This window comes from Ranitomeya imitator, chromosome 6 (genome assembly GCF_032444005.1).
Source record: "Ranitomeya imitator isolate aRanImi1 chromosome 6, aRanImi1.pri, whole genome shotgun sequence".
In the NCBI taxonomy this organism is placed as follows: domain Eukaryota; kingdom Metazoa; phylum Chordata; class Amphibia; order Anura; family Dendrobatidae; genus Ranitomeya; species Ranitomeya imitator.
The window spans coordinates 13,369,343-13,428,955 of NC_091287.1; the positions used below are offsets into that span (position 1 = coordinate 13,369,343).

Consider the following 59,613-nt stretch of genomic DNA (forward strand, 5'->3'; position numbering starts at 1 on the left):
CAGAGCGAGCCAAGAAAGTCTCAGTACCACAGGTGAGGGTAGAGCGAGCCAAGAAAGTCCCAGTACCACAGGTGAGGGCAGAGCGAGCCAAGAAAGTCTCAGTACCACAGGTGAGGGTAGAGCGAGCCAAGAAAGTCCCAGTACCACAGGTGAGGGCAGAGCGAGGCAAGGAAGTCCCAGTACCACAGGTGAGGGCAGAGTGAGCCAAGAAAGTCCCAGTACCACAGGTGAGGGCAGAGTGAGCCATGGAAGTCCCAGTACCAAGGTGATGGCAGAGCAAGCCAAGGAAGTCTCAGTACCGCAGGTGAGGGCAGAGCGAGCCAAGAAAGTCTCAGTACCACAGGTGAGGGTAGAGCGAGCCAAGAAAGTCTCAGTACCACAGGTAAGGGTAGAGCGAGCCAAGGAAGTCCCAGTACCACAGGTGAGGGCAGAGCGAGCCAAGGAAGTCCCAGTACCACAGGTGAGGGCAGAGTGAGCCAAGGAAGTCCCAGTACCACATGTCAAGGCAGAGCGAGCCAAGGAAGTCCCAGTACCACAGGAGAGGGCAGAGTGAGCCAAGGAAGTCCCAGTACCACAGGTGAGGGCAGAGCAAGCCAAGCAAGTCCCAGTATGACAGGTGAAGGCAGAGCGAGCCAAGGAAGTCCCAATACCAAAGGTGAGGGCAGAGCGAGCCAAGGAAGTCCCAATACCAAAGGTGAGGGCAGAGCGAGCCAAGGAAGTCCCAGTACCACAGGTGAGGGCAGATTGAGCCAAGGAAGTCCCAGTACCACAGGTGAGGGCAGAGCTAGCTAAGGAAGTCCCAATACCACAGGTGAGGGCAGAGCGAGCCAAGAAAGTCTCAGTACCACAGGTGAGGGTAGAGCGAGCCAAGAAAGTCCCAGTACCACAGGTGAGGGCAGAGCGAGCCAAGAAAGTCTCAGTACCACAGGTGAGGGCAGAGCGAGCCAAGGAAGTCCCAGTACCACAGGTGAGGGCAGAGTGAGCCAAGGAAGTCCCAGTACCACAGGTGAGGGTAGAGTGAGCCAAGAAAGTCTCAGTACCACAGGTGAGGGTAGAGCGAGCCAAGAAAGTCCCAGTACCACAGGTGAGGGCAGAGCTAGCCAAGGAAGTCCCAGTACCACAGGTGAGGGCAGAGCGAGCCAAGAAAGTCTCAGTACCACAGGTGAGGGCAGAGCTAGCCAAGGAAGTCCCAGTACCACAGGTGAGGGCAGAGTGAGCCAAGGAAGTCCCAGTACCACAGGTGAGGGTAGAGCGAGCCAAGGAAGTCCCAGTACCACAGGTGAGGGCAGAGCGAGCCAAGGAAGTCCCAGTACCACAGGTGAGGGCAGAGTGAGCCAAGGAAGTCCCAGTACCACATGTCAAGGCAGAGCGAGCCAAGGAAGTCCCAGTACCACAGGAGAGGGCAGAGTGAGCCAAGGAAGTCCCAGTACCACAGGTGAGGGCAGAGCAAGCCAAGCAAGTCCCAGTATGACAGGTGAAGGCAGAGCGAGCCAAGGAAGTCCCAATACCAAAGGTGAGGGCAGAGCGAGCCAAGGAAGTCCCAATACCAAAGGTGAGGGCAGAGCGAGCCAAGGAAGTCCCAGTACCACAGGTGAGGGCAGATTGAGCCAAGGAAGTCCCAGTACCACAGGTGAGGGCAGAGCTAGCCAAGGAAGTCCCAATACCACAGGTGAGGGCAGAGCGAGCCAAGAAAGTCTCAGTACCACAGGTGAGGGTAGAGCGAGCCAAGAAAGTCCCAGTACCACAGGTGAGGGCAGAGCGAGCCAAGAAAGTCTCAGTACCACAGGTGAGGGCAGAGCGAGCCAAGGAAGTCCCAGTACCACAGGTGAGGGCAGAGTGAGCCAAGGAAGTCCCAGTACCACAGGTGAGGGTAGAGTGAGCCAAGAAAGTCTCAGTACCACAGGTGAGGGTAGAGCGAGCCAAGAAAGTCCCAGTACCACAGGTGAGGGCAGAGCTAGCCAAGGAAGTCCCAGTACCACAGGTGAGGGCAGAGTGAGCCAAGGAAGTCCCAGTACCACAGGTGAGGGCAGAGTGAGCCAAGGAAGTCCCAGTACCACAGGTGAGGGCAGAGTGAGCCAAGGAAGTCCCAGTACCACAGGTGAGGGCAGAGCTAGTCAAGAAAGTCCCAGTTCCACAGGTGAGGGCTGTTATGACCTGGTGGTTAGGAGCACCCGGAATGACCTGATTGTTAAACTTCATACAGGACGAGCTCTGGGATGTGGGAGCTCTGCTGACTGTAAGCCCTAATCCTATCGCACACACTAAAAATAGCCGTGGAGCGCTCCTGACGCTCCCTAGGCGCCTCGTCACAGCCTAAGGACTAGCTATCCCTAGAGATAGAAAATAAAGCCTACCTTGCCTCAGAGAAATTCCGCAAAGGTAAAGGAAGCCCCCCACATATATTGACTGTGAGTAAAGATGAAAGTCACAAACACAGAAATGAAACAGGTTTCAGCAAAGGGAGGCCAGACTTACTAAATAGACAGAGGATAGGAAAGGTAACTTTGCGATCAGCACAAAAACCTACAAAAGACCACGCAGAGTGTGCAAAAAAGACCTCCGCACTGACTCACGGTGCGGAGGGGCCACTCCGCATCCCAGAGCTTCCAGCTAGCAGGACAAAATCATGATAACCAGCTGGACAAGAAAACAGTGAACAAATAATGACTATCAGGAACTTAGCTTCTGCAGGAGAAGGCAGGTCACCAGAGAGATCCAGGAGCGAACTGAACCAATGCAAAAACATTGACAGCTGGCATGGAGTAACGATCTGAGAGGAGTTAAATAGAGCAGCCAACCAAAGGATAAACCACGTCACCTGTGTAAGGAACCTCAGAAGCAGCAGCTTCACTCATAGCCACCAGATGGAGCCCATAGACAGAACTCGCCGAAGTACCATTCACGACCACAGGAGGGAGTTCGACAACAGAATTCACAACAGTACCCCCCCTTGAGGAGGGGTCACCGAACCCTCACCAGAGCCCCCAGGCCGATCAGGATGAGCCAAATGAAAGGCACGAACAAGATCGGCAGCATGAACATCAGAGGCAAAAAACCCAGGAATTATCTTCCTGACCATAACCCTTCCACTTGACCAGGTACTGGAGTTTCCGTCTCGAAACACGAGAATCCAAAATCTTCTCCACCACACACTCCAACTCCCCCTCGACCAACACCGGGGCAGGAGGATCAACGGAGGGAACCATAGGCGCCACGTATCTCCGCAACAACGACCTATGGAACACATTATGGATGGCAAAAGAAGCTGGAAGGTCCAAACGAAATGACACAGGATTAAGAACTTCAGAAATCTTATATGGCCCAATGAAACGAGGCTTAAACTTAGGAGAGGAAACCTTCATAGGAACGTGACGAGATGACAACCAAACCAAATCCCCAACACGAAGTCGGGGACCAACACAACGCCGGCGGTTAGCGAAACGTTGAGCCTTCTCCTGGGACAATGTCAAATTGTCCACCACATGAGTCCAAATCTGCTGCAACCTGTCCACCACCGCATCCACACCAGGACAGTCCGAAGGCTCAACCTGCCCTGAAGAGAAACGAGGATGGAAACCAGAATTACAGAAAAAAGGAGAAACTAAAGTAGCCGAGCTGGCCCGATTATTAAGGGCGAACTCAGCCAAAGGCAAGAAGGACATCCTGATCAGCAGAAACAAAGCATCTCAGATATGTCTCCAAAGTCTGATTAGTTCGTTCGGTTTGGCCATTAGTCTGAGGATGGAAAGCCGAAGAAAAAGACAAATCAATGCCCATCTTAGCGCAAAAGGATCGCCAAAACCTCGAAACAATCTGGGAACCTCTGTCCGAGACGATGTTCTCTGGAATGCCATGCAAACGAACCACATGCTGGAAAAACAATGGCACCAAATCAGAGGAGGAAGGCAATTTAGATAAGGGTACCAAATAGACCATCTTAGAGAAGCGATCACAAACCACCCAAATGACCGACATCTTTTGAGAAACAGGGAGATCAGAAATAAAATCCATGGAAATATGCGTCCAGGGCCTCTTCGGGATCGGCAAGGGCAAAAGCAACCCACTGGCACGAGAACAGCAGGGCTTAGCCCGAGCACAAGTCCCACAGGACTGCACAAAAGAACGCACATCCCGTGACAAAGAAGGCCACCAAAAGGATCCAGCCACCAAATCTCTGGTACCAAAGATTCCAGGATGACCAGCCAACACCGAACAATGAACCTCAGAGATAACTCTACTAGTCCATCTATCAGGGACAAACAGTTTCTCCGTAGGACAACGGTCAGGTCTATCAGCCTGAAACTTTTGCAGCACACACCGCAAATCAGGGGAAATGGCAGACAAAATTACCCCTTCTTTAAGAATACCCGCCGGCTCCGGAACACCCGGAGAGTCAGGCACAAAACTCCTTGACAGGGCGTCAGCCTTCACATTCTTAGATCCCGGAAGGTATGAAACCACAAAATCAAAATGGGAGAAAAAGAGCGACCATCGAGCCTGTCTAGGATTCAACCATTTGGCAGACTTGAGATAAGTCAAATTCTTGTGATCCGTCAAGACCACCACGCGATGTTTAGCTCCTTCAAGCCAATGTCGCCACTCCTCGAATGCCCACTTCATGGCCAACAACTCCCGATTGCCCACATCATAATTGCGCTCAGCAGGCGAGAATTTTCTAGAAAAGAAGGCACAGGGTTTCATCACCGAGCCATCAGAACTTCTTTGCGACAAAACAACCCCTGCTCCAATTTCAAAAGCATCAACCTCAACCTGAAAAGGGAGCGAAACATCTGGCTGGCACAACACAGGAGCAGAAGCAAAACGACGCTTCAACTCCTGAAAAGCCTCTACAGCCGCAGAGGACCAATTGACCACATCAGCACCTTTCTTGGTCAAATCAGTCAACGGTTTAGCAATACTGGAAAAGTTAGCGATGAAGCGACGATAAAAATTAGCAAAGCCCAGGAACTTCTGCAAGCTCTTCACAGATGTCGGCTGAGTCCAATCGTAAATGGCCTGAACTTTAACAGGGTCCATCTCGATAGTAGAAGGGGAAAAAATGAAACCCAAAAATGATACCTTCTGAACTCCAAAGAGACACTTTGACCCCTTCACAAACAAGGAATTCGCACGAAGGACCTGGAACACCATTCTGACCTGCTTCACATGAGACTCCCAATCATCCGAAAAGACCAAAATGTCATCCAAATATACAATCATGAATCTATCCAGGTACTCTCGGAAGATGTCATGCATAAAGGACTGAAACACAAATGGAGCATTAGAAAGCCCGAATGGCATAACCAGGTACTCAAAATGGCCCTCGGGCGTATTAAATGCCGTTTTCCATTCATCACCCTGTTTAATTCGCACAAGATTATACGCACCACGAAGATCTATCTTGGTGAACCAACTAGCCCCCTTAATCCGAGCAAATAAATCAGACAGCAGCGGCAAAGGATACTGAATTTTGACTGTGATCTTATTAAGAAGGCGGTAATCAATACAAGGTCTCAAAGAACCATCCTTCTTGGCCACAAAAAAGAACCCTGCTCCTAACGGTGATGACGACGGGCGAATATGACCTTTCTCCAAGGATTCCTTTATATAACTCCGCATAGCGGCGTGTTCTGGCACAGATAAATTAAACAGACGGCCCTTAGGAAACTTACTACCAGGAATCAAATTAATAGCACAATCGCAATCCCTATGAGGAGGTAGGGCACCGGATTTGGGCTCTTCAAATACATCCCGGTAATCTGATAAAAACTCAGGGACTTCAGAAGGAGTGGAAGACGAAATGGACAAAAATGGAACATCACCATGTACCCCCTGACAACCCCAGCTGGACACAGACATAGATTTCCAGTCCAACACTGGATTATGAACCTGTAGCCATGGCAACCCCAAAACGACCACATCATGCAGATTATGCAACACCAAAAAGCGAATATCCTCCTGATGTGCAGGAGCCATGAACATGGTCAATTGAGTCCAGTACTGAGGCTTATTCTTGGCCAAAGGCGTAACATTAATTCCTCTCTATGGAATAGGATACTGCAAGGGCTCCAAGAAAAAACCACAGCGCCTGGCAAACTCCAAGTCCATCAAATTCAGAGCAGCGCCTGAATCCACAAATGCCATTACAGAATAGGATGACAGAGAGCAAATCAGAGTAACGGACAAAAGAAATTTAGACTGTACCGTACCAATGGTGGCAGACCTAGCGAACCGCTTAGTGCGCTTAGGACAATCGGAGATAGCATGAGTAGATTCACCACAGTAAAAACACAGCCCATCCCGATGTCTGTGTTCTTGCCGTTCAGCTCTGGTCAAAGTCCTATCACACTGCATAGGCTCAGGCCTATGCTCAGAGAATACCGCCAGATGGTGCACAGCTTTGCGCTCACGCATGCGCCGATCGATCTGAATGGCCAAAGACATAGACTCATTCAGACCAGCAGGCGTACGAAATCCCACCATAACATCCTTAAGGGCTTCAGAAAGACCCTTTCTGAAAATTGCCGCCAGGGCACATTCATTCCACTGAGTGAGCACAGACCACTTTCTAAACTTCTGACAGTACACCTCCGCTTCATCCTGACCCTGACACAAAGCCAGCAAGATTTTCTCTGCCTGATCCACTGAATTTGGTTCATCATAAAGCAATCCAAGCGCCAGAAAAAAACGCATCAACATCACGCAATTCAGGATCTCCTGGCGCAAGGGAAAATGCCCAGTCTTGAGAGTCACCACGCAACAAAGAAATAATGATTTTTACCTGTTGAACGGGGTCACCAGAGGAGCGGGGTTTCAAAGCTAGAAACAGTTTACAATTATTTTTGAAATTCAAGAACTTAGAACTATCCCCAGAAAACAAGTCAGGAACAGGAATTCTAGGCTCTAACATAGGATTCTGAACCACAAAATCTTGAATGTTTTGTTCCCTTGCAGTGAGATGATCCACACAAGAGGACAGACCTTGAATGTCCATATCTACACCTGTGTCCTGAACCACCCAAAGGTCTAGGGGAAAAGAAAGACAAAACACAGTGCAAAGAAAAAAAAATGGTCTCAGAAGTTCTCTTATCCCTCTATTGAGATGCATTAATACTTTGGGCCAGCTGTACTGTTATGACCTGGTGGTTAGGAGCATCCGGAATGACCTGATAGTTAAACCTCATACAGGACGAGCTCTGGGATGTGGGAGCTCTGCTGACCGCAAGCCCTAATCCTATCGCACACACTAAAAATAGCCGTGGAGCGCTCCTGACGCTCCCTAGGCGCCTCGTCACAGCCTAAGGACTAGCTTGCCCTAGAGATAGAAAATAAAGCCTACCTTGCCTCAGAGAAATTCCCCAAAGGTAAAGGAAGCCCCCCACATATATTGACTGTGAGTAAAGATGAAAGTCACAAACGCAGAAATGAAACAGGTTTCAGCAAAGGGAGGCCAGACTTATTAAATAGACAGAGGATAGGAAAGGTAACTTTGCGATCAGCACAAAAACCTACAAAAGACCACGCAGAGTGTGCAAAAAAGACCTCCGCACCGACTCACGGTGCGGAGGGGCCACTCCGCATCCCAGAGCTTCCAGCTAGCAGGACAAAATCATGATAACCAGCTGGACAAGAAAACAGTGAACAAATAATGACTATCAGGAACTTAGCTTCTGCTGGAGAAGGCAGGTCACCAGAGAGATCCAGGAGCGAACTGAACCAATGCAAAAACATTGACAGCTGGCATGGAGTAACGATCTGAGAAGAGTTAAATAGAGCAGCCAACCAAAGGATAAACCACGTCACCTGTGTAAGGAACCTCAGAAGCAGCAGCTTCACTCATAGCCACCAGAGGGAGCCCATAGACAGAACTCGCCGAAGTACCATTCACGACCACAGGAGGGAGTTTGACAACAGAATTCACAACAGAGGTCAGAGCGAGCCAAGAAAGTTTCAGTACCACAGGTGAGGGCAGAGCGAGCCAAGAAAGTTTCAGTACCACAGGTGAGGGCAGAGCGAGCCAAGGAAGTCCCAGTACCACAGGTAAGGGCAGAGTGAGCCAAGGAAGTCCCAGTACCACAGGTGTTGGCAGAGCGAGCCAAGGAAGTCCCAGTACCACAGGTGAGGGCAGAGCTAGCCAAGGAAGTCCCAGTACCACAGGTGAGAGCAGAGCGAGCCAAGAAAGTCTCAGTACCACAGGTGAGGGTAGAGCGAGCCAAGGAAGTCCCAGTACCACAGGAGAGGGCAGAGCGAGCCAAGGAAGTCCCAGTACCACAGGTGATGGCAGAGTGAGCCAAGGAAGTCCCAGTACCACAGGTGAGGGCAGAGCTAGCCAAGGAAGTCTCAGTACCACAGGTGAGGGCAGAGCGAGCCAAGGAAGTCCCAGTACCAGAGGTGAGGGTAGAGCGAGCCAAGGAAGTCCCAGTACCACAGGTGAGGGCAGAGCGAGCCAAGGAAGTCCCAGTATCACAGGAGAGGGCAGAGTGAGCCAAGGAAGCCCCAGTACCATAGGTGAGGGTAGAGCTAGCCAAGGAAGTCTCAGTACCACAGGTGAGGGCAGAGCGAGCCAAGGAAGTCCCAGTACCAGAGGTGAGGGTAGAGCGAGCCAAGGAAGTCCCAGTACCACAGGTGAGGGCAGAGCGAGCCAAGGAAGTCCCAGTATCACAGGAGAGGGCAGAGTGAGGCAAGGAAATCCCAGTACCACAGGTGAGGGCAGAGCGAGCCAAGGAAGTCCCAGTACCACAGGAGAGGGCAGAGCGAGCCAAGGAAGTCCCAGTATCACAGGAGAGGGCAGAGTGAGGCAAGGAAATCCCAGTACCACAGGTGAGGGCAGAGCGAGCCAAGGAAGTCCCAGTATCACAGGTGAGGGCAGAGTGAGGCAAGGAAATCCCAGTACCACAGGAGAGGGCAGAGCGAGCCAAGGAAGTCCCAGTACCAGAGGTGAGGGCAGAGCGAGCCAAGGAAGTCCCAGTACCAGAGGTGAGGGTAGAGCGAGCCAAGGAAGTCCCAGTACCACAGGTGAGGGCAGAGCGAGCCAAGGAAGTCCCAGTACCACAGGTGAGGGCAGAGCTAGCCAAGGAAGTCCCAGTACCACAGGTGAGGGTAGAGCGAGCCAAGGAAGTCCCAGTACCAGAGGTGAGGGCAGAGTGAGCCAAAGAAGTCCCAGTACCAGAGGTGAGGGCAGACCCTCTAGCACATAAGTCTATCCCCTCAGTGTGCATGGCTCCCACCTGAAGATGTAAACCTCAGACCACTTGAGTAAAATGCCCTTTCTGAAGGTGGCAGAGTCGATGGCGATTATGGGCCTGGACAAAGAATGTGGGATGAGGACTTGGACCTGGACAAACCTGGTGTCGATGAAATGACACCCCACCCAATGTCCAGAAATGCAGACATGTCCACCTTAACCCACCCATGTGGACTAAGCTAGTAGGAAAAACTGTGTCATACCCACGGAGGTGATGAGGACACCCCGGTTGTGTGGAATATATGTGGAATTGCGTTATTTCCACTGTTTTTCGCACTTGGCATTTTATTCCCATTTTTCAGTACAATATGTGGTAAAATATTAGCATCATCCAACACTGACACTCGTGACGCAAACACAAGACATCACACGGTTATGGTGATGGATAAAAATGAAAAAGGAGGGGAAAAAAAAACAAAAAATGAAAAATCATCGTGTCCTTAAAGGGTTAAAAATATCAACACTGAAAATAGAAGACGACAGAAATGATGAGAAATCTGCTCATAAACCAGGAGAGATTCCTGGTCGGTTGCTATAGGTAACACGTGCTATCTCTGTGATAACTCTGTCACTAGAGGCCGCGCCCCCTCAGCCTCGTACCCACAACTAACATGGCCGATACTCGTCTGCGGCGGACATTTTTCTGTAGTCCTGTGATGCGTCCGGGGATATGGGCAGTGACGGAAGTGACGTCAGAGCAGGCGACGACTTCCTTCTTGCTGTGGAGGTCACACCGATGGAGCCGCACGCTGCAAGGTAGGAAGCAGAAGAGCCGGGGAGAGGAGCCGGGGCCACAGCAGGAGAGGAGCCGGGGCCACAGACAGGAGCTGCTTATATAAACTCCATTCTAGGCACTGTCCACAGAGTAGACTGCAGGGGGCTGAGCGCAGGAAGGAATAGTCTGCAGCAGCGCCGTGCTCGGCGGGGGGAGGTAATAACGTGTGAGTACTTGAAGGTATACAGTGCACACCCCTATATACAGTGCACACCCCTATATACAGTGCACACCCCTATATACAGTGCACACCCCTATATACAGCGCACCCCCTCTATACAGTGCACACCCCTATATACAGCGCACCCCCTCTATACAGCGCACCCCCTCTATACAGCGCACCCCCTCTATACAGTGCACACCTCTATACAGGACACACCTATACACAATACACCCCCCCTATATACAGTACACCCCCTATATACAGCACACCCCTATACACAATACACCCCCCTATATACAGTACACCCCCTATAACCCCCTATATACAGCACACCCCTATACACAATACACCCCCCTATATACAGTAATAATAATTTTATAATAATAATAATTTTATTTATATAGCGCCAACATATTCCGCAGCGCTTTACAAATGATAGAGGGGACTTGTACAGACAATAAACATTACAGCATAACAGAAATACAGTTCAAGACAGATACCAGGAGGAGTGAGGGCCCTGCTGCTCGCAAGCTACAAACTATGGGGAAAAGGGGAGACACGAGAGGTGGATGGTAACAATTGCTTTAGTTATTCGGACCAGCTATAGTGTAAGGCTCGGGTGTTCATGTAAAGCTGCATGAACCAGTTACCTGCCTAAGTATGTAGCAGTACAGACACAGAGGGCTAATACTGCATAAAGTGTATGAGAACATGATGCAAGGAACCTGATTATGTTTTTTTTTTTTTTTTTTTATTATAAATAGGCCACACAGGGATCGTTAGGTTAATGCATTGAGGCGGTAGGCCAGTCTGAACAAATGAGTTTTTAGGGCACGCTTAAAACTGTGGGGATTGGGGATTAATCGTATTAACCTAGGTAGTGCATTCCAAAGAATCGGCGCAGCACGTGTAAAGTCTTGGAGACGGGAGTGGGAGGTTCTGATTATTGAGGATGCTAACCTGAGGTCATTAGCGGAGCGGAGGGCACGGGTAGGGTGGTAGACTGATACCAGGGAGGAGATGTAGGGTGGCGCAGAGCCATGGAGTGCTTTGTGGATGAGGGTAGTAGTTTTGTACTGGATTCTGGAGTGGATGGGTAACCAGTGTAATGACTGGCACAGGGTAGAGGCATCGGTGTAACGGTTGGTGAGGAATATGATCCTGGCTGCAGCATTCAGGACAGATTGGAGCGGGGAGAGTTTTGCAAGAGGGAGACCGATTAGTAGAGAGTTACAATAGTCCAGACGAGAATGAATAAGTGAAACAGTCAGAGTTTTTGCAGAGTCAAAATTAAGAAAAGGGCGAATTCTAGAAATGTTTTTGAGATGCAGGTAAGAAGAGCGAGCCAGTGATCGGATGTAGGGGGTGAATGAAAGGTCAGAATCAAGGATGACCCCAAGGCAGCGGGCATGTTGCTTTGGAGTAATGGTGGAACCGCACACGGAGATGGCAATGTCAGGCAAAGGTAGGTTAGTAGAGGGAGAGAACACGAGGAGTTCAGTTTTTGACAGGTTTAGTTTCAGATAGAGGGAGGACATGATGTTAGAGACAGCGGTAAGACAATCACTGGTGTTTTCTAAAAAGGTCGGTGTGATATCGGGAGCAGAAGTGTATAATTGGGTGTCGTCAGCATAGAGATGGTACTGGAAACCAAATCTACTGATTGTTTGTCCAATAGGGGCAGTATACAACGAGAAGAGTAGGGGGCCTAGGACTGATCCTTGAGGAACCCCAACAGTAAGGGGAAGGTGAGAGGAGGAGGAACCAGCAAAACATACAGTGAAGGATCGGTCAGAGAGATAGGAGGAGAACCAGGAGAGAACGGTGTCCTTGAGGCCGATGGAGCGGAGCATAGTGAGGAGGAGCTGATGATCCACAGTGTCGAATGCTGCAGAGAGATCCAAGAGAATTAGCATGGAGTAGTGACCATTAGATTTAGCTGTTAGTAGGTCATTAGAGACTTTAATGAGGGCAGTTTCAGTAGAGTGTAAAGAGCGGAAACCAGATTGAAGAGGGTCGAGAAGAGAGTTATCTGAGAGATAGCGGGTAAGACGGGAGTGGACCAGGCGTTCGAGGAGTTTAGAGATGAAGGGAAGATTAGAGACAGGTCTATAATTAGCGGCACAGTTTTGATCGAGGGATGGTTTTTTAAGTAATGGATGTATGATGGCATGCTTAAATGAGGAGGGAAAAATACCGGAAGTGAGGGAAAGGTTGAATATTTTTGTTAGGTGAGAGGTGATAGCCGGGGAAAGGGACTGGAGGAGATGTGACGGAATGGGGTCACTGGACACCCACAGTACACCCCCTATATACAGTACACCCCCTATACACAATACACACCCCTATATACAGTGCTCCCCTCTATATACAGTGTACCCCCTATATACAGGACACACCCCTATACACAATACACACCCTATATACAGTGCACACCCCTATATACAGTGCACACCCCCTATATACAGGACACACCCCTATACACAATACACCCCATATATACAGCACACCCCTATACACAATACACACCCCCTATATACAGTGCGCACACCCCCTATATACAGTGCGCACACCCCCTATATACAGTGCACACACCCCTATATACAGTGCACACACCCCTATATACAGTGCACACCCCCTATATACAGTGCACCCCCTAAATACAGTGCACACCCCCTCTATACAGTGCACACCCCTCTATACAGGACACACCCCTATACACAATACGCACCCCTATATACAGTGCACCCCCCTATATACAGTGCACGCACCCCTATATACAGTGCACCCCTATATACAGTGCACACACCGCTATATACAGTGCACACACCCCTATACACAATACACGTCCCTATATACAGCGCACACCCCTATATACAGCGCACACCCCTATATACAGCGCACACCCCTATATACAGCGCACACCCCTATATACAGCGCGCACACACCCCTATATACAGCGCACGCCCCTATATACAGCGCACGCCCCTATATACAGCGCGCACACACCCCTATATACAGCGCACCCCCTATGTACAGTGCGCACCCCCCTATGTACGGCACATTACAAGCCCGCTTTACTCCATGGAGCCTTCGTCAAGACGAGCAAGGACAGTGTGAGCGCTGATCATGAAGGGTCGGGCTGTAATGCTGCAGGACTGAGCAGATGTCATGGACCTCCATCCAGCCACCTCCATCCAGTCTGTCCTGTAGTGAGAGCGCTGGAGTTGCTGTACGGAGACTCCAGTGATTGTTGTGCACCCGGTAATGTGTATAAGGGCGACCTCCGTACAGTGACCCCATTGTATCCGGAGCACTGCAGGACTGAGCAGATGCTGCATGGAGGAGGATGGTGCTCAGGTCCCCGCCGTATGTTGGCTGCGGTTTGTTTACGTGTAATAATAGTTCCGGAGTTTTGTCTTCCATTTGCAGATATACAGGTCCTTCTCAAAAAATTAGCATATAGTGTTAAATTTCATTATTTACCATAATGTAATGATTACAATTAAACTTTCATATATTATAGATTCATTATCCACCAACTGAAATTTGTCAGGTCTTTTATTGTTTTAATACTGATGATTTTGGCATACAACTCCTGATAACCCAAAAAACCTGTCTCGATAAATTAGCATATTTCACCCATCCAATCAAATAAAAGTGTTTTTTAATAACAAACAAAAAAACCAACAAATAATAATGTTCAGTTATGCACTCAATACTTGGTCGGGAATCCTTTGGCAGAAATGACTGCTTCAATGCGGCGTGGCATGGAGGCAATCAGCCTGTGACACTGCTGAGATGTTATGGAGGCCCAGGATGCTTCAATAGCGGCCTTAAGCTCATCCAGAGTGTTGGGTCTTGCGTCTCTCAACTTTCTCTTCACAATATCCCACAGATTCTCTATGGGGTTCAGGTCAGGAGAGTTGGCAGGCCAATTGAGCACAGTAATACCATGGTCAGTAAACCATTTACCAGTGGTTTTGGCACTGTGAGCAGGTGCCAGGTCGTGCTGAAAAATGAAATCTTCATCTCCATAAAGCATTTCAGCCGATGGAAGCATGAAGTGCTCCAAAATCTCCTGATAGCTAGCTGCATTGACCCTGCCCTTGATGAAACACAGTGGACCAACACCAGCAGCTGACATGGCACCCCACACCATCACTGACTGTGGGTACTTGACACTGGACTTCAGGCATTTTGGCATTTCCTTCTCCCCAGTCTTCCTCCAGACTCTGGCACCTTGATTTCCGAATGACATGCAAAATTTGCTTTCATCAGAAAAAAGTACTTGGGACCACTTAGCAACAGTCCAGTGCTGCTTCTCTGTAGCCCAGGTCAGGCGCCTCTGCCGCTGTTTATGGTTCAAAAGTGGCTTTACCTGGGGAATGCGGCACCTGTAGCCCATTTCCTGCACACGCCTGTGCACGGTGGCTCTGGATGTTTCCACACCAGACTCGGTCCACTGCTTCCTCAGGTTCCCCAAGGTCTGGAATCGGTCCTTCTCCACAATCTTCCTCAGGGTCCGGTCTCCTCTTCTCGTTGTACAGCGTTTTCTGCCACATTGTTTCCTTCCAACAGACTTACCATTGAGGTGCCTTGATACAGCACTCTGGGAACAGCCTATTTGTTGAGAAATTTCTTTCTGGGTCTTACCCTCTTGCTTGAGGGTGTCAATGATGGCCTTCTTGACATCTGTCAGGTCGCTAGTCTTACCCATGATGGGGGTTTTGAGTAATGAACCAGGCAGGGAGTTTATAAAAGCCTCAGGTATCTTTTGCATGTGTTTAGAGTTAATTAGTTGATTCAGAAGATTAGGGTAATAGGTCGTTTAGAGAACCTTTTCTTGATATGCTAATTTATTGAGACAGGTTTTTTGGGTTATCAGGAGTTGTATGCCAAAATCATCAGTATTAAAACAATAAAAGACCTGACAAATTTCAGTTGGTGGATAATGAATCTATAATATATGAAAGTTTAATTGTAATCATTACATTATGGTAAATAATGAAATTTAACACTATATGCTAATTTTTTGAGAAGGACCTGTATATATATATTAGATGGTGGCCCGATTCTAACGCATCGGGTATTCTAGAATATGCATGTCCACGTAGTTTGTTGCCCAGCCACGTAGTTTGTTGCCCAGCCACGTAGTTTGTTGCCCAGCCACGTAGTTTGTTGCCCAGCCACGTAGTTTGTTGCCCAGCCACGTAGTTTGTTGCCCAGCCACGTAGTTTGTTGCCCAGCCACGTAGTTTGTTGCCCAGCCACGTAGTTTGTTGCCCAGCCACGTAGTTTGTTGCCCAGCCACGTAGTTTGTTGCCCAGCCACGTAGTTTGTTGCCCAGCCACGTAGTTTGTTGCCCAGCCACGTAGTTTGTTGCCCAGCCACGTAGTTTGTTGCCCAGCCACGTAGTTTGTTGCCCAGCCACGTAGTTTGTTGCCCAGCCACGTAGTTTGTTGCCCAGCCACGTAGTTTGTTGCCCAGCCACGTAGTTTGTTGCCCAGCCACGTAGTTTGTTGCCCAGCCACGTAGTTTGTTGCCCAGCCACGTAGTTTGTTGCCCAGCCACGTAGTTTGTTGCCCAGCCACGTAGTTTGTTGCCCAGCCACGTAGTTTGTTGCCCAGCCACGTAGTTTGTTGCCCAGCCACGTAGTTTGTTGCCCAGCCACGTAGTTTGTTGCCCAGCCACGTAGTTTGTTGCCCAGCCACGTAGTTTGTTGCCCAGCCACGTAGTTTGTTGCCCAGCCACGTAGTTTGTTGCCCAGCCACGTAGTTTGTTGCCCAGCCACGTAGTTTGTTGCCCAGCCACGTAGTTTGTTGCCCAGCCACGTAGTTTGTTGCCCAGCCACGTAGTTTGTTGCCCAGCCACGTAGTTTGTTGCCCAGCCACGTAGTTTGTTGCCCAGCCACGTAGTTTGTTGCCCAGCCACGTAGTTTGTTGCCCAGCCACGTAGTTTGTTGCCCAGCCACGTAGTTTGTTGCCCAGCCACGTAGTTTGTTGCCCAGCCACGTAGTTTGTTGCCCAGCCACGTAGTATGTTGCCCAGCACAGAGCCACGTAGTATAGAGACTTAAAAAAAAAACAAATAAACATATACTCACCTTCCGAAGGCCCGTTGAAGTCCTGCTATACTCACCCTCCGCAGCCTTTCCCGCTCCTCGCCACGCTCCCGGGATCGCTGCATTGCAAGCGACAGCTTCCGGTCCCAGGGCTGGTGTGAGCAGGACCTGTGATGACATCGCGGTCACATGACCGTGACGTCCCGGCAGGTCCTTGTCGCACACCAGCCCTGGGAGCAGAAGCTGCCGCCTGCAATGGAGCGGTCCTGGGAGCGTGGCGAGGAGCGGGAAAGGCGGCGGAGGGTTAGTACAGCAGGTTTATTTTAAAATTATTTTTAACGTGACCTATTTTTACTATTGATGCAGCATCAATAGTAAATAGTTGGGGACACACAGGGTTAATAGCAGCGGTAACAGAGTGCGTTACACCGCGGGCCGTTACCGCTGCCATTAACCCTGTGTGAGCGGTGGGGATTACGGAGCGGGCAGCGAGTGCAGGGGAGTAGAGGAGGGACTAGTTGGACTGTGGCCGTCGCTGATTGGTCGCGGCAGCCATGACAGGCAGCTGGCGAGACCAATCAGCGAATGAATAACCATGACAGAAGAACAGACGGAAGTGACCCTTAGACAATTATATATATATATAGATATTTTGCATTGATCTGAATGTTCTTTGATTGAGCAGTGAGATGGGATTTATTCCTCGGTGGTCACAGTGTGGTCTCCGCTTCCCCCGTATGTGGCTATAGAGTAGAATGTCTGCAGCCGAGCGCAGCAGCTGGAGGCAGCTCAGCATTGGTTTCCTGCGGTCTCTGATTGACAGCTGAGTCATTCTGAGTCAGAGGAGCACGGAGACTGATGGAAAACAAGACGTTGGTGCGCTGCCCTGCTCGGTCCCTGCGCGCGTCCTCCAAGCGCCTGGGCTTGGTATGAACAGTCCTCTTTATGCTGACGGACTCCTCTTGAAGAAGCAGTCCCAGGGAAATGAAGATGTTAGCCCCTTAGCAATATGTGTTGTTGTCCCTATAGTTACCCATCATCTCCTGGTATCGGCGCCGTTCTGGTCGCCTCTCTTGTGGCCATAATTCAGAAGATCCAGATCACACGGCGACTTCTCTGTGAACCAGAAGTTGATTTTTTTTTCAGTGCAATCCTATAGTCCCAGATATCGGATCTCATAGGATTACACAGGGAAAACGACTGCTGCTCTACACAAACAATGCTGCAGCTAGTCCGAACAGCGGCCATGGGAAGAAGAGGAATGGAGCGTCGCTGAAAAGTCATTTAAAAAAAAAAAGTAATCGTTAGGAATTAGTTAGTAAGTTGGTAATTAGTAATCGTTTTAACCTCATACTGAGCCGTCTGTCCCGTTCTGAAGAATGTTCCTTTTCCCCGCTCCAACAGTCCCATGTAAACAATATCCAATGTTTGGTCCCATCAAAAAACACATCACTTTCCACATTTCCACCCCTCCAAAAGACAAACGTTGGAAAACAATATCTATAATTATTTCATATATTTTAGACTTGAGCAAAATGATCTTCAAGACCCTGGTCTGTCAGGCAATTAATTTGTCTGGGGCTGCTGGTCCAGACCCCAACAAGCCTCTCAGTTCAGCACGATGACGCATCCAACCGACTAATCATAGGAGCGACCAGGAATACCAGCAAGTAGGAGGAGGGTCTCAGGCCTCTGCTTCGGGGGCGACATATTCTGATGTGGCTGCTGGACCAGTGTCTGGCAATTGGTTTTGCTCTGCTCTCCTTCCTCCAGGCCCCTTCAAAGTACAGTGACATGTTACAATAGATAAGCAGTCCTCTCTTGGGCGCTCCTTTATTCAGCAGTACTTCACTCCTGTCTATCTAATACGTAAAGCTCTATTCCGCAATATATGACTCCTCTACATACAGCTCTATCTGGCAGTATATCACTCCTCTCAGTCCCTCTATGTAGAGCCCTATCCTGCAGTGTATCCCTCCTCTATATTCAGCCCTATCCTGCAGTACATCACTCCTCTATGTAGAGCCCTATCCTGCAGTACATCACTCCTCTATGTAGAGCCCTATCCTGCAGTACATAACTCCTCTATGTAGAGCCCTATCATGCATTATATCACTCCTCCCTATACTGCAGTATATCACTCCTCTATATTATGCTCTCCTATCCTGCATTATCACTCCTCTCTATACAGCCCTATACTTCAGTATATCACTCCTCTCATCCCCTCTATGTAGAGCCCTATCCTGCAGTACATCACTCCTCTATGTAGAGCCCTATCCTGCAGTACATCACTCCTCTATGTAGAGCCCTATCCTGCAGTACATCACTCCTCTATGTAGAGCCCTATCCTGCAGTACATCACTCCTCTATGTAGAGCCCTATCCTGCAGTACATCACTCCTCTATGTAGAGCCCTATCCTGCAGTACATCACTCCTCTATGTAGAGCCCTACCCTGCAGTACATCACTCCTCTTTGTAGAGCAATATCCTGCAGTACATCAATCCTCTATGTAGAGCCCTATCCTGCAGTACATCAGTCCTCTATGTAGAGCCCTATTCTGCAGTATATCACTCCTATATACAGCCCTACCCTGCAGTATGTCACTTCTCCCAGCCCCTCTATGTAGAGCCCTATTCTGCAGTATATCACTCCTCTCTATACAGCCGTATACTGCAGTACGTCACACCTATCAGCCCCTCTATGTAGAGCCCTATCCTGCAGTACTTCACTACTTTATGACGAGCCCTATTCTGCAGTGTATCGCTCTTCTCTATACTGCAGTATATCCTCTCAGTAACTCTATGTAGAGTCCTATTCTACAGCATTTCACTCCTATGTACAGCCCTACCCTGCAGTATGTCACACCTCTCAGCCCCTCTATGTAGAGTCCTATCCTGCAGTACATTACTCCTCTGACAAGCCCTATTCTGCAGTATATTCTATATACAGCCCTTCCCTGCAGTATCTCACACTTCTCAGTCCCTCTATGTAGAGCCCTATCCTGCAGTACATCACTCCTTTATGTAGAGTCCTGTTCTGCAGTATATCACTCCTATATATAGCCCTACCCTGCAGTATGTCACTTCTCCCAGCCCCCCTATGTAGAGACCTGTTCTGCAGTACATCACTCCTCTATGTAGAGCCCTATCCTGCAGTACATCACTCCTCTATGTAGAGCCCTATCCTGCAGTATATCACTCTTCTCTATACTGCAGGACGTCACACCTCTGAGCCCCTCTATGTAGAACCCTATCCTGCAGTACATTACTCCTCTATGTAGAGCACTATTCTGCAGTATATCACTCTTCTCTATACTGCAGGACGTCACACCTCTCAGCCCCTCTATGTAGAGCCCTATCCTGCAGTACATCACTTGTCTATGTAGAGCCCTATTCTGCAGTATAGATTTTTCTCTTTACTTTATATATTTATTTCCAGATGTTAAGATGACCCCCTCCTCACCCCGGGGGTTCATGGTGAAGTGAGCGGCACAACCGTGAAGACATGGCGGCCCGTCTTATCCAGCGTTGTTCCCGTCTGCTGGCATCTTCACCCTCCTTCCAGGCCTCGTCTTCCTCCATCCCCTCAGAATGTGTCCGAGCCGGTCATCTTGTCCAGCCTCCGCATCCCCAGCCCTCGCCCCAGCACCTCCCCGTCCTCTGCAGGTACACGCACAGCCTCCCCGCTCTGCAGCAGAAGGTGAACGGGCAGAGCGAGAAGGATTTCCTAGCAATGATCCAGTCTATGTCGGCGGCGGAGGAGCTGCTGCAGATCTCTCCACAGCACAGTAGGAACGGGAACAGGGCGGCCGCCATCATCAATCAGATCGCCAAAGTGACGGAAGCAAATAGGGAGGAAGTGGTGAATGACAAGAGGTTCGGGGAGCTCCTGAGTGCAGTGAACAGACAGGTGAGGGCTGAGACTGACCCATGGGGGTTGTTTTTCCAGAAGTCAGGGCTGATAGTTTGCTGCTATGTATCAGTTTTCCTTTCCGTTCCTGTCCCCTCCAGATCCAGATGATATGGCACGCTCGGCTCATCAGTCTGCTCCGGAGTCTGTACGTGCTCCGCATAGATGGGAAGAACCACTACTTGCGTTCCATGGAGACAGAAGTGCGATGGCGGCTCAGGAAGTTTAGTATTGAATTATTGGGGCGGCTGGCGCGTGTCCTGGTACCGCACGCTCAGACCGAGGAGCAGAAATCGCTGGTCCTGGATTTAGCCAGAAGTGTGGAGCTGCGGTGGACGGAGGTGAAGGACACCAAGACGTTAGTGAATGTGATTCACAGCCTCAGCCAAGTATCCCGGACGCTGCTGGAGAGAATGGAGGACAAGGTAGAGGGCGAATGGCGCTTTCTGGGAGTTGTAGTGTATTCAAAGGCCTCTTTAGGAGTCTGATAATAAAGTGATAATCTAACGATGGCGGGTCGGCAGTGCTCCTCTCTGCTGCCTCCCGGTCCCCCCAGCACGCGAGGAGCGTGGACGAAGTGAAGGTTACCAATACTTAGGACAAACAGCACAGTCACACCAAGCTATGCGCTGTCCGGTGCTGCCAGCGGCCACCTCTCTCTGCAGCGTCCGAGGACGGACACTGAAGCCAGCAGTATTCAGTGATCTGGGCGGCTGCAGAGCAGCACTTCCCATCCCTGTACAAACACACAGCCCTTTTCCTAGAAGATCGGCCACTGCTGATAAAATGCAGAAGTGGCCTAGGCAGTAATCGCTACATATTGTTATTGTCACGGATCCCTCTCCGTGCTGCTACCAATTTGTCACGTACTCTCGGTACGTGACTTGGGGTTGCACCTGCAAGGGTTAATCTATCTCCCCTCTCTCAGTCCAGCATTCAACCTCTGTCCTATGCTGTAATGGGAGTATAAATCACACACCGACCCAGGCCACACACCCGCTCATACAAGCTGACACCACTCACCGAACACACGGGCATTGAGTCCCGGAAATATTACTACTACTGTCTGTCACTCATAAGGGTCAAACACTTTAAGGCTATGGATTTTTTAGAACATACAAGGTTCAACTGTTAAAGTTTTATGCTTTAATACAAAAGGTACAGTGCTTACAGTAAAAAAGAATAAAAATATGGTAATAAAAAGACATACAGGTATGCAAAACAGTTATAAAATAAAGGGAGAAACTTACAGAAATATCGAACTTTGCAGTCTGTTACTCTGTCTTTGAGGGGGGTGAATATGGACTAGATAACATCAGCTTTCTTAGGCTGCCCTCACAAGTGAACAATTTTGAATGTATACAAGCCAAATTTATAGAGTCACCCTGGAGGTCAGATTTCTAGACCAGCCCCTCAAATTGATATTCTAATTGCTTGTTTTTGATTGGACCACGGCTGTGCCCCCAATGAATATATTATTTTCTCTGAGATTCTTTGTGTAAAGCATCCCACCGATAGTGTCAGGCTGTAATTGACATCTCTCTTCAAAGAGCTAGGAGGTGTCAAATGTTCCCTTTCTTCTTGGTTCCCAGTACGACACCCCTGGTGAGATCAGAGACGGTAGACTGCCTTCTCAAGACACGTGTTGTGACCTCCTGTGAGACCTGCAGCCTTCAGGACAGATGTTAAATTACTGCTAGTCACACAATAAACCTATACATAGTTCACTGCACATATATATATTTATACATATTTCACTACAGTTATTAATAATCCCTGTCTTCTAGACAAGAGGTTTTATAAAAAAGGCTTTACATTCAGGATTACAAGTTTTATCAGCACGTTGCAATTTTATCCATTTATGTTAATTTGTAGCTGTGTATTGATTTTTAAAGGCCGATCCAACACCTCTCATGCCGTCGTCTGTGCTTGCACTTGTAGTACATGTATTCAGGTAATGTGAGTAGGACCGTGCAGCATGTGTTCAGATACTTGGCAAATGGCGGCATACCCGAAGTCATCAGCACTTCTGCTGTTATTTGGGAACAGCTCATGGCAGTAGCTGCAGACGTCAGCCAGGGAACGGACGGGAAGCCCCTCAGATCTGGTTCCTATGGCTGACATACTGACCCCCAGGGATTTTCTGCTGGTGACCAGTCTCTGCCCCCTTCTCCTCCCTCTCTCCTGATGACAAGCCTGCCGATGTCTGATGCCGTTCATTTCTTTCTCAGGTGCTTGAATATGCAGAAGTCTTCAGCCCCGAGGAATCTCGTACGATCACCATGGCCCTGGCCGCCCAGAACTGCCGCTCTCTGCCCATCCTGAGGGCGCTGTCTTTCCACCTGGTTCAGCAGAATAAGGAGCTCTGCCCGTCCGTCATTGTAGATTTGGTGTACGCCTACGGTAAGTCAGTAATCGCACTGCAATTGTACCGCAGCCTTGTCAAATTCAGGACTGCCCCTTTATGGCGACTCCTGGCCAGTGGGCTGCCACAAAAACCTGTAGCTTCTGAGTCCCATGTTCTTCTGCACTGAACATGGGGAGAAGATACAATTGTGCTACTGACAATCTGACCATTGTAGTGAGCCAGACGAGGCTGAGGGTTTGCTGCAGTGTGTCGGTGTAGACCGTGCCCTGAGCACAGTAGACTGATGCATTGTAGCAGGATTTAGCTCGCAGAGCATTGTGTACGCTGGATACTTATGTGGCTGCTGTACATGTTCTCAGCCTCCAGATGTAAACTGTTCACATTCACTGACTGCAAGCAGAGATCTTAAACATGAGAACTGCCTACACTTATAAGTTTTCCTCATATGGTGGAGAGTAACCCTCTCCGTGTCGTCCCTTCGTCTTCCAGCGAAGCTGAACTTCAGCCAACATCAGGTGTTACAGAAGATGGCGTCCGAGCTGCTGCCCAAGGTGTCTGAGCTGAGAAGTAAGGAGATGAGCAGCTGCATGCGATCCTTCTCCAGCCTCCGGTTCTTCCACCTCCCGCTATGCGAGGCCATCGCACAGGTGCGTTCCTGTTTTCATTCCCCCACCTCTTGCAGCTTTGTCAAATTCAGCAATTCCTGCTCAGTGGTGTCTGCTGGCCGTGTAAGCTGCAAAAGGAACAGGCAGCCGTGGACCCCGACCCCTGCACGTGGACCCCAGGGATAAACGGCGCAGCCGACATAGCTGACCTACGCAGGCCCCGCTCCTCTCTGGCAAGAGGTTGGATTTTTAGGGAAACCTTGGCTGTCTGCCTTCTCCCTGCCGCAGCGACTACAAGATAAAAGTAATATTACATGGCGGACATGCAGGTGAATGGTTGTCCACTTAATACGAGGTGGAGGGTTGAGACCAGCGCAGCTCCAAACACCGCAGTGCCCGTTCCTGTAACTTCATCTCGGCTCCTATTGAAGCGAATGTGATCTGAGCTGATATTGCTGATTGGTTGTCAGATCACAATCAATCTGATGCTGATGGTTAGAGGTGGTGTGAATCGGTTCTCCGTACTCAGTCCAGCGGCCACTTCAGTAATCTGCAGGCGTCGGTCGGGAGCTCCAAGGAACGTCTCCTACCTTCCAGCATCCACCGATCTAGCGCGACATCACATGTACAGCACGCTGCAACGATGACGTCTCACCGGTGAATGAAAACGGGAGTCGTGAATGCTGGAAGAAGGTAAGAGACTGTTATCGGGGTCTCCCTCTGGCGGTGGCAGGTTACTGATGTGGAGGCTTCAGGGGGCACAACTCTAGTAATGACCTAAGGTCGGCCATCGACACCATAGTCCTGGGGGCTCCCTCTGGCGGTGGCAGGTTACTGATGTGGAGGCTTCAGGGGGCACAACTTTAGTAATGACCTAAGGTCGGCCAGCGACACCACAGTCCTGGGGGCTCCCTCTGGCAGAGGCAGGTTACTGATGTGGCGGCTTAATTGGACACAGCTCTACTAGTGACCTAAGGTCGGCCATCGACACCACAGTCCTGGGGGCTCCCTCTGGCGGTGGCAGGTTACTGATGTGGAGGCTACAAGGGGCACAACTCTAGTAATGACCTAAGGTCGGCCATCGACACCATAGTCCTTGGGGCTCCCTCTGGCGGTGGCAGGTTACTGATGTGGAGGCTTCAAGGGGCACAACTCTAGTAATGACCTAAGGTCGGCCATCGACACCACAGTCCTGGGGGCTCCCTCTGGCGGAGGCAGTTTACTGATGTGGCGGCTTAATTGGAGACTACTCTCTTAATGACATACTTATAGGGAATTTAGATTGTGAGCCCCATCGGGGACAGTGATGATAATGTGTGCAAAATGTAAAGCGCTGCGGAATATGTTAGCGCTATATAAAAATAAAGATTATTATTATTATTATTAATGACCTAATGTCAGCCATCGATGCCCCAGTCCTGGGGGCTTCTCCGGCAGGGCAGGCTACTGATATGGCGGTTTGATTGGAGACTGCTCTCCTAATGACCTAATGTCAGCCATTGATGCCCCAGTCCTGGCGGCTCCCTCTGGCGGCGGCAGGTTACTGAAATGGCAGCTTAATTGGACACAACTCTACTAATGACCTCAGGTCGGCCATCCACACCCCAGTCCTGGGGGCTCCTCTGGCAGGGCAGGTTACTGATGTGGCGGTTTCATTGGAGACTGCTCTCCTAATGACCTAAGGTTGGCCATCGATGCCCCAGTCCTGGCGGCTGCAAGTTACTGATGTGGCGGCTTAATTGGACACAACTCTACTAATGACCTAAGGTCGGCCATCCACGCCCCAGTCCTGGCGGCTCCTCTGGCAGGGCAGGTTACTGATATGGCGGTTTCATTGGAGACAGCTCTACTAATGACCTCAGGTTGGCCATAGACGCCCCAGTCCTGGACTATCCCGTTAAGCTGTAGCCTTCTCTTGTATCCTCTCCAGCGGCGCTTTGTATCATGTCTGCAGTGCGGTGTCTTGTATTCCCTCTATTACAGGCCTGTGTGGAGCGCAGCAGCTCGCTGACTCCGGCCCAGCTCTCCAGCCTCATCTTGTCCTTCGCACATCTGAATTTCCTGCCAAGCCAACAGGAGGAATTCTTCAGCATGGTAAGTCTTCTGTCATCATGCTGCTACGGAAAGGTTAATATCTGCAGCCTCGTCAAATTCAGGACTACCCCCTCGATGGTGACTCCTGGCCAATGGGCTGCTAGAAAAACCTGTCAGGTCATGAGCCTCCCGTTCTTCCGCACCGAGTATGGGGGTACAGTGGCTCTACAGACATGTGATGACATCATCGGTTCATGCGTGAGGTCACTGATGCAGTCACCGGCCCCGTGATGTGACTTGCTTACACTTTCTGCAGGTGGTGCAGCGTCTGAGCTCGGAGCTGGATTCGCTGAGCCCCCGTGTGCTGGTGGACTTGGTGTGGTCATTGTGTGTCCTGCAGCTCGTGACTCCAGCTTTCCTCCAGATGGTGCTGGATCCTCAGATTTACTGCAAGTTCATGGGTACGCTCCTCCTGAATCTGGCTGTGACTGTAGATAATCCCTACTGTGCATTAACCGTCTGTGTCCTCGTAGGTGACGTCTCCAACAAATCCACAAACCTCAGCCTGAAATTAGCCCAGATCAATGCTGCGGCGCAGCTGGAGTGTCCGGAGTATCGGGGGCCTCTGCTGCCCCTCAGCCTTGTCAGCACTGCAGCTCCCCCCACTGCAGTCAGCAGTCTGTCTCCTCTGCAGACCGAACTGAGGAAGGCGCTGCGGGACGTCCTTCAGGACAAAGACACCTGTAACTTCAGTGTGAAGACGATATACGGCCATCAGATCGGTGAGACGCCGCCACCTCCTGCTCTGATTGTAGGGTCACATGAAGTAAGGCTTAGGTGCCAATACCGGGAATGCGATAACCTGCTGCTCCCCCCCGTACAGCGGTGATATCTGCAGCTTAGTCAAATTCAGGACCACCGGTGACGTGGTGACTCCTGGCCAATGGGCTGCCATAGGATCATGTAGTTATTGAGCCTCATGTCCTCTCCAGTGGAAAATGGGGACTCATTGTGCTACAGACACCAGCAGAATAGTGAGTGCAGCTCTGGGGTATAATACTGGATGTAACTCAGGATCAGTAATGTATGTACACAGTGACTGCACCAGCAGAATAGTGAGTGCAGCTCTGGGGTATAATACAGGATGTAGCTCAGGATCAGTAATGTAATGTATGTACACAGTTACTGCACCAGCAGAATAGTGAGTGCAGCTCTGGTGTATAATACTGGATATAACTCAGGATCAGTAATGTAATGTATGTACACAGTGATTGCACCAGCAGAATAGTGAGTGCAGCTCTGGGGTATAATACAGGATGTAACTCAGGATCAGTAATGTATGTACACAGTGACTGCACCAGCAGAATAGTGAGTGCAGCTCTGGAGTATAATACAGGATGTAACTCAGGATCAGTAATGTAATATATGTACACAGTGACTGCACCAGCAGAATAGTGAGTGCAGCTCTGGGGTATAATACAGGATGTAACTCAGGATCAGTAATGTAATGTATGTACACAGTGACTGCACCAGCAGAATAGTGAGTGCAGCTCTGGGGTATAATACAGGATGTAACTCAGGATCAGTAATGTATGTGTACACAGTGACTGCACCAGCAGAATAGTGAGTGCAGCTCTGGAGTATAATACAGGATGTAACTCAGGATCAGTAATGTATGTACACAGTGACAGCACCAGCAGAATAGTGAGTGCAGCTCTGGAGTATAATACAGGATGTAACTCAGGATCAGTAATGTATGTACACAGTGACTGCACCAGCAGAATAGTGAGTGCAGCTCTGGGGTATAATACAGGATGTAACTCAGGATCAGTAATGTATGTACACAGTGACTGCACCAGCAGAATAGTGAGTGCAGCTCTGGAGTATAATACAGGATGTAACTCAGGATCAGTAATGTAATATATGTACACAGTGACTGCACCAGCAGAATAGTGAGTGCAGCTCTGGGGTATAATACAGGATGTAACTCAGGATCAGTAATGTAATGTATGTACACAGTGACTGCACCAGCAGAATAGTGAGTGCAGCTCTGGGGTATAATACAGGATGTAACTCAGGATCAGTAATGTATGTACACAGTGACAGCACCAGCAGAATAGTGAGTGCAGCTCTGGGGTATAATACAGGAGGTAACTCAGGATCAGTAATGTAATGTATGTACACAGTTACTGCACCAGCAGAATAGTGAGTGCAGCTCTGGGGTATAATACAGGATGTAACTCAGGATCAGTAATGTATGTACACAGTGACAGCACCAGCAGAATAGTGAGTGCAGCTCTGGGGTATAATACAGGATGTAACTCAGGATCAGTAATGTATGTACACAGTGACTGCACCAGCAGAATAGTGAGTGCAGCTCTGGGGTATAATACAGGATGTAACTCAGGATCAGTAATGTATGTACACAGTGACAGCACCAGCAGAATAGTGAGTGCAGCTCTGGAGTATAATACAGGATGTAACTCAGGATCAGTAATGTATGTACACAGTGACTGCACCAGCAGAATAGTGAGTGCAGCTCTGGGGTATAATACAGGATGTAACTCAGGATCAGTAATGTATGTACACAGTGACTGCACCAGCAGAATAGTGAGTGCAGCTCTGGAGTATAATACAGGATGTAACTCAGGATCAGTAATGTATGTACACAGTGACAGCACCAGCAGAATAGTGAGTGCAGCTCTGGAGTATAATACAGGATGTAACTCAGGATCAGTAATGTAATGTATGTACACAGTGACTGCACCAGCAGAATAGTGAGTGCAGCTCTGGGGTATAATACAGGATGTAACTCAGGATCAGTAATGTAATGTACACAGTGACTGCACCAGCAGAATAGTGAGTGCAGCTCTGGGGTATAATACAGGATGTAACTCAGGATCAGTAATATAATGTATGTACACAGTGACTGCACCAGCAGAATAGTGAGTGCAGCTCTGGGGTATAATACAGGATGTAACTCAGGATCAGTAATGTAATGTTTGTACACAGTGACTGCACCAGCAGAATAGTGAGTCCAGCTCTGGAGAATAATATAGGATGTAACTAAGGACAGGACCAGTAAGTTCATCTGGTTGTCCTGTATGTGCGTGTGTTTTCATTCAGGGCAGCACGGTGGCGAAGTGGTTAGCACAGCAGCCTTGCAGTGCTGGAGTCCTGGGTTCTATTCCCACCTTGGACAACATCTGCAAAGAGTTTATATGTTCTCCCCGTGTTTGGGTGGGTTTCCTCCAGGTTCTCTGGTTTCCTCCCACATTCCAAAGACATACTGATAGGGAATTTAGATTGTGAGCTCCAGCGGGGACAGTGATGATAATGTGTGCAGAACTAAAGCGCTGCGGAATATGTTACGCTATATAAAGATTATTATTATTGCATTATTATCTATCATGAAATATTTTCTTGTTTCCTCCTCAGATGCAGAGTTTATTTTAGACTCTGAAAACAATCCCTTGGCTTTAAGTGATTTTGCGGATCGTCATGTTTTGTACAGCAGTGGAACTAAAGCTTTACCGGATGGGGTAAGGAGGTGAGGACGGCACTCAGGGTGTGTACAGTACCTCTCTCCGTACCCCCCTATTAGGGCAGAGCAATGTTGTAGAGGGTGGTCCTGTCAACCTGAGGACTTCTCCCACTGCAGAGGGGAGAGATGCCGCCGTCTGCAGCATGGTCCATCCAGGGTGTGTAATCCTTCATCTTCTCTGCTGGGGCTATGGGTGCGGGGCCCCTGCTGCTAGTCATGGACTTTCTCACTGAGGGCTGTGCTATGTACGCAGCCCTCCTGTCGCTCACTGTGTCGTCTCGTTCTCCTGTCAGGTTTGCTGTGAAGAGCTGGGAGTTTTCTAACTTCTGTTTACGCACTAAGGAGCTGACGGGCTCGCATGCACTGTGCCGCAGACACCTGCGGGCCGCAGGCTTCCTGGTGCTGGAGGTGAGTGCTGTAGCCGTGTAGTTCCTGGTGCTGTGGTTTCGGAGGGTGTCGTCGGTAGGTGTGGGGTTGGTTATGACCCCGTTGCTCTCCCTTTGCAGGTGCCTTATTACGAGTGGCAGGAACTGAAGTCTGAGTGGCAGAAGGTGGCGTTCCTGAAGGACCAGATTAAGAAAGTGGTGGCCGAGGCGATGTCTGTGTGATGGGCACTGGTGCTGGGATGATAATGAGGGCAAAACCTGTACATATATATATATATATTGCTCCCTCCTAGGATGGACAGTCGCTCTCTTCACTGGCGTGGGAGGGAGTCTAAGTTTTTCAGATGATCAATATTTTAATGTGGGAGGTGGATGGAAAGATAAAAAGTATCAGATCATTATGGAGTCATTCAGTATGTATACAATGTAAAGCAAGTCCTCCTGACCATAGGAGCTTACACTCTATAGATACAGGAGGAGGAGGAGTCCTGACCACAGGAGCTTACACTCTATAGATACAGGAGGAGGAGGAGTCCTGACCACTGGAGCTTACACTCTATAGATACAGGAGGAGGAGGAGTCCTGACCTCAGGAGCTTACACTCTATAGATACAGGAGGAGGAGGAGGAGTCCTGACCACAGGAGCTTACACTCTATAGATACAGGAGGAGGAGGAGGAGTCCTGACCACCGGAGCTTACACTCTATAGATACAGGAGGAGGAAGAGTCCTGACCACAGGAGCTTACACTCTATAGATACAGGAGGAGGAAGAGTCCTGACCATAGGAGCTTACACTCTATAGATACAGGAGGAGGAGGAGTCCTGACCTCAGGAGCTTACACTCTATAGATACAGGAGGAGGAGGAGGAGTCCTGACCACAGGAGCTTACACTCTATAGATACAGGAGGAGGAGGAGGAGTCCTGACCACAGGAGCTTACACTCTATAGATACAGGAGGAGGAGGAGGAGGAGTCCTGACCACAGGAGCTTACACTCTATAGATACAGGAGGAGGAGGAGGAGTCCTGACCACAGGAGCTTACACTCTATAGATACAGGAGGAGGAGGAGTCCTGACCACAGGAGCTTATACTCTATAGATACAGGAGGAGCAGGAGTCCTGACCACAGGAGCTTATACTCTATAGATACAGGAGGAGGAGTCCTGACCACAGGAGCTTACACTCTATAGATACAGGAGGAGGAGGAGCCCTGACCACAGGAGCTTACACTCTATAGATACAGGAGGAGGAAGAGTCCTGACCACAGGAGCTTACACTCTATAGATACAGGAGGAGGAGTCCTGACCACAGGAGCTTACACTCTATAGATACAGGAGGAGGAGGAGCCCTGACCACAGGAGCTTACACTCTATAGATACAGGAGGAGGAGGACTCCTGACCACAGGAGCTTACACTCTATAGATACAGGAGGAGGAGGAGTCCTGACCACAGAAGTTTACACTCTATAGATACAGGAGGAGCAGGAGTCCTGACCACAGGAGTTTACACTCTATAGATACAGGAGGAGCAGGAGTCCTGACCACAGGAGTTTACACTCTATAGATACAGGAGGAGCAGGAGTCCTGACCACAGGAGCTTACACTCTATAGATACAGGAGGACGACTCCTGACCTCAGGAGCTTACACTCTATAGATACAGGAGGAGTCCTGACCTCAGGAGCTTACACTCTATAGATACAGGAGGAGGAGGAGGAGGAGTCCTGACCACAGGAGCTTACACTCTATAGATACAGGAGGAGGAGGAGGAGTCCTGACCACAGGAGCTTACACTCTATAGATACAGGAGGAGGAGGAGGAGTCCTGACCACAGGAGCTTACACTCTATAGATACAGGAGGAGGTGGAGTCCTGTCCACAGGAGCTTACACTCTATAGATACAGGAGGAGCAGGAGTCCTGACCACAGGAGCTTATACTCTATAGATACAGGAGGAGGACTCCTGACCTCAGGAGCTTACACTATAGATACAGGAGGAGGAGGAGGAGGAGTCCTGACCACAGGAGCTTACACTCTATAGATACAGGAGGAGGAGTCCTGACCACAGGAGCTTACACTCTATAGATACAGGAGGAGGAGGAGCCCTGACCACAGGAGCTTACACTCTATAGATACAGGAGGAGGAGGAGGAGGAGTCCTGACCACTGGAGCTTACACTCTATAGATACAGGAGGAGGAGGAGTCCTGACCTCAGGAGCTTACACTCTATAGATACAGGAGGAGGAGGAGGAGTCCTGACCACAGGAGCTTACACTCTATAGATACAGGAGGAGGAGGAGGAGTCCTGACCACCGGAGCTTACACTCTATAGATACAGGAGGAGGAAGAGTCCTGACCACAGGAGCTTACACTCTATAGATACAGGAGGAGGAAGAGTCCTGACCATAGGAGCTTACACTCTATAGATACAGGAGGAGGAGGAGTCCTGACCTCAGGAGCTTACACTCTATAGATACAGGAGGAGGAGGAGGAGTCCTGACCACAGGAGCTTACACTCTATAGATACAGGAGGAGGAGGAGGAGTCCTGACCACAGGAGCTTACACTCTATAGATACAGGAGGAGGAGGAGGAGGAGTCCTGACCACAGGAGCTTACACTCTATAGATACAGGAGGAGGAGGAGGAGTCCTGACCACAGGAGCTTACACTCTATAGATACAGGAGGAGGAGGAGTCCTGACCACAGGAGCTTACACTCTATAGATACAGGAGGAGCAGGAGTCCTGACCACAGGAGCTTATACTCTATAGATACAGGAGGAGGAGTCCTGACCACAGGAGCTTACACTCTATAGATACAGGAGGAGGAGGAGCCCTGACCACAGGAGCTTACACTCTATAGATACAGGAGGAGGAAGAGTCCTGACCACAGGAGCTTACACTCTATAGATACAGGAGGAGGAGTCCTGACCACAGGAGCTTACACTCTATAGATACAGGAGGAGGAGGAGCCCTGACCACAGGAGCTTACACTCTATAGATACAGGAGGAGGAGGACTCCTGACCACAGGAGCTTACACTCTATAGATACAGGAGGAGGAGGACTCCTGACCACAGGAGCTTACACTCTATAGATACAGGAGGAGGAGGAGTCCTGACCACAGGAGCTTACACTCTATAGATACAGGAGGAGGAGTCCTGACCACAGGAGCTTACACTATAGATACAGGAGGAGTCCTGACCACAGGAGCTTACACTCTATAGATACAGGAGAAGGAAGAGTCCTGACCACAGGAGCTTACACTCTATAGATATAGGAGGAGTCCTGACCACAGGAGCTTACACTCTATAGATATAGGAGGAGTCCTGACCACAGGAGCTTACACTCTATAGATACAGGAGGAGGAGGAGTCCTGACCACAGGAGTTTACACTCTATAGATACAGGAGGAGCAGGAGTCCTGACCACAGGAGCTTATACTCTATAGATACAGGAGGAGGACTCCTGACCTCAGGAGCTTACACTCTATATATACAGGAGGAGGAGGAGTCCTGACCTCAGGAGCTTACACTCTATACATAAAGGAGGAGGAGGAGTCCTGACCACAGGAGCTTACACTCTATAGATATAGGAGGAGGAGGAGTCCTGACCACAGGAGCTTACACTATAGATACAGGAGGAGGAGTCCTGACCACAGGAGCTTATACTCTATAGATACAGGAGGAGGAGTCCTGACCACAGGAGCTTACACTCTATAGATACAGGAGGAGGAGGAGGACTCCTGATCACAGGAGCTTACACTCTATAGATACAGGAGGAGGAGGAGTCCTGACCACAGGAGCTTACACTCTATAGATACAGGAGGAGCAGGAGTCCTGACCACAGGAGCTTATACTCTATAGATACAGGAGGAGGACTCCTGACCTCAGGAGCTTACACTATAGATACAGGAGGAGGAGGAGTCCTGACCTCAGGAGCTTACACTGTAGATACAGGAGGAGGAGGAGTCCTGACCTCAGGAGCTTACACTGTAGATACAGGAGGAGGAGGAGTCCTGACCACAGGAGCTTACACTCTATAGATACAGGAGGAGGAGTCCTGACCACAGGAGCTTACACTCTATAGATACAGGAGGAGGAGGAGTCCTGACCACAGGAGCTTACACTCTATAGATACAGGAGGAGGAGTCCTGACCACAGGAGCTTACACTCTATAGATACAGGAGGAGGAGTCCTGACCACAGGAGCTTACACTCTATAGATACAGGAGGAGGAGGAGTCCTGACCACAGGAGCTTACACTATATATACAGGAGGAGGAGTCCTGACCACAGGAGCTTACACTCTATAGATACAGGAGGAGGAGGAGTCCTGACCACAGGAGCTTACACTCTATAGATACAGGAGGAGGAGTCCTGACCACAGGAGCTTACACTCTAGATACAGGAGGAGGAGGAGTACTGACCACAGGAGCTTTTACACTCTATAGATACAGGAGGAGGAGTCCTGACCACAGGAGCTTACACTCTATAGATACAGGAGGAGGAGGAGTCCTGACCACAGGAGCTTACACTCTATAGATACAGGAGGAGGAGGAGTCCTGACCACAGGAGCTTACACTCTATAGATAAAGAAGGAGGAGGAGTCCTGACCACAGGAGCTTACACTCTATAGATATAGGAGGAGGAGGAGTCCTGACCACAGGAGCTTACACTCTATAGATACAGGAGAAGGAGGAGTCCTGACCACAGGAGCTTACACTCTATAGATACAGGAGGAGGAGTCCTGACCACAGGAGCTTACACTATAGATACAGGAGGAGGAGTCCTGACCACAGGAGCTTACACTCTATAGATACAGGAGGAGGAGTCCTGACCACAGGAGCTTACACTCTATAGATACAGGAGGAGGAGGAGTCCTGACCACAGGAGCTTACACTCTATAGATACAGGAGCAGGAGTCCTGACCACAGGAGTTTACACTCTATACATACAGGAGGAGGAGGAGACCTGACCACAGGAGCTTACACTATAGATACAGGAGGAGTCCTGACCACAGGAGCTTACACTCTATAGATACAAGTGAACGCTGGGACCCCTTTGGCACAAACAGGTGGTCACGGCAGATGGGGGGGCTGCAATGTCAATACTCCTTTGTCATAATTCAGGAAATTGAAAAAGTGATCAACTGCAGGTTCATGTCATCCAAGAAGACTTAAAAAAAAATTATGAAATTAGATTCAGACTGTTTACTTACTAAAAATAAAACATACTTGGTATTACCATGTCTGTAAAAAACCGATCTAACCAAAGTATAACATTTAATCATTTATTTGTGTTGGTTGCCACAACACTACCAAAAAGTGCAATAAGAAGCAATCTAAACATTAGGTACACCAGAAAAATGGTGTCAAGAAAAAAAACGCAGGTCGACAAGCAAAAAAATCCCCCAAGCCATACATTGTCAGAAAATGAAAATGTTAACGGTCTCAGAAAATAACAATCTAATTTCTTTTTTTTTTAATACACTGTCATGGATCCCACCATGCTGCCACCAATTTGTCACGTACCCGCACTCAGCACTTGGGGTTGCACCTGCAAAGGTTAATCTATCCCCTCTCTCAGTCCAGCATTCAACATCTGTAATGGGAGCATAAATCACACACTGACCCAGGCCACACACCCTCTCATATACGCTGCCACCTCTCATCGAACACACGGGCGATGAGTCCTGGAAATATTACTACTACTGTCTGCCACTCATAAGGCTCACACAGTTTAAGGCTATGGATTCTTTAGAATATACAAGGTTCAACTAGTTAAAGTTTTATGCTTTAATACAAAAGGTACAGTGCTTACAATAAAAAGGGTATAAAAATATGGTAATAAAAAGACATACATGTATGCAAAACAGTTATAAAAGTAAACAGAAGAAAACATACAGAAATAGCTAACTTTGTAGTCTGCTTTCTGCTCCCTGAGGTGGGGGGGATAAATATGGACTGGAACATATCAGCCGGCTGCCCTCAATCTGTGAACATGATTCTATGTATACAGGCCTAATTTATAGAGCCACCCTGGAGATCACATTTCTAGACCGGCCTCTCAGGTTGATATAATGGCTTGTTTTTCACTGGGCCATGTCCACTCCATCAATGAATGTATTATTTCTCTGCAATTCCTTGTGTAAAGTTTCCCACAGATTGTGTCAGGCTGTAATTGACATCTCTCTTCAAAAGAGCTAGAAGGTGTGAAATGTTTCCCTTTCCTGGTTCCCAGCAAGACCCCCTGGCGAGATTGGAGACAGTAGACTGCCTTCTCAAGATACCGGTTTTTACGTACCGGTAATAGGATTTTACGGAGCCACGACAGCACTCTTGAGCCTCTAAGAGAGACCATTGCCCTTGAGTCCAAACATCTCCTATATGAGCTCCCCAACCTATTGGACTGGCATCGGTTGTGACCGTGTTGTCTGGTACTATACTCCAGCGTACTCCTTTTTCTAAATGTCTCCTGTTTAACCACCATCTCAGACTGTGTAGAGTGGCGGTGGACAGCCTGAGTCTTCCGCCTAATTGCCCTTGAAGACTCCTCTCTGCATCCAAGACTTGGGCCTGCAACACCCGAGTGTGGAATTGAGCCCACTGGACGGCTGGTATGCAAGACGTTAGGGATCCCAGAAGGGACATAGTGTCTCATAAAGTCAGATCTGGCTTCCTTGTTACCGTACTGACTTTGTGCACAATCCTCTGCTTTTTGTCTTCCGGAAGGAAACATTGTTGCTCTTCCGAATCTAGCAGAATACCCAGGAGGGTCTGAGTTGTTGATGGTTCCAATCTTGATTTTTCCATATTGACTATCCACCCCAAGTCCTGTAAGGAAGATATTACATGATTTAGGCGAGTACTACACTGAAACAATGAATTTCCCACTACCAAAGTAGGGTACAATTAATGTATCCTGTTCTCTGACATGGGCCATTACTTCCGCCATGACTTTAGTAAACACCCTCGGTGCCATAGATAGACCAAATGGCATTGCAGTAAACTGAAAGTGTCTGACCTGGTCGTTTAAGCGCACCACCATTCTGAGGAATTGTTGATGATCCTGGTGAATGGGCAGATGGTAATACGCATCTTTTAAATCCAGGACTGTCATATAACATCTGGGAAAAAGAAGTTTAGTCGCTGTTTTAATAGATTCCATCTGAAAGGCATGATAATTTAGATGTTTGTTCAATCTCCGTAAATTTATGATGGTTCGAAAGGATCCATCTGGCTTGGAGATTAAAAATAAAGGGGAATAGAACCCTTTCCCCTGTTGATATTTCGGAACCTCCACTATAACTTCCTTCCGTCTTAACATATGGACCTCTTTTTCAAGGGCTTTTTGTTGGTCTAAGGAATCAGGGGCAGTCAGGATATAAAAATCAGAAGGTTTCTCCTGAAACTCTAATTTTAACCCTGAATCAATTATACCTAAAACCCAATTGCTCGCAGTTATTTTAGCCCACTGCGCATGGAAATGTTTTAACCTGCCCCCTACTGGAAGATCTTTACTAGCGATAATTTCTTCTTCTTGAGGAAGATGATGAGGCATTAAAGTCCGAACCTTTCTTTTTCAGGTCTGTTGGTTCCCAGTCTCGGTTGTGGTAAGGTCTTCGGTATTGGAAGCGTCTCCTGAAGGTATTCCTAAAGGTAGGATTGAAAGCTTTAGGAAAACCTTTCTTCCTATCCTCAGCTTTAGCTAGGATATCATCCAATACCGGGCCAAACAGGTACTCACCCCTACACGGTATTGTACACAGTTTAGCTCTCGCCTCGGCATCTCCTTTCCAGGTTTTAAGCCATATGGCTCGGCGAGCCGCGTTTGAGAGGCCTGCTAATCTTGCCGCTAATTTTAAAGAATCCACCGATGCATCTGCTAAATACGCCACCCCTTCCCGTATTTGCGAAAGGGAGTTCAGCATCTTGTCTCTGGGCACCTTGGATTTCAGCTGTTCCTCCAGCTGTGATATCCACACCATGACGGATCTAGCCGTACACATGCTAGAGATAGCAGGCTTAAACACTCCCGCAGATGATTCCCACACTTTCTTCAAAAACATGTCGGCCTTTCTATCCGACGGATCTTTCAGAAGGCCCACATCCTCCAGCGGCAAAGCATCGGCTTTAGACGTAGAAGCCACCGCTGCATCCACTTTTGGAACTTTCATCCATTCTGCCAGATCATTGTCGTCAAAGGGATATCTTCTCTTGGCTGATGACGGCAGGAAACCTTTATCCTGTTTATCCCATTCCCGCTTTATAAGGGACTTAACTGTATCTACCACCGGGAATGCCTTACGACTCTTCTGGCACAAGCCCGCAAACATTATGTCCTGTGCGGACCTTGGTTCCTTGCTCTCTGCAACACCCATGGTAGCTCGGACTCCTTTAACTAACATGTCCATGTTCTCCACCGAGAAACAAGGCCTTCCTTCTTCATCTGAGGAGGATGGAGATGAGGAGCGGGAACATTCCCCTTCTTGTAGGGACAGACTAGATCCTGGAGATAAGTCCCTGCCCGACCTTCCCTGGAGGCTGCCTCTAAGGGAATAACTTATTTCCTCCCTGATGACTGCTCTAAGGTCTGATGACCGAAGGGGAGCTTCCTCTTCTAAGGTCTGACAGACAGATGCAAGCCTGACACAGCCTTTTGGTATAACTGTCAGGCAAAGGAGTCGTGCATAGAGCACATTGCTTGTGCTTAGATTTAGCTGTTTTTTTTCCCCTAAAACAAAGCACAAATAACAGACCATATCAGCACCAGGTGTCTAGTTAACACTCACCATTAAGGCTGACTCTGTGAATACCGGTTCTGGAGGAGTAGGATCCAAATGTGACGCTGGGGCGCTCGCACGCTGCTGCCCCCGTACCACGCTGCTGCTGCTTCTTGAGCGGCCGCTACCGGTCTTACTGCGCTGCTCTGTTCCCTCTCCATGAGGGTGCTCGGCGTCCCCTACTGAGGACATGGCTGCACAACTCATTCCATAGGCGCCGCTCTTTTACAGCGCTGCAGCGCTCCTCCCCCGGCTTACCCCGGAAGTGTACGAACTACTTCTGGGTTCACCAGCACCGGTGTGGACGCTGCACACCGCGCTCAACTGCGGACCAGGACGGCACTGCCCGACTCCTGGGACGCGCTCCGTATGGCCAGACGAGGGGGGGGTTCTGTGCGCAGGACACCCCCGACGCTGCTTCCGAGCCCCCGATTCTGCCGTTCTTAAAGATACTGCGCAGAGGCATGGAGGCCCGGGTAAGACTGCTGCTGCAGGCTCCCGCCGTCCGGACAGGAACCCAAACTGGAGTGGTGAGGGGGACCGCCCCTTTAAATCCTGTAGGTTCCTGTCCGGAAGGTGGGCGGATCCCCTCTCTCGTAGGGGTGCTGTCGTGGTGATAGGAAAACATATGTTGTGACCTTTGTGAGACCTGTAGTCTCAGTACAGATGTTAAACTACTGCTGGTTACATATATAAGTATATACATATTTCACTACACACATATACCTATTTCACTACATACACGTTTGTCATCTCTGTGATGTTACTGAGCTGGAGAATCTCATAACCAGGTACATTTACTGCGCAATGAATGATGTAAAGCCAAAACCTGAAAAACAGCTCATCAAGGGCTCAAGGCTTTGATCTTGTAGGTCCAGGACATTGACAGGAGGCTACAGTGGACATAAAAGTCTAAGCACATTATTAAAATCCCAGGTTTTTGTCATGTTAAAAATCCCACAAAGAAGAATAATTTCAGAACTTTTATGTCACCCAAAATCTGCACAAATCCATCGAGAAACAAAGAGAAATAAAAGCGGGAGGGGAAATAAAACTACAATAATGTAGTTGCACCCTCTGATAATGGCGGATGTGGTTATGCTCAGAAATAGCCACATTTACATAGTAGTCAGTGGTCGGCCGTCTCCAAATAGAAATTGTCGCTGTTCTAGGACATTTTTCCTGGCATTTTCTGGTCCATAAGCAGCTGACAACACAGCAAAGGGATCTCATTGTGGAAAGTTGTCAGTGAGGAGAAGGTACAAAAACATTTTCCAGACCTCAGATCTACCATGGAGCACTGTGACGACGTCATGAGGAAGAGGCTTACATTTGGCACAGCAGTGACGTTACCTAGAATTAGACTTCCCTCAAAAACTGCTGAAAAAAAAGCAAGAAAATTGTTCCAGGAATCTGCCAAGAAGCGGACTGCAACATTACAGGAGCTGCAGGAATTTCTGGCCCATCCTGATTATGTCCTGCATGTGAGAAGAATGTTCTGTATTCTTCAAATGTCCGGCCTGTGGGGTCAGGGGGAAGACGGAGCCTTATCTTGCAAAGAAAAACATGTAAGCCCTGAGATGTGTTACCAGAAACTCCATCGCTTGTGCCAGAAAGAGAAACTTGTTCAGTCTGAAGAGACTGAATGAAAACTTTGTGGTCATGATTCCAAAAGGTGCAAAGCTAACACCGGACATCACCGGAAGATCACCATCCCCACAGTGAGGTATGGTGAAGGCAGCATTGAGCTCTGGGGCTGTTGTTTCAGAAGCTGGAACTGGAGCTTTAGCCAAGATGGAGGGAATTATGGACAGAGTGAATCTTTACATACAGACTACAGGGCCGGAATTGGTGCATGCGACGTCAGCGGCGGTAATCACCTCCTCACATAGGAGTGATCGCAGCCTCAATGCACTCGGGAGCCGCCATCCTGGGGACCATCTGCACAGAACACAGAACTATACACGGCCATACAGAGGTGATGCCTCATACAGACCCAGCAAAATTAAATTAAAAAGTTATGTTAAAAAAAAGTTTTATTCATCTTTTTGCAATTAAAAAGTGATCAAACAAGTGAAATCAATAAAACCGACCCTCACATGGCGCCATCACAGAAACGTGAAAGTCACTAAGGTGAGAAAATTACTGACCGGCGACCGCCGAAAAAGAAAACCTGAAAAAAAATGGAAGAACTGTGGAAAAATAAATAATTTTTCACCAGACACTTGTCCAGTATAGGCAATAAAGGCCACTAGCTGCCATGTGCCAACTGAGGTAATCTGCTGCACTTGACACCTCACACTGACATAATGTGCTGCTACTATGTGACACCTCACACTGTGTAATCTGCTGCACTGTGACACCTCACACTGAGGTAATCTGCTGCTCTGTGACACCTCACACAGTGTAATCTGCTGCTACTATGTGACGCCTCACACTGAAGTAACCTGCTGCTCTGTGACACCTCACACTGTGTAATCTGCTGTACTGTGACACCTCACACAGGTAATCTGCTGCACCGTGACACCTCACACTGATGTAATCTGCTGCTACTATGTGACACCTCACACTGAAGTAATCTGCTGCACTGTGACACCTCACACTGACGTAATCTGCTGCCACTATGTGACACCTCACACTGAAGTAATCTGCTGCTCTGTGACACCTCACACTGTGTAATGTGCTGCACTGTGACAGCTCACACTGTAATCTGCTGCACTGTGACGCCTCACACTGAAGTAATCTGCTGCACTGTGACACCTCACACTGACGTAATCTGCTGCTACTATGTGACACCTCACACTGAAGTAATCTGCTGCACTGTGACGCCTCACACTGAGGTAATCTGCTACTATGTGACACCTCACGTTGAGGTAATCTGCTGCTCTGACACCTCACACTGTGTAATCTGCTGCACTGTGACACCTCACACTGAGTTAATCTGCTGCTACTATGTGACACCTTACAGTGAGGTAATCTGCTGCTCTGTGACACCTCACCCTGTGTAATCTGCTGCACTGTGACACCTCACACTGAGGTAATCTGCTGCACCGTGACACCTCACGCTGAGGTAATCTGCTGCACCGTGACACCTCACGCTGAGGTAATCTGCACCGTGACACCACACACTGAGATAATTTGCTGCACCGTGAGACCTCACACTGAGGTAATCTGCTGTTCTGTGTCACCTCACGCTGTAATCTGCACTGTGACACCTCACACTGTAATCTGCTGCACTGTGACACCTCACACTGAGGTAATCTGCTGCACCGTGACACCTCACACTGACGTAATCTGCTGCTACTATGTGACGCCTCACACTGAAGTAACCTGCTGCTCTGTGACACCTCACACTGTGTAATCTGCTGTACTGTGACACCTCACACAGGTAATCTGCTGCACCGTGGCACCTCACACTGAGTTAATCTGCTGCTACTATGTGACACCTTACAGTGAGGTAATCTGCTGCTCTGTGACACCTCACCCTGTGTAATCTGCTGCACTGTGACACCTCACACTGAGGTAATCTGCTGCACCGTGACACCTCACGCTGAGGTAATCTGCTGCACCGTGACACCTCACGCTGAGGTAATCTGCACTGTGACACCTCACACTGAGATAATTTGCTGCACCGTGAGACCTCACACTGAGGTAATCTGCTGTTCTGTGTCAACTCACGCTGTAATCTGCTGCACTGTGACACCTCACACTGTAATCTGCTGCACTGTGACACCTCACACTGAGGTAATCTGCTGCACCGTGACACCTCACGCTGAGGTAATCTGCTGCACCGTGACACCTCACGCTGAGGTAATCTGCTGCACCGTGACACCTCACACTGAGATAATCTGCACCGTGAGACCTCACACTGAGGTAATCTGCTCTGTGTCACCTCACACTGTAATCTGCTGCACTGTGACACCTCACACTGAGGTAATCTGCTGAACTGTGACACCTCACACTGAGGTAATCCGCTGCTACTATGTGACACCTCACACTGAGGTAATCTGCTGCACCATGAGACCTCACACTGAGGTAACCTGCTGCACTGTGACACCTCATACTGAGGTAATCTGCTGCTACTATGTGACACCTCACATTGAGATAATCTGCTGCTCTGTGACACCTCACACTGTGTAATCTGCTGCACTGTGACACCTCACACTGTGTAATCTGCTGCACTGTGACGCCTCACACTGAGGTAATCTGCTACTATGTGACACCTCACGTTGAGGTAATCTGCTGCTCTGACACCTCACACTGTAATCTGCTGCACTGTGACACCTCACACTGAGTTAATCTGCTGCTACTATGTGACACCTTACAGTGAGGTAATCTGCTGCTCTGTGACACCTCACCCTGTGTAATCTGCTGCACTGTGACACCTCACACTGAGGTAATCTGCTGCACCGTGACACCTCACACTGAGGTAATCTGCTGCGTCGTGACACCTCACGCTGAGGTAATCTGCTGCACCGTGACACCTCACACTGAGATAATCTGCTGCACCATGAGACCTCACACTGAGGTAATCTGCTCTGTGTCACCTCACACTGTAATCTGCTGCACTGTGACACCTCACACTGAGGTAATCTGCTGAACTGTGACACCTCACACTGAGGTAATCCGCTGCTACTATGTGACACCTCACACTGAGGTAATCTGCTGCACCATGAGACATCACACTGAGGTAACCTGCTGTACTGTGACACCTCACACTGAGGTAATCTGCTGCTACTATGTGACACCTCACATTGAGATAATCTGCTGCACTGTGACACCTCACACTGAGGTTGTCACGAATTGGGGGTGACCTTTGGCCAGCACACGGCTATCACATGTGCAGGGGGGCTTATCTTAGTTATCCCACCACTGCTACAATGTGATGAAAACACAAACAAGGCTATTTTAGTTATCCCACTGCTGCTACAATATAACACTAACTGCAGGGATTTATGTATATCCCGCTTTCCAGTTCCACTTCGGAACTTGCAGCTCTCCGGCGCCCCCCTTACCCTCAGGTCAGTCAGGGAACTACACCTAGGATAATTGGTCGCCGGATGGGCCGATTCACTGTGGACTGGCTAGCAGCACACTGCAGCGAAGGAGTTATAAATGTTCAGGCTGCAGCCAGACAATAGCTTATAAAACCCCATTCCGTCGCTGCCAGCTGTACCCACCTAGCCCAGAAAACACTTCGCTGCCACCAGCTCAGATTTCTCCACAGAGGAGTTCAGAGCCAACCCAAATTAGTAGCGTAATTAACTTCAGAAGACTTAGGGTACGTTTTAGAGCAAGAAAAACAAAGCTAGTAATTATTATATTTTACTCCATAAAAGATTAGGCAGTGTTTATAAAAAGTATATGTGAAGGAAACCGGTTCTTCCCACGTCACCAATCTGTGACGTCACTACACAGGCACAGCTCTCCGGCACCCCCTTTGTCTCTCAGGCCAATAAGGGAACTGCACCTAGAGCAAATGGCCGCTGGGGAGACTGCCCTGTTACCCACGCTGGGTACTCTAAGATTCGCAATCAGAATAAAAGGATCAGCCCAAAATTAATTTATGATTTAATTGCCTTAAGGGCACACTAGGTAATTACAAGAAATATACAGTAAAAATATATCAAGGATTATAATCAGAGTAAAATATAACAATAATAGTACAAGGCTTAGAGGTATAAAGCTGGAAGTCAATTTACCAGGTTGAAGGTCGCTTGTGGAAGTCGGGGGGCTCTGCGCTCCACAGGTACAAGACTTAGTTGCTGGGCAGCCCCCAAAAAGCACGTGCTTGCTCCCCTCTGGCTGGCATATGCCCTCTTCCTTAGTTCATCATCATCTTCTTCTGTTAAGTGTGTGTCTGTCCATGTGTCTCAGCTCTTAATCCTTCTGTGTCCCTCCCCCCTGTACCTGGGTGGGCTAAAAATTTCCACCCCTCAGCTTCCCTGCAAGATCTATATCTAATAAATGGGATAACTGCTCTCAGGGTGATCGGATCAGTACACGGGCGGTACCAGCGCATGAGGTTTGTTCTGCCGGTTGAACAGGGATCAAACCTGGACCCATTCGGTCGCTGTGGGAGGCTGATCTCAACATCTTAGGTTCCAGAACTCCCACGGACCCGGGAGTTGCACTGTCAGATGTGTAATTTCTTCAGGGCTGTGAGGATATTTTTTATGAGCCTGGACCTCGGATGACGCATCCATAATTCATAATTTCATGGTGGAGACAGTCCGGATGGGCAGATAATAGACTTTGGCTCCTGTAGCCACCTGACATGTATGCTTTAATTGAGCCCCCCAGGCACCTCCATGCCCCCTGCTGGCGTGGCTTCCTGACTCAGGCTTTGAAATGCCATCTGCCTGCTACACGGTGCTCATACTAAAGGAACTTTATTGAGGTAGGGGAAAAGGTGGGGACCAGGAGTGTTCATCCCTGTGTGACCAGGTGACTTCTGATAGGAGACAAAATGGAGTTACGCTAATCTCTGTTAGTATGCCCCGTATCCAAGATGGCGGCTGTTCCCTCATCATAGTATATAAGATTTTACAATATGAGACAATTTAAAGTATGTACAGCAATTGTGAAAAAAAAACAGGGATTAACCCCTTTCTGTCATTGCACGTACTATTCCGTCCATGTGGGGTGGGCCTAAATTCCCAAGGACGGAATAGTACGTCCAGGGCGATCGGCCGCGCTCACGGGGGGAGCGCAGCCGATCGCAGCTGGGTGTCAGCTATCGCAGCTGACATCCGGCACTATGTGCCAGGAGCGGTCACAGATCGCCCCAGCACATTAACCCCCGGCACACCACGATCAAACATGATCGTGGTGTGCTGGCGGTGCAGGGAAGCATCGCGCAGTGAGCGGGCTCCCTGCGGGTTTCCCTGAGACCCCCGCAGCAACGCGATCACATCGCGTTGCTGCGAGTGTCTCCTTACCTCCCTCCCTGTAGCAGGCCCGGAATCCAAGATGGCCGCGGCATCCGGGTTTTGCATGGAGGGAGGTGGCTTACCAAGTGCCTGCTCAGAGCAGGCACTGTGAAGCCTGCAGTGCTCTCAGACAGATCGGTGACCTGACAGAGTGCTGTGCAAACTGTCAGATCAGCGACCTGTGATGTCCACCCCGGGATAAAGTAAAAAAGTTAAAAAAAAAATTTCCACATGTGTAGAAAAAAAAATAAAAATTCCTAAATAAGGAAAAAAAAATATTATTCCCATAAATACATTTCTTTATCTAAATAAAAAAACAAACAATAAAAGTACACATATTTAGTATCGCCGCGTCCGTAACGACCCAACCTATAAAACTGTCCCACTAGTTAACCCCTTCAGTAAACACCGTAAGAAAAGGAAAAAAAAAAACGAGGCAAAAAACAACGCTTTATTATCATACCGACGAACAAAAAGTGGAATAACACGCGATCAAAAAGATATAAATAAACATGGTACCGCTGAAAGCGTCATCTTGTCCCGCAAAAAACAAGCCACCATACAGCATCATCAGCAAAAAAATAAAAAAGTTATAGTCCTCAGAATAAAGCGATGCAAAAATAATTATTTTTTCTATAAAATAGTTTTTATCGTATAAAAGCGCCAAAACATAAAAAAATGATATAAATGAGGTATCGCTGTAAACGTACTGACCCTAGGAATAAAACTGCTTTATCAATCTTACCAAACGCAGAACGGTATAAACGCCTCCCCCAAAAGAAATTCATGAATAGCTGGTTTTTGGTCATTCTGCCTCACAAAAATCGGAATAAAAAGTTATAAAAAAAGTCACGTGCCCGAAAATGTTACCAATAAAAACGTCAACTCGTCCCGCAAAAAACAAGACCTCACATGACTCTGTGGACTCAAATATGGAAAAATTATAGCTCTCAAAATGTGGTAACGCAAAAAATATTTTTTGCAATAAAAAGCGTCTTTCAGTGTGTGACGGCTGCCAATCATAAAAATCCGCTAAAAAACCCGCTATAAAAGTAAATCAAACCCCCCTTCATCACCCCCTTAGTTAGGGAAAAATAAAAAAAAATGTATTTATTTCCATTTTCCCATTAGGGTTAGGGTTACGACTAGGGTTAGGGCTAGGGCTAAGGTCACAGTTAGGGTTGGGGCTAAAGTTAGGGTTAGGGTTTGGATTACATTTACGGTTGGGAATAGGGTTGGGATTAGGGTTAGGGGTGTGTCAGGGTTAGAGGTGTGGTTAGGGTTACCGTTGGGATTAGGGTTAGGGGTGTGTCTGGGTTAGAGGTGTGGTTAGGGTTACAGTTGGGATTAGGGTTAGGGGTGTGTTTGGATTAGGGTTTCAGTTATAATTGGGGGGGTTCCACTGTTTAGGCACATCAGGGGCTCTCCAAACGCGACATGGCGTCCGATCTCAATTCCAGCCAATTCTGCGTTGAAAAAGTAAAACAGTGCTCCTTCCCTTCCGAGCTCTCCCGTGTGCCCAAACAGGAGTTTACCCCAACATATGGGGTATCAGCATACTCAGGACAAATTGGACAACAACTTTTGGGGTCCAATTTCTCCTGTTACCCTTGGGAAAATACAAAACTGGAAGCTAAAAAATAATTTTAGTGGGAAAAAAAAAAGATTTTTTATTTTTACGGCTCTGCGTTATAAACTGTAGTGAAACACATGGGGGCTCAAAGTTCTCACAACTCATCTAGATAAATTCCTTGGGGGGTATAGTTTCCAATATGGGGTCACTTGTGGGGGGTTTCTACTGTTTAGGTACATTAGGGGCTCTGCAAACGCAATGTGACGCCTGCAGACCATTCCATCTAAGTCTGCATTCCAAATGGCGCTCCTTCCCTTCCGAGCCCTCCCATGCGCCCAAACGGTGGTTCCCCCCCACATATGGGGTATCAGCGTACTCAGGACAAATTGGACAACAACTTTTGGGGTCAAATTTCTCCTCTTACCCTCGGGAAAATACAAAACTGGGGGCTAAAAAATAATTTTTGTGGGAAAAAATGTTTGTTTTATTTTTACGGCTCTGCATTATAAACTTCTGTGAAGCCCTTGGTGGGTCAAAGTGCTCACCACACATCTAGATAAGTTCCTTAGTGGGTCTACTTTCCAAAATGGTGTCACTTGTGGGGGGTTTCAATGTTTAGGCACATCAGTGGCTCTCCAAACGCAACATGGCGTCCCATCTCAATTCCTGTCAATTTTGCATTGAAAAGTCAAACGGCGCTCCTTCCCTTCCGAGCTCTCCCATGCGCCCAAACAGTGGTTTACCCCCACATATGGGGTATCAGCGTACTCAGGACAAATTGTACAACAACTTTTGGCAGCCAATTTCTTCTCTTACCCTTGGGAAAATAAAAAATTGGGGGTGAAAAGATAATTTTTGTGAAAAACAATGATTTTTTATTTTTACGGTTCTGCATTATAAACATCTAGATAAGTTCCTTAGTGGGTCTACTTTCCAAAATGGTGTCACTTGTGGGGGGTTTCAATGTTTAGGCACATCAATGGCTCTCCAAACGCAACATGGCGTCCCATTTCAATTCCAGTCAATTTTGCATTGAAAAGTCAAATAGCGCTCCTTCGCTTCCGAGCTCTGTCATGCGCCCAAACAGTGGTTTACCTCCACATATGGGGTATCGACATACTCAGGACAAATTGTACAACAACGTTTGGGGTCCATTTTCTCCTGTTATCCTTGGTAAAATAAAACAAATTGGAGCTGAAGTAAATTTTTTGTGAAAAAAAAGTTAAATGTTAATTTTTATTTAAACATTCCAAAAATTCCTGTGAAACACCTGAAGGGTTAATAAACTTCTTGATTGTGGTTTTGAGCACCTTGAGGGGTGCAGTTTTTAGAATGGTGTCACACTTGGGTATTTTCTATCATATAGACCCCTCAAAATGACTTCAAATGAGATGTGGTCCCTAAAATAAAATGGTGTTGGAAAAATGAGAAATTGCTGGTCAACTTTTAACCCTTATAACTCCCTAACAAAAAAAAATTTTGGTTCCAAAATTGTGCTGATGTAAAGTAGACATGTGAGAAATGTTACTTATTAAGTATTTTGTGTGACATATGTCTGTGATTTAATTGGAAAAAAATTCAAATTTGAAAATTGCGAAATTTTCAAAATTTTTGCTAAATTTCCTTTTTTTTCACAAATAAACGCAGGTAATATCAAATAAATTTTACCACTATCATGAAGTAGAATATGTCACGAGACACCAATCTCAGAATCACCGGGATCCGTTGAAGCGTTCCAGAGTTATAACCTCATAAAGGGACAGTGGTCTGTTGTGAATTCTGTGGCAGAGTTCCCTCCTGTGGTCACAAGTGGTACTTCGGCTGATTCTCTCTGTAAGCTTCCGTTGGTGGAGGAGAGTGGTACTACGGCTTCTGAGTTTCCTTCCTCAGGTGATGTGGTGAAGTCGTTAGGTGCTGCTCTATTTAACTCCACCTAGTGCTTTGATCCTGGCCGCCAGTCAATGTTCTAGTATTGGACCTGTTTCCTCCTGGATCGTTCCTGTGGCCTGCTGCTCTGCATAGCTAAGTTCCGCTTTTGCTATTTTGTTTGCTGTTTTTTCTGTCCAGCTTGCTTATTTGTTTTTTCCTTGCTTGCTGGAAGCTCTGGGACGCAGAGGGTGTACCTCCGTGCCGTTAGTTCGGTACGGAGGGTCTTTTTGCCCCCTTTGCGTGGTTTTTTGTAGGGTTTTGTGTTGACCGCAAAGTTACCTTTCCTATCCTCGCTCTGTTCAGAAAGTCGGGCCTCACTTTGCTAAATCTATTTCATCTCTACGTTTGTCTTTTCATCTTAACTCACAGTCATTATATGTGGGGGCTGCCTTTTCCTTTGGGGTATTTCTCTGAGGCAAGGTAGGCTTATTTTCTATCTTCAGGCTAGCTAGTTTCTCAGGCTGTGCCTAGTTGCATAGGGAGTGTTAGGCGCAATCCACGGCTGCCTCTAGTGTGGTTGGAGAGGATTAGGGATTGCGGTCAGCAGAGTTCCCACGTCTCAGAGCTCGTTCTATGTTTTTGGGTTATTGTCAGGTCACTGTATGTGCTCTGACTACTATGTCCATTGTGGTACTGAATTACCTTATCATAACAGTACTGGAGGCCCAATGTACTAATGATTCTCAATAGAGGGAAAAAAGAAGTTCTGAGACCATTTTTTTTCTCTGCACTGTGTTTTGCCTTTTTTTTCCCCTAGACATTTGGGTGGTTCAGGACACAGGTGTAGCGATGGACATTAAAGGTCTGTCTTCATGTGTGGATCAGCTCACGGCAAGAGTACAAAATATTCAAGACTTTGTGGTTCAGAATTCTATGTTAGAACCAAGAATTCCTATTCCTGATTTGTTTTTTTGGAGATAGAACTAAATTTCTGAGTTTCAAAAATAATTGTAAACTATTTCTGGCTTTGAAACCTCGCTCCTCTGGTGACCCAGTTCAACAAGTTAGGATCATTATTTCTTTTTTACGTGGCGACCCTCAGGACTGGGCATTTTCTCTTGCGTCAGGAGATCCTGCATTAAGTAATATTGATGCGTTTTTCCTGGCGCTCGGATTGCTGTACGATGAACCTAATTCAGTGGATCAGGCAGAGAAAAATTTGCTGGCTCTGTGTCAGGGTCAGGATGAGATAGAGGTATATTGTCAGAAATGTAGAAAGTGGTCCGTACTCACTCAATGGAATGAAGGTGCGCTTGCAGCTATTTTCAGAAAGGGTCTCTCGGAGGCCCTTAGGGATGTCATGGTGGGATTTCCTATGCCTGCTGGTCTGAATGAGTCTATGTCTTTGGCCATTCAGATCGGTCGACGCTTGCGTGAGCGTAAATCTGTGCACCATTTGGCGGTATTACCTGAGCTTAAACCTGAGCCTATGCAGTGCGATAGGACTTTGACCAGAGTTGAACGGCAAGAACACAGACGTCAGAATGGGCTGTGTTTCTACTGTGGTGATTCCACTCATGCTATCTCTGATTGTCCTAAGCGCACTAAGCGGTTCGCTAGGTCTGCCACCATTGGTATGGTACAGTCAAAATTTCTTTTGTCCGTTACCTTGATCTGCTCTTTGTCATCTTATTCTGTCATGGCATTTGTGGATTCAGGCGCTGCCCTGAATTTGATGGACTTGGAGTATGCTAGGCGTTGTGGGTTTTTCTTGTAGCCCTTGCAGTGTCCTATTCCATTGAGAGGAATTGATGCTACGCCTTTGGCCAAGAATAAGCCTCAGTACTGGGCCCAGCTGACCATGTGCATGGCTCCTGCACATCAGGAGGTTATTCGCTTTCTGGTGTTGCATAATCTGCATGATGTGGTCGTGTTGGGGTTGCCATGGCTACAAGTCCATAATCCAGTATTAGATTGGAAATCCATGTCTGTGTCCAGCTGGGGTTGTCAGGGGGTACATGGTGATGTCCCATTTCTGTCTATTTCGTCATCCACCCCTTCTGAGGTTCCAGAGTTCTTGTCTGATTACCGGGATGTATTTGATGAGCCCAAGTCCGATACCCTACCTCCGCATAGGGATTGTGATTGTGCTATCGATTTGATTCCTGGTAGTAAATTCCCAAAAGGTCGACTGTTTAACTTATCTGTGCCTGAGCACGCCGCTATGCGGAGTTATGTGAAGGAGTCCTTGGAGAAGGGGCATATTCGCCCGTCATCGTCGCCATTAGGAGCAGGGTTCTTTTTTGTGGCCAAGAAGGATGGTTCGCTGAGACCTTGTATAGATTACCGCCTTCTAAATAAGATCACGGTTAAATTTCAGTACCCCTTGCCGTTGTTATCTGATTTGTTTGCTCGGATTAAGGGGGCTAGTTGGTTCACCAAGATAGATCTTCGTGGTGCGTATAATCTTGTGTGTATTAAGCGAGGCGATGAATGGAAAACTGCATTTAATACGCCCGAGGGCCATTTTGAGTATCTAGTAATGCCATTCGGACTTGCCAATGCTCCATCAGTGTTTCAGTCCTTTATGCATGACATCTTTCGAGAGTACCTGGATAAATTCCTGATTGTGTACTTGGATTACATTTTGATCTTCTCGGATGATTGGGAGTCTCATGTGAAGCAGGTCAGAACGGTTTTTCAGGTCCTGCGTGCTAACTCTTTGTTTGTGAAGGGATCAAAGTGTCTCTTTGGTGTGCAGAAGGTTTCATTTTTGGGGTCCATCTTTTCCCCTTCTACTATCGAGATGGACCCTGTTAAGGTCCAAGCCATCCATGATTGGACTCAGCCGACATCTCTGAAAAGTCTGCAAAAGTTCCTGGGCTTTGCTAATTTTTATCGTCGCTTCATCTGCAATTTTTCTAGTATTGCTAAACCATTGACCGATTTGACCAAGAAGGGTGCTGATGTGGTCAATTGGTCTTCTGCTGCTGTGGAAGCTTTTCAAGAGTTGAAGCGTCGTTTTTCTTCTGCCCCTGTGTTGTGTCAACCAGATGTTTCGCTTCCATTCCAGGTCGAGGTTGATGCTTCTGAGATTGGAGCAGGGGCTGTTTTGTCGCAGAGAAGTTCTGATTGCTCGGTGATGAAACCATGCGCCTTCTTTTCCAGGAAGTTTTCGCCTGCTGAGCGAAATTATGATGTTGGCAATCGAGAGTTGCTGGCCATGAAGTGGGCATTCGAGGAGTGGCGTCATTGGCTTGAAGGAGCTAAGCATCGCGTCGTGGTCTTGACTGATCATAAGAACTTGACTTATCTCGAGTCTGCCAAGCGGTTGAATCCTAGACAGGCTCGTTGGTCGCTGTTTTTTGCCCGTTTTGACTTTGTGATTTCGTACCTTCCGGGCTTTAAAAATGTGAAGGCGGATGCTCTGTCTAGGAGTTTTGTGCCCGACTCTCCGGGTTTATCTGAGCCGGCGGGTATTCCCAAAGAGGGAGTAATTGTGTCTGCCATCTCCCCTGATTTGCGGCGGGTGCTGCAAAAATTTCAGGCTAATAAACCTGATCGTTGCCCAGCGGAGAAACTGTTTGTCCCTGATAGGTGGACGAATAAAGTTATCTCTGAGGTTCATTGTTCAGTGTTGGCTGGTCATCCTGGAATCTTTGGTACCAGAGAGTTAGTGGCTAGATCCTTTTGGTGGCCATCTCTGTCGCGGGATGTGCGTTCTTTTGTGCAGTCCTGTGGGATTTGTGCTCGGGCTAAGCCCTGCTGTTCTCGTGCCAGTGGGTTGCTTTTGCCCTTGCCGGTCCCGAAGAGGCCTTGGACACATATCTCTATGGATTTTATTTCAGATCTTCCCGTATCTCAAAAGATGTCAGTCATTTGGGTGGTCTATGATCGCTTCTCTAAGATGGTCCATTTGGTACCCTTGTCTAAATTACCTTCCTCCTCTGATTTGGTGCCATTGTTCTTCCAGCATGTGGTTCGTTTACATGGCATTCCAGAGAATATCGTTTCTGACAGAGGTTTCCAGTTTGTTTCGAGGTTTTGGCGAGCCTTTTGTGCTAGGATGGGCATTGACTTGTCTTTTTCCTCAGCTTTCCATCCTCAGACTAATGGCCAGACCGAACGAACCAATCAGACCTTGGAAACATATCTGAGATGCTTTGTTTCTGCTGATCAGGATGACTGGGTGTCCTTTTTGCCTTTGGCTGAGTTCGCCCTTAATAATCGGGCCAGCTCGGCTACCTTGGTTTCGCCATTTTTCTGCAACTCTGGGTTCCATCCTCGTTTCTCTTCAGGGCAGGTTGAGTCTTCAGACTGTCCTGGTGTGGATACTGTGGTGGACAGGTTGCAGCAGATTTGGACTCATGTAGTGGACAATTTGACCTTGTCCCAAGAGAAGGCTCAACGTTTCGCTAATCGCAGATGCTGTGTGGGTCCCCGACTTCGTGTTGGGGATTTGGTTTGGTTATCTTCTCGTCATATTCCTATGAAGGTTTCCTCTCCTAAGTTTAAACCTCGTTTCATTGGTCCGTATAGGATTTCTGAGGTTCTTAATCCTGTCTTTTCGTCTGACCCTTCCAGACTCTTTTTCCATACATAGTAACATAGTTAGTAAGGCCGAAAAAAGACATTTGTCCATCCAGTTCAGCCTATATTCCATCATAATAAATACCCAGATCTACGTCCTTCTACAGAACCTAATAATTGTATGATACAATATTGTTCTGCTCCAGGAAGACATCCAGGCCTCTCTTGAACCCCTCGACTGAGTTCGCCATCACCACCTCCTCAGGCAAGCAATTCCAGATTCTCACTGCCCTAACAGTAAAGAATCCTCTTCTATGTTGGTGGAAAAACCTTCTCTCCTCCAGACGCAAAGAATGCCCCCTTGTGCCCGTCACCTTCCTTGGTATAAACAGATCCTCAGCGAGATATTTGTATTGTCCCCTTATATACTTATACATGGTTATTAGATCGCCCCTCAGTCGTCTTTTTTCTAGACTAAATAATCCTAATTTCGCTAATCTATCTGGGTATTGTAGTTCTCCCATCCCCTTTATTAATTTTGTTGCCCTCCTTTGTACTCTCTCTAGTTCCATTATATCCTTCCTGAGCACCGGTGCCCAAAACTGGACACAGTACTCCATGTGCGGTCTAACTAGGGATTTGTACAGAGGCAGTATAATGCTCTCATCATGTGTATCCAGACCTCTTTTAATGCACCCCATGATCCTGTTTGCCTTGGCAGCTGCTGCCTGGCACTGGCTGCTCCAGGTAAGTTTATCATTAACTAGGATCCCCAAGTCCTTCTCCCTGTCAGATTTACCCAGTGGTTTCCCGTTCAGTGTGTAATGGTGATATTGATTCCCTCTTCCCATGTGTATAACCTTACATTTATCATTGTTAAACCTCATCTGCCACCTTTCAGCCCAAGTTTCCAACTTATCCAGATCCATCTGTAGCAGAATACTATCTTCTCTTGTATTAACTGCTTTACATAGTTTTGTATCATCTGCAAATATCGATATTTTACTGTGTAAACCTTCTACCAGATCATTAATGAATATGTTGAAGAGAACAGGTCCCAATACTGACCCCTGCGGTACCCCACTGGTCACAGCGACCCAGTTAGAGACTATACCATTTATAACCACCCTCTGCTTTCTATCACTAAGCCAGTTACTAACCCATTTACACACATTTTCCCCCAGACCAAGCATTCTCATTTTGTGTACCAACCTCTTGTGCGGCACGGTATCAAACGCTTTGGAAAAATCGAGATATACCACGTCCAATGACTCACCGTGGTCCAGTCTATAGCTTACCTCTTCATAAAAACTGATTAGATTGGTTTGACAGGAGCGATTTCTCATAAACCCATGCTGATATGCTGATATACATAACGTATTCCATAGGTCATTGTTGCGGAGATACGTGGCACCTATGTTTCCATCTGTTGATCCTCCTGCCCCGGTTTTGGTGGAGGGAGAGTTGGAGTATATTGTGGAGAAGATTTTGGATTCTCGTGTTTCAAGACGGAAACTCCAGTATCTGGTTAAGTGGAAGGGTTATGCTCAGGAAGATAATTCCTGGGTCTTTGCCTCTGATGTCCTGGTCGTCCTGGGGGCTCTGGTGAGGGTTCGGTGACCCCTCCTCAAGGGGGGGGGGGGGTTACTGTTGTGAATTCTGTGGCAGAACTCCCTCCTGTGGTCACAAGTGGTACTTCGGCTGATTCTCTCTGTAAGCTTCCGTTGGTGGAGGAGAGTGGTACTGCGGCTTCTGAGTTTCCTTCCTCAGGTGATGTGGTGAAGTCGTTAGGTGCTGCTCTATTTAACTCCACCTAGTGCTTTGATCCTGGCCTCCAGTCAATGTTCTAGTATTGGACCTGTTTCCTCCTGGATCGTTCCTGTGGCCTGCTGCTCTGCATAGCTAAGTTCCGCTTTTGCTATTTTGTTTGCTGTTTTTTCTGTCCAGCTTGCTTGTTTTTTCCTTGCTTGCTGGAAGCTCTGGGACGCAGAGGGTGTACCTCCGTGCCGTTAGTTCGGTACAGAGGGTCTTTTTGCCCCCTTTGCGTGGTTTTTTGTAGGGTTTTGTGTTGACCGCAAAGTTACCTTTCCTATCCTCGCTCTGTTCAGAAAGTCGGGCCTCACTTTGCTAAATCTATTTCATCTCTACGTTTGTTTTTTCATCTTAACTCACAGTCATTATATGTGGGGGCTGCCTTTTCCTTTGGGGTATTTCTCTGAGGCAAGGTAGGCTTATTTTCTATCTTCAGGCTAGCTAGTTTCTCAGGCTGTGCCTAGTTGCATAGGGAGCGTTAGGCGCAATCCACGGCTGCCTCTAGTGTGGTTGGAGAGGATTAGGGATTGCAGTCAGCAGAGTTCCCACGTCTCAGAGCTCGTTCTATGTTTTTGGGTTATTGTCAGGTCACTGTATGTGCTCTGACTACTATGTCCATTGTGGTACTGAATTACCTTATCATAACAGTGGTCAGAATTGTAAAAAATTGGCCCGGTCCATAACGTGCAAACCACCCTTGGGGGTAAAGGGGTTAAAACAGAAAGTAACACTCACATGTTCTCAGATCATTTCAGCTAACCATACTGGTGGGCGGAGCCAAATATCCCAGTTCATCAGGGAGTCTGGATAGTGTGAGGCCCTAGGCATGAATGAAGGTTGGGTTGAGTGCAGTGCCTTATATTTGCAGGCTTGTGACATCACTAAAGGGGCTGGTTTACCTGCACCTTCCCCTCTCCAGAAAGTTACAGATTTTACCAGCAATACTTATAATTCTCATAACTTGGCTCGTGAATCTAGCAGAGTAACAGCACACACCTCACTCTTCTTATATTGAAATTAGCTATTCAGAGTCTAGACTCGGGCTAGCTGTTCCACACGGTTCAGGAGAAATCCGCACCTTGTACTCGTTGTGTTTCGCTGCTAGCGCTTACAGTGGTTGACAGATCTACCGATGGCAACTTGCAATATGTACTCCTTATTTCTCTAGCCCAAATCGGTGGCCTAATATCTCACTATAATAGAACAAAGATCCTCATGTCTTTTGGGAGCGACTATACCAATTTCAGCTGGTACTAGATGGGAGAATTGTCTGCCACAGCTACAGGGGCCATAAACATTCTTGTGGGGAGAGGGAATGAGAGGTTTAGGATTCACCCACACAGCAGCAGAAGAGAAAGGGGTCGGACTAGCCAGCAGTGTGTGTGATAACAAGGAAAACTAAGTTAAATTTATACACTATTTCATACACTTTCTTCCAGCGTGGACCCGTAGAAGCGCCGGTTTTGGCGTGAAACGGCCGTCGTCCTCTCCCCGCTCACCTCTTCCTTCTTTTTACTCCCCCGTGCCGTGAAGATGTGTTCACATATACTCCAATAAAGACAAGCCTTGATCACAGGTCCGGTGAGTGTTGCCGCGTTCTTTCTACTATTGTTACGTGGTGCCCTCCTTATTTTCTACGCGAGCACCTCCCGAGATTGTCGGGTCTCCAGTATTAAGGACTGAGTGTGCACCTGATCTCGCTTTAAGGCTGTGCTGCTTTATCTTGTTTTCTTCTCGTGGATTTATTTCATACATTAACGTGACAGAGGTAATCTGCTGCACCATGAGACCTCACACAGGTAATCTGCTGCACCGTGACACCTCACATTGAGGTAATCTGCTGCTACTATGTGACACCTTACACTGAGGTAATCTGCTGCCCTGTGACACCTCACACTGAGGTAATCTGCTGCACCGTGACACCTCACACTGAGGTAATCTGCTGCACTGTGACACCTCACACCGAGGTAATCTGCTGCTACTATGTGACACCTCACAGAGGTAATCTGCTGCACTGTGACACCTCACACTGAGGTAATCTGCTGCTACTATGTGACACCTCACAGAGGTAATCTGCTGCACCGTGAGACCTCACACTGAGGTAATCTGCTGCACTGTGACACCTCACACTGAGGTAATCTGCTGCTACTATGTGACACCTCATTGAGGTAATCTGCTGCACTGACACCTCACACTGTGTAATCTGCTACACTGTGACCCCTCATACTGAGGTAATCTGCTGCACTGTGACCCCTCACACTGAGGTAATCTGCTGCACTGTGACCCCTCACACTGAGGTAATCTGCTGCACTGTGACACCTCACACTGAGGTAATCTGTTGCATTGCGACACCTCACACTGAGGTAATCTGCTGCTAATATGTGACACCTCACACTGAGGTAATCTGCTGCACCGTGAGACCTCACACTGAGGTAATCTGCTGCTACTATGTGACACCTCATTGAGGTAATCTGCTGCACTGTGACACCTCACACTGTGTAATCTGCTGCACCGTGACCCCTCATACTGAGGTAATCTGCTGCACTGTGACTCCTCACACTAAGGTAATCTGCTACACTGTGACACCTCACACTGCGGTAATCTGCCGCTACTATGTGACACCTCACACTGAGGTAATCTGCACTGTGACACCTCACACTGAGGTAATCTGCTGCTCTGTGACACCTCACACTGAGGTAATCTGCTGCACTTTGACACCTCACAATGAGGTAATCTGCTGCACTGTGACACCTCACACTGAGGTAATCTGCTGCACTGTGACCCCTCACACTGAGGTAATCTGCTGCACTGTGACCCCTCACACTGAGGTAATCTGCTGCTACTATGTGACACCTCATTGAGGTAATCTGCTGCACTGACACCTCACTGTGTAATCTGCTACACTGTGACCCCTCATACTGCGGTAATCTGCTACACTGTGACACCTCACACTGCGGTAATCTGCTGCAATGTGACACCTCACACTGAGGTAATCTGCTGCACTGTGACACCTCACACTGAGGTAATCTGCTGCACTGTGACCCCTCACACTGAGGTAATCTGCTGCACTGTGACCCCTCACACTGAGGTAATCTGCTGCTCTGTGACCCCTCACACTGAGGTAATCTGCTGCTCTGTGACCCCTCACACTGAGGTAATCTGCTGTACTGTGACCCCTCACACTGAGGTAATCTGCCGCTACTATGTGACACTTCACACTGAGGTAATCTGCTGCACTGTGACCCCTCACACTGGGGTAATCTACTGCACCTCACACTAAGGTAATCTGCTACACTGTGACACCTCACACTGCGGTAATCTGCCGCTACTATGTGACACCTCACACTGAGGTAATCTGCTGCACTGTGACACCTCACACTGAGGTAATCTGCCGCTACTATGTGACACCTCACACTGAGGTAATCTGCTGTACTGTGACCCCTCACACTGAGGTAATCTGCCGCTACTATGTGACACTTCACACTGAGGTAATCTGCTACACTGTGACACCTCACACTGCGGTAATCTGCCGCTACTATGTGACACCTCACACTGAGGTAATCTGCTGCACTGTGACACCTCACACTGAGGTAATCTGCTGGTCTGTGACACCTCACACTGAGGTAATCTGCTGCACTGTGACACCTCACAATGAGGTAATCTGCTGCACTGTGACACCTCACACTGAGGTAATCTGCTGCACTGTGACCCCTCACACTGAGGTAATCTGCTGCACTGTGACCCCTCACACTGAGGTAATCTGCTGCTACTATGTGACACCTCACAGAGGTAATCTGCTGCACCGTGAGATCTCACACTGAGGTAATCTGCTGCACTGTGACACCTCACACTGAGGTAATCTGCTGCTACTATGTGACACCTCATTGAGGTAATCTGCTGCACTGACACCTCACACTGTGTAATCTGCTACACTGTGACCCCTCATACTGCGGTAATCTGCTACACTGTGACACCTCACACTGCGGTAATCTGCCGCTACTATGTGACACCTCACACTGAGGTAATCTGCTGCACTGTGACACCTCACACTGAGGTAATCTGCTGCACTGTGACCCCTCACACTGAGGTAATCTGCTGCTCTGTGACCCCTCACACTGAGGTAATCTGCTGCTCTGTGACCCCTCACACTGAGGTAATCTGCTGTACTGTGACCCCTCACACTGAGGTAATCTGCTGTACTGTGACCCCTCACACTGAGGTAATCTGCCGCTACTATGTGACACCTCACACTGAGGTAATCTGCTGCACTGTGACCCCTCACACTGGGGTAATCTACTGCTCTGTGACCCCTCACACTGAGGTAATCTGCTGCACCTCACACTGAGGTAATCTGCAGCACTGTGACACCTTACACTGAGGTAATCTGCTGCACTGTGATACCTCACAATGAGGTAATCTGCTGCACTGTGATACCTCACAATGAGGTAATCTGCTGCACTGTGACCCCTCACACTGAGGTAATCTGCTGCACCTCACACTGAGGTAATCTGCAGCACTGTGACCCCTCACTCTGAGGTAATCTGCTGCACTGTGATACCTCACAATGAGGTAATCTGCTGCACTGTGATACCTCACAATGAGGTAATCTGCTGCACTGTGACCCCTCACACTGAGGTAATCTGCTGCACCTCACACTGAGGTAATCTGCAGCACTGTGACCCCTCACTCTGAGGTAATCTGCTGCACTGTGATACCTCACAATGAGGTAATCTGCTGCACTGTGATACCTCACAATGAGGTAATCTGCTGCACTGTGACCCCTCACACTGAGGTAATCTGCTGCACCTCACACTGAGGTAATCTGCAGCACTGTGACCCCTCATACTACACTCGCCTTCCCGCGCTTTTTTACAGATTGGCACTGCGCATGCGTCCTTTCCTACAATCCAATCTTGTCAATAAAGTTTATTTTGTTGACAGAAAACGTCGCTTTGTGCCTTAATGCTCGAGCGTGCTGACGTTGCCGTGCGTGTTCAGTAGGGGCGTGGCTAGACAAACGACGCGCTCTGGT

General features: G+C 48.2%; 1 protein-coding gene and 4 non-coding genes across 8 annotated transcripts; all 5 read left to right on the plus strand.

The window, feature by feature from the left end:
• Positions 1-9,925: 9,925 nt before the first annotated feature.
• On the plus strand, positions 9,926-29,489 carry TBRG4 (transforming growth factor beta regulator 4). Of its 4 annotated transcripts, none has more exons than XR_011313922.1 (11): positions 9,926-10,000; positions 19,684-20,154; positions 20,256-20,579; positions 22,386-22,557; positions 23,012-23,169; positions 25,111-25,221; positions 25,478-25,622; positions 25,695-25,943; positions 28,600-28,703; positions 28,999-29,113; positions 29,212-29,489. XR_011313922.1 is itself a non-coding variant. In XM_069729161.1 (11 exons), the coding sequence occupies exons 2-11, from the start codon at positions 19,750-19,752 to the stop codon at positions 29,311-29,313; spliced, it is 1,893 nt and encodes a 630-aa protein (XP_069585262.1). In that variant the 5' UTR covers positions 9,926-10,000; positions 19,684-19,749; the 3' UTR covers positions 29,314-29,489. The 4 variants fall into 4 exon arrangements, 3 of the variants coding, with proteins under 3 accessions (XP_069585262.1, XP_069585263.1, XP_069585264.1); XM_069729161.1 differs by having other exon boundaries at positions 28,600-28,711; XM_069729162.1 differs by having other exon boundaries at positions 9,962-10,095; positions 28,600-28,711.
• On the plus strand, positions 22,587-22,724 carry LOC138643766 (small nucleolar RNA SNORA5). The gene has a single exon (XR_011314281.1). It is a non-coding gene; the product is annotated as a small nucleolar RNA SNORA5 (small nucleolar RNA).
• LOC138643770 (small nucleolar RNA SNORA5) lies at positions 23,200-23,331 on the plus strand. Its single transcript, XR_011314285.1, has one exon. It is a non-coding gene; the product is annotated as a small nucleolar RNA SNORA5 (small nucleolar RNA).
• On the plus strand, positions 25,264-25,398 carry LOC138643769 (small nucleolar RNA SNORA5). The gene has a single exon (XR_011314284.1). It is a non-coding gene; the product is annotated as a small nucleolar RNA SNORA5 (small nucleolar RNA).
• LOC138643765 (small nucleolar RNA SNORA5) lies at positions 26,055-26,187 on the plus strand. The gene has a single exon (XR_011314280.1). It is a non-coding gene; the product is annotated as a small nucleolar RNA SNORA5 (small nucleolar RNA).
• Positions 29,490-59,613: the final 30,124 nt, after the last annotated feature.

Coding starts and splice junctions, on each gene's coding strand:
- TBRG4 (XM_069729161.1), top strand. CDS start 19,750: ATGGCGGCCCGTCTTATCCAGCGTTGTTCCCGTCTGCTGGCATCTTCA. Junction 23,170..25,110: donor TATGCGAGGCCATCGCACAG/GTGCGTTCCTGT, acceptor CCTCTATTACAG/GCCTGTGTGGAGCGCAGCAG. Junction 25,623..25,694: donor GATTTACTGCAAGTTCATGG/GTACGCTCCTCC, acceptor GTGTCCTCGTAG/GTGACGTCTCCAACAAATCC.